The sequence below is a fragment of the Nicotiana sylvestris genome, chromosome 4 (assembly GCF_000393655.2).
Source record: "Nicotiana sylvestris chromosome 4, ASM39365v2, whole genome shotgun sequence".
NCBI lineage: Eukaryota > Viridiplantae > Streptophyta > Magnoliopsida > Solanales > Solanaceae > Nicotiana > Nicotiana sylvestris.
The window spans coordinates 49,504,237-49,576,325 of NC_091060.1; the positions used below are offsets into that span (position 1 = coordinate 49,504,237).

At 37.3% G+C, this 72,089-nt stretch overlaps 1 protein-coding gene across 2 annotated transcripts; it reads left to right on the plus strand.

Annotated features, from left to right (window-relative positions):
- The first annotated feature begins 4,964 nt into the window (after window positions 1-4,964).
- Window positions 4,965-32,698, plus strand: LOC104216590 (protein PHYLLO, chloroplastic). Of its 2 annotated transcripts, XM_009766683.2 has the most exons (27): window positions 4,965-5,196; window positions 5,736-5,927; window positions 6,524-6,735; window positions 8,633-8,750; window positions 8,925-9,038; window positions 9,777-9,875; window positions 10,470-10,529; window positions 10,750-10,821; window positions 16,846-16,956; window positions 17,026-17,220; window positions 17,664-18,326; window positions 19,959-20,183; window positions 20,689-20,985; window positions 21,822-21,889; window positions 21,970-22,128; window positions 24,446-24,571; window positions 24,644-24,775; window positions 24,857-24,971; window positions 27,004-27,159; window positions 27,301-27,537; window positions 27,649-27,816; window positions 28,534-28,677; window positions 29,347-29,808; window positions 30,291-30,584; window positions 30,668-30,825; window positions 30,934-31,041; window positions 32,052-32,698. In XM_009766683.2, the coding sequence occupies exons 1-27, from the start codon at window positions 5,038-5,040 to the stop codon at window positions 32,293-32,295; spliced, it is 5,088 nt and encodes a 1,695-aa protein (XP_009764985.1). In that variant the 5' UTR covers window positions 4,965-5,037; the 3' UTR covers window positions 32,296-32,698. The 2 variants fall into 2 exon arrangements, with proteins under 2 accessions (XP_009764985.1, XP_070028011.1); XM_070171910.1 differs by lacking the exons at window positions 4,965-5,196; window positions 5,736-5,927; window positions 6,524-6,735; window positions 8,633-8,750; window positions 8,925-9,038 and having other exon boundaries at window positions 9,832-9,875; window positions 10,470-10,546.
- Window positions 32,699-72,089: the final 39,391 nt, after the last annotated feature.

Here is a 72,089-nt window from a genome sequence, read left to right on the forward strand (position 1 = left end):
AAAGAAGCATATACATAAATTTAATGTGTCAAATAGAATACTAATATAACAGGTTATAATATTTGTTACAAATCAAACAACACTCTGCTTCATACTTCAGAAACCAACCTATTTTTGTGTCCTTGATGTCCCTTTTAACATCAAGCAATGATTTTTGGTTGCTATAATTAAGCTGGACATTGAAAAAACTAAAGTGTGATGTCAATCGGTCTTAGTTCACCTATAACTTTAAGAAAAAGAATCATCAAAGATGACTCTGTAAATTATCAATTATTCAAAATATTTCGCCGGCCACCCTTTTTGTATCAGTTGTTTAGTAAATAGCTCTTTTTGTGTAATTAATGAACCTTTTAAATTACGATCTGAAAATTTTATGAGAAAATATTTGACCGCGATCTTAAATTTTCTAAGTTAGTGCGACTATAGTATAATATTTTCTGAGCAAACTGAAAATTACAGAGAAATGTATATTTTTTTTGGTAACTAAATATTTTGTATTAATCACCGATGTGTCTTTACAATCCATAGCTCAGCCATAGATAAAAGAGAAATATATATTTGTAGCCGCTCTAAGAAATTGTAGCCAATAAAATATATATTTTGGTGTATATGTGAATTATATAAAAAAAAATATAGATATTGTATATACTTTTCGGGTAGCAAATACAATTAATTTCAGCTCACCGACTAATTTTATATTGGAAAACTACCAGCTATGTCTATTTATAAGTAGCGTATTACAAAAATTGGTCAATTTATAAAATATTACCAATATTATCCAAATATTACTAGTATTAGCCAATTAACTATTTGTAGCCAAAAAAAGGTCAATTTTTTGCTTTCTTTTAAGTGGGTGCTATTAGAATAGATTAAGTACATCTTAAAGAGCTTGAATCTCAGTTTTGGGATGATTTGATGGAGTTTTGAGGTGGTTTGAATTGAAAATTCGAAGTAAAAGATGAATATGAAAAAAAATGTGTATCACACTATGTATCATTTGTGTATCATATATATTTGTATCGATGTGTATCGCATGTATATCCATGTATATTTGTGTGTAAGATATATGCGTGATACATGTTTGATATATGTGTCGCAGAAGAATTTTTTTAACTCGATTTTAATTACGAATTTTGATACCAAATCAATCCAAATCACTTCCAATCTTCCTCAAATTTTGTATATTGACTCATCTATATGTTTTCAGTGAATTTCAACTATACCCATTGAACAAGGTCCCTTTTTGCTTAGATTTTTGAAGTATTGTATATATTTATTTTTTTTTATTTCATCACCTTATTTACTACCTCATCCATAAAATTTTCTTTCCGTCTTGCATCTAATGTTGATAATCACGCTTAAAAATATGGAAGGAAATTTTGACGTGTGATTCTTGGCAAGAAAGAACCTTATTTATTTGGATTTTCAATTTTTATATGTGTTTGGCTAGTTTTGGTAAGTCTATTATTAACGGCTAGAGGTTGGTAAGTTGATACTTATTTGGGACATTTATGTAAGTTTTCCTTTTATATTTTGGCTAAAATTACATGTAAAAATTGCACGGGCGCCCTATTTGGTCGCCCCCATTTAACTTATACCCACTTTTTAAAAAAGTTTTAACCTGTACTCACTGTTTAAACAACTTCAGACCTCTTTCTCCTCCTCCTTCTCCTCCTACGTTTTTCGAATGCTGAAGATTGAGATATTGTTATGAGTTCTAGCCTGATGATTCATATATATCTGCTTGTCCCATTATGTTCAGTTTGGTCTTATTCACAATAATTTAACCTCTTAGATATTTTAGCTTCACAGGCACATTGGTTTTTGGTTCTAATTTATCTGTAATAACTTGTTTTCATGTCGAAAATATTTTTTATTCTTTAATCATTGAAATGAATAACATCAATCGCTGCTAATCATGATCTATTAAATTCATTGTTTTTTTAGAACTTCAACTCTAAGAATGCTGAAGTTTAGCAAATATAAACAAAAACTTCAGCTCCTAGAATGCTGAAGTTCAGCAAATACAAAATAAACTTCAGCCCTGAAGTTCATCACAAACAGAACAAAGCTTCAACTCAATCATGCTGAAGCTCAGCAAATACAGAACAAAACTTCAGCTAAAACATGCTTAAGTTCAGAAAATACAGAACAAAGCTTCAACTACTAGAATGCTGAAATTCAACAATTACAAACAAAAACTTCAGCCAACGCATGCTGTTGTTTTATTGAACTGAAGTATGTCATTTGCACTATGAACTGAAGTTTGCGTGATTGCCTTTGCAAGTCAGGCAAACTTCATGCAAAAATATCTGAAGTTTTGCTACACTTCAGGCAAAAAATTTTGCTACTTCAGGCCCGTATGCCTGAAGTTACGCGAAAAGTGGGTACGCTTGTAATTTTTTTCCTTTGCAAAGCGGGTATAAGTTAAAACGTAACCCAAAAAGTGGATATAGATGCAAATGACCCAAATTATATTAGCAAATATTAAAGGGAGAATGACACAGTTACCCACAAAAATAAAACTATTTGCCCTTGTCTACCCATTTATTTTTTTACACATAAACTAATTACATTTCCTACCCATAATAGTTTTTGTGGGAATTTTTTCTTTATTCTGCAATTTTTTTTATTTCTAGGCTTCTTTTCTTCTTCTTTTTCTATTCTTCTTTTCTTTTTTCTCGTTTTCTTCTTATTTTTTCTTTTTTCGTTTTCTAATTTCATTTAACTTTTTTTTTATATTCTTTTTCTCTTCATAATCTAATTTCATTTACCGTTTTCACTATTTTTTATTATTCGTTTTTTATACAATAAGAAAAATAATTGATATAGTAAGTATTGGTTAACCTTTTTGCAATATAACTAGTACAATATACCTTTTGTTTTTTCTTTCTTTCTCATTTTTTAAATGCAATTATTAAACTGAAATAATATCAGTTGTGACTTGATCTAATTCACTAAATATCACATTGACTACTGCTGAGCACCATGAATTACATAATCAGATTTTAAGAATCAACATGTGATTGTCATGCAAACCTTGATCTCCTTCCCTATAAATATCAATAAACACTCTACCATTAGCAGTAATACAACCAGTTGTAGAGCAAGAAAACATAATCTACGACAACCAAATCTCCATATATACTAGTTAGAATAAAAATGTTAATAAAATATTAAAAAATGCAACAAAAGTATAAGTAGCAAAAAAGACTTCTAGTACCATGTGATACCAATATGGTATATATGTATACCAACAGAGCATATGATTTCTCTAAAATATTGCTACAACTATCTGCGATTATACTACTGTACCAAAATATTAAAGGACGCAATAAAAGTATGAGAAAATTACATGCTCGTATTGCAAGCTAAATGTTCGCAAAATAACTTGCTCATTTCGTATACTAAGAGGGTATATAGTTGTATGGGGTCGTTCCAAAAATTGCCTATAACTATAAAAACTATTACATAATACACATAATTTATGTCCATCAACACACAAAAATTCCAGCATTGCAACTCATGTTCATATAAATAATTTCATAATAGAATTCACTTAAAATACAGCTAAAACAACCAAAACAATGTTCAAACTACCATATGATACCAGTATGGCATATAACTATACCAACATGGTATACAGTTTTACTAGTTAATTTCCGGTAACTATATGACTATACTACTATTACATAACACACGTGCATAAAGAGAAAAATAAAAAAATAGTGTACCACATATTAATATAATAAGGTATTTCAAGATATTGTACTATATTACTATTATTAAAAGAAAATCAAATATTGTACCAATTAAATGCAGCTAATACAACTAAAAAATAATTCAACTAGCATATGATACTAATATAATATATAGCTATACTAATAGGGTATATAGTTGGAATGAATTGTATACTAAAATGATATATTTGTATACTATTTGGGTATACAATACAAATTCGTCTTCTTCTCTAGTTCAACTATATTTCAACCCAAATTTCTAAAATCTATTACAAAATATCCACCAAATTGATTAAAACTTTAGCTACAACCTCCAATCAACTTTCCAAACAAAGCCATACAGGATCAAATCAAAACAATTTAAAACTCAAACAAACCAAGTTATGAGTTTCAACCTTCAAGGTCCTTCAATGGTGGATTTAAATTTTTGTACAATAAATCTCCAAAAATCAGCATCGAAGGTACAATCTACACATCAAAGAACAATAACTAACGAATTTCAACAGTAAAATACTATAAAAAATCAGATCTGGCATTTTGAACTCATTCATATGGAGTTTCAAAAATTGATATGTTCTTCCTATGATCTAGTTTTTGAATTGTGCCCTGTATTTTGGTGTTGAAAACTTGTTTGCAGTGCTAAAACTTCAAACAAGCTCACACCCTGTATGTGTGTCGAAGGATAGATATGACACATCCTATGGCTGTGACAAACTGCAATATAGATATGGAGAGCTTGATTTCTGATAAGAATAGGAGCATAGCAACTCTTGCCATAACGACTCTGCTTAAGACCGGCAATGAATCAAGTGTTGATCATCTCTCTTTTTTGTTTGTTCCCAATCTTATTATACTCACAAGGAACGGTGAATTAGCTAGTAAATAGTTTGGGGCGTATGGGTAGGAGTAGTTAATAATTTGGGTCTGGACATTAAAAGGTAAATAGTTTGGAATTAATGGGTATAAAGTGAGATGTTTCCGGTATTAAACCCAAGTGTATCATTATCCGGAAGAAATAATTTTACAAGGGCAATCTTTCCATACTTTTAAAAAAAGGGACAAATCTAAACAGAGGCCTACAAAAGGGACATTTGCCTAAATCAGCCATTGTTATTCCTCTAGCGAAGGTTAGTGGGCTGAGAAAGCCCAAAAAATAAAGCCCAAATCAAAAGCCTCCCGCCAATTCGACCCCCAAAACTACGGTTAATTTACCAAACGGCTAATTCTATCTTCTCTTACTGCTCACCTTATCCTCTTCACTCCCAGAAATCTCAAACGGTTTTCTCACGGGGCGGTAATGAAATCTCACAGCTTAACCGGAATTCATACATTTCCTTGTTCGCTATGTCTCCCAAATCGCCGTACAATCATCAAAGTCACAAATTACAACCATTTCTCTATACACATTTCCCGGCGCTTCACACCGCATCGCCGTCCTAAAACCCTCAATTTTCAGGTTTTACAATTTTGCAGTAATTTTTTTCTTAGAGTTAAGTTCTATGCAGTAAAAATATTTATACAATTAATGAAACCTTTAGCTTATCAAAAATAAAAAATAAAAAAATATATTTATACAATCAGGTCACCGGTCACTTATTAGGTAATTACATGCAAATCTATCGATAAATTATTAATGATAATCGGGTAAAAGTTGTAAGTAACCTGCTATGACATAAAATTCACTTATAGTGTAAAAAAAATCGTCTTTACATTGTAAGTGTATATAACTTAAATCCCTTTTCGAGTTTAAGTTCTATGTACGGTGTAAATATTTACACAATCAGGTCAATTATAGGTAAGGCTCTTGATAAACATCAATTGATAATCTAGTAAAAGTGGTAAATAACTTACCATCACAGGGTAAAATTCACTAATACTGTAAAAAAAATCTTCATACTGTCTGTCAGTGCATATAACTTTAATCCTTTTTCTAATGGGTTTCTTTTTCTCTGTTTTATTATTATTATTTTTGGTATTTTTTAAATGTGTGAATAGGTAGTTCGTTGTTCAATGCAAGAAAACAGAATGTTGGAACCAGAGGATGCTGCATTGTTGGTTTCGACTTGCATTACTCGTACGTTGTCTCCAGCATTGACTTTAGAACAAGGATTGGAAAGGATTAAGGTGGCTGTTGAGGAGCTGAAGGCCAAGCCTCCTTGTTGTTCTAGTGGAATGTTTAGATTCCGGGTACTACTTTGAAAACAAAATCCTCATGTATTTACTTAGTAAGTATTCATTTGATGCGATTGAACTGCCTAGAGATTTTAAAAAATTACCTTAATTTACGTAATGTGCACTATAGGAGCTTTAAACAGATAAGAGGGATAGGCTGATCTTATTGCCTACTAATTCGTATGATATATGGTAATCATACAGCTTTACTTATTAACTGTCTCTCCGGGATATATAGAGAAGATTAGCATAGCCATTGTGCAAGGATGAGACACAAAAATCGAGAAATGGTCCAAAAAGAAAAGGAACGTATTAAATTTCTGATTTATGTAATATGCGCATCAGCTGAGTTATCAAACTTTTTATATAATTTCTATGGATGCATTATATGCATGTTTATCTGGTAAAACTTTAGCATCTGTAACAATCAGTTGATCATATGTTGCCGGGAACAGTATACCATCGTGGGATCGCATAGGATTAGAACTGATTCCAAACATTGACATTCAAACGTGGCACCTGTTAAATGAGTGCATCCTTGTTGCATCGTGCTTTTTTTCTATGGTGTGGATATTTTCTTGATTAGTGTGAGGATGATTGTCAATATGCAGGTTGCTGTTCCTCCCAGTACAAAATCTTTGAATTGGTTTTGCTGTCAACCCGAGTCATCAGGGGTATTTCCACAATTTTTCCTTTCCAAGGAGAGGGAAAAACAGATATTTAAGTCACTTGTATTGGGTCATACTCGTGGGATATTTGGAATTGGTGCAGCAATCAGCTTTAAGGGTTTTTCTGCTTCTCATGAATATGGTGAATTTGGAAGGTAATTTCAGACCACCTTCATTTACTTCAGTTTCAGCTCTGACATAATTGATTATTTTATGTTCCTTTTGCATCCTACCAATGGATGAATTTTATATAAACCCAGCTTGATGAATTTAAACCAAATTAGAAACAATTACTTGTGAAATGGAGCAGAAACGGAGCAACTCAATGTTCCATCTTGTTATGGTTTTTTCTCCAAGAGTTGGTGATACTATATAGGCGCATGTCATGGTTTTGAACAATGTTGCAGACAAAAACATGGTATTTAAGTGGAGAATGGTAGAGGGGCGGGCCCATTATCTGCCGAGTTTCTAACCGTGCGCCACTGGCCCCCGGTGATTAGGAAAAAAAGGAAAAAGAGTTGGTGATACTATAAATTAATTTTGAAGAAAGATAATGGACACAAACAAGTACATCTTCCAGTCGGATTAGACTTATGACAATTTTAATGGAGAAAGGTATTATCTCCTCTCTGTTTGAGAAATTCTTTTATGTAATGGGTATAAGGAGAATAAGCTATAGACGATTGAGGAGACATGTCCCTATTTGGGAAATTCATTTTTCCTTGCTTGTCAAACAACTAGGAGGAAGAGATACTAGAGTACGTCGGTCAAAGGTCAGAAATGTTCCTGTACTAGCATTGAAGCCAATCATCCATTTCTGGAAACTTATATACTGTTTTGTGTAAAAATTAATTCAATTGTGGGGACCTGGACTAGTTCAAATGTTCATTGATAAGAAACAGTTTTACTGTATAAACATCTTGAAGCTATAACTTTCAAATTTTATCAGTGAAAATGGGATGCTCTCAGTCAACTCTGCATTAGTGGCGAAGCTTTATATTGCCTGAACAGTAAAGCATTAACTATCTCTCCTAAAGGTGAAACCCTTCCTCTGAAAAGAAGGTGGCCATTGGAGGAAGTTTGACACATGAGGTTGATTAATAGTGAAATAGATGATTTTGGAGTGCTTCTGTTGGATTAACTTAGATACAAATATTGATGATCCGCAAATGCTGCTGCTGGATAACTTTAGACACGAAATTACTGGGTGATTGTAATCTAGCATGAAGGATGAGTGTGACCCTGCATTTTCTCCGAGGAATTGAACACAATATAATCTTTGGGATAAATGCGAAAAGATGTACAGCACCTAGATATGGGAGATATATGTTATACTTATACATGCAGTTTCTTCTGTTATCGAGATGGTGAGCACTATGGAGCATTGAATAAAGGCCAAGAGAATACCATAATCTGAGCATTATGGATAAGTGTGACCCTGCATTTGCTCTGAGGAATTGAACACAACATAACTAGAGTGAGTTAACAGTGACCCTGACATTAATAAAAAGGTTGCTTTTCCCACATAACACAGCATTAATATGATCCTTCATAGTCGTTCTTTGTTTTATCAAACTACCCTTTTGGATGAAATGCCATAAAAGACAGACACTAGATAACACTGCAGTACTTGAAGTTTTTGCCATCCTATTGAATCCAAATTGTATGTAAAGGTGGTAACTGATATCCAACTCTCCGCGTTAGGTTTTGTTGCATTTTACTTACTGAAGCCACCGTCGTTGCAATTCCAGAATTGTGAAAAGTTTGATTCAGCATTTGTGTGATGTTAGATTTTATGTGCTTAGGTATTGGTGTTGAATATCAATTGTAAGGGGTCAATTCTTGACTTGGATCCCCACTGAAGTTCGTGGTTGCTGTTTAATCCCATCTTTCTCCCTATCAGCAGAAAATAGCATGTGATTCTGATATCCCTTAAGAAGAGGATGAATTACAAATATTCTGGTTCCACACTTTACAATCACATGAAGGAACAATGAGTTTTATGTCTGTAAGAGACATCAATGGTCTAATATAATGCTGGTACTTCTACAGATGTTGTGCTGTTGAATCAACACCAGTGGTGGCTTATGGCTTTTTGAACCTAAGATTTGATACAGTATCATCTTCCATGAAGCAAGAAGCTGGGTCGTTCTACTTCTTCATACCTCAGGTAAAAATGAGTCTTTTTGCATGGCCATGGTATAGATTTTTTCTCTATTCTCCCAAATGTTTGGTACGTGTTGAACCAAATATCTTGAATTCTGTGGTGGACTTACTCTTGTGCTTCAGTTTTAGTTTCTCTTCAAATTAAGACATTGTTAATTTGAGAAATATATTACCGTAGATTGAACTAGAGGAGTTTGAAGGTGCTTCTATCTTATCTACAACAGTGGCATGGCATTCTTGTATCTGTACTTTCGAGGAGGCTCTTCAAGTGTATGAATCGTCACTTTTGCAGGTAATCTTCTATTTCCATGTCTGTCTGCGATTCTTTCGGTTATACTGCAGCGTGAGAGTTTTCCTTTTTCCTGGGATGTCATTGCAATCTCTGTGCTACTCCACTGTCCTTCTCGAAGTGCAACTATTAGTTGGCTTTGCCTATATGGATCCTTTGCTTCCCTTGTGTTCTGTTCTCAGCTAAATGTGCATTGATTTTGAGAGGCTATAGGTCTTTTAAGTTAACTTCCCTACATGTGATTTTAGATCTAATTCGTCCCTCTTTAGAACTTCAGTCATCCTAATGTCATGCCTATGAACTGGTGCATTTGGAGGTCTACTTAGAAAATGGCTAGACCATCTCGGGCAACCTTCTCTCGTTTTATCCTTTGTCTGTGCTACTTGTATTCTCTGTCTAATGTAATCATCTAATCTTGACCAAATTTTGTATCACTGTAACTTCGTCTTAACAGTGCATTTTTTGGACACTCATCTTGTGGATATGTTGGGCCTTTTATGTCTGCCATTCACTTTCATACGTTCTTGTTGTATACTAGGTATCATAATAGGGATATATTCCCATATAATAATCTATTTGTTTAAATTTGACCGCTATTGCTCTTGTTATAGAGAGTTGTTAACAATAAATATTATGTTGGACAAGTCTGCTTTTTCGAAAACCTACGAGTATCTTGAGTATTGTCATTTTATGCGCCATCATGCCATGGGCAACTGATATTCCAAGTCTCAATTTTTTCAGGCTGAAAATAACCTTTGTTCTGAAGATAGATGCTGCAGCAATCACATTGGTGCGACTCTTCGAGAAGTCTATAAGAAGGAGGGAGAAGATGCCCAAATGGTAATAGTATTTTTTAAAATTGCACTATGACAAAAGGTGTCCTTGAAGGGAGAATATAGAAATGATGGGAGATCCGACACTTTGCCATACCCCATTTGAGAAATTGCAATAATTTCATTTTTGTACTTCCCTTTTGTAAGGGTTGAAAAGTGAACTTTTTTTAGAAGGATCGTAAAATTTAGGGGTAGTATGAACAAACGTAACTTCCTGAACCAATACCTTCCAAATCCTCGTGAGCCAAACAAAGCAAACTCTTTCTATTTGCTTTCCTTTCACTGCTCTTCTTTCTTCCAAATTTCAGCCCAAGCACACCAAAAAGTTTCACATTGAAAAACTCTTCTTTGTTTCTCCATCTTCTAGAAATTCTTGACTCTTCCTTGATAAAGAGCAAGCCTGAACCCTGTTTTACAGCTTTTCCAATAAAACATTGTTCTCCATCTTCTAGATAATTCTTGTACTTGTAAACTTTAAATATGATAACAAGAGATTCTACGGATTGATGGTTATTGTAGGACTTGACCCTGTTGATCATGAGTGTCAACATTTCCACTCATGTTTTTGCTTTGAAACACCACTGAGAAATTTCTTATATAGGTATATGCGTATCTTCAGAAACTGTTCGAGAAATACCTTGGGCCGTGTGCTTTGGAACTGGTATCCCCTTTATCCTGGTAATTACTCTTCCTTGGGTGCTTTTCATGTTCTCGTGATTGAAGTGTCATTAATTATTCTGCATGCAACAAGAAATGACCTTTCTTCGCTATATTTGTTCGAAATAAGTGAAAGAAGCGAACAAACTATAATGTTCTTATCACTGATGAGATATGCTTTATTCGTTTATTAACTTTTCTCTAATTTCCTTTGCTGCATGCAGAAAGATGCTTCAGACTATTCTAGTCAGTTCTTCGCCAGAATGTCACCTACTTTAGCAATTTCCAACAACATGGTATGCTAATCTATGAATATTGCGAGTTAGAGCCTTTTGTATGAATACAAAATTGCACAGCATGCTCCATTTCTATTTTGTATTAAAGATGTTGATATGAGTTACAGATCATGTGCATACATTTTTACTAACTTGGAAATCATCTGGAATGATGAGTCTCTTTAGAAAGATGGCAAAAATGTTTGGACAATACAACTTTCTTTTGTTGTTTGGTTAGTCAAGTATTGTTTGTTCGTACAATGATAAATAGTTTCATAGTACTATTGAAGCCGAGGGAGAATTTCAGAGATGATGGCTAAACATAAACTTCAAGGATGAAGATTCTGGAAGATAAATGTCCATGATACCTGCGATCTTGCCTTTACTTTTTAGCTAATCTGGTGATTTAGTGTTCACGTGACAGTATATCTCAGATAAGGTAACCTTGGAACAGGTTTACAACGAAAGTACCAAAAGACGGCTAGCTTTGAGTTGTCGAGACTGTTAGATATGTACATAATGTAGTCTTGTCCCACATTGGAATAGGAGTAGTATGTCCTTGTATAGTATAGCTATAAATAAGGACCTCTTGTATTGTATTGAACACACAATATCAATATATCATATTTTCTCCCATGCCTTCTCACATGGTATCAGAGCTATCGTGAGATTTATCGCTGTGCATAAATTTCAGCGATTCCGGGAAGTGAAATCAGTCACCGGAACCCTTTTTTTTTCCGGCAACTTTTCAAAGTTGTTTTGCGTCTGCTTTGTCTCGGTTAGTGTTGTGCAAAATCCAACACTACCACAAGAGTAGTCATTATCCGGCGACCAAACCCTAGTGAAAATCTCCGGAGGTAGTGTGGCTGTCGGAAGAAAATTTTCCGGCGAAGTTCTGACGTTGCGTGGGCCACCTTGCGGCCATTTTTTGGAGACGATTCTTCAGGACAGATTGTTCTCCTTGCAATTCCGAGCCTACCCATCCAGGTTACACCAAATTCCGACCACTTTTATATTTTTTCGGCGTGAACAGTGATTTCAGAAGTGGACTTCCGGCCATTTTTTGAAAAAGTTTCTTCAGAACAGTTGGGTCATCTGGTAATTCCGCTCTTACCCCGACTGTTTTTATTTCATTCCGACCATTTTGAATTTTTCCAGCAGCTATAGTAATATTCCGAGAGCTACAATATTTCTGGCGTCAACAGTATTTTCCGGCGCAGAACAATGTTCTGTTTTCCTGCTGTAAACAGTGTTTTCTCAGCGATTTCTTCGGTTTTCCCAAAGGAGTTACTAATTTTCACTATTTCAAGTTAACCCTACTACTATTAATTGTAGCGACATAGGAACCGATACTTCGAATAGTCGGATGGTTTCTTTAGTGGATTATTTTGAGTTTCTTCAGTACAGAGCAGGTAAGCAGACATTTTCTGAGATAGCTTCCGTTGTTCAAACAGGTAATAGCATGACTTGTGTCTCTCAATCTTCATCCTCTGAGTCTTGGGTCATTGATTCAGGTGCATCGGATCATATTTCTGGTAACAAAATCTCTTTTCACTACTATTTCGTATTCTCAATCTCTTCCAAGAGTCACAATGACCAATGGTTCTCAAACCATGACAACTGCAATAGGTCAAGCAAGCCCAATTCCTTCCTTACCTTTAGATTCAGTTCTTTATGTCCCTAATAGTCCTTTTAATCTCATAGCTGTTAGTCAACTAGCCAAATCACTTAAATGTGCCGTTTTATTTCTTGATGACTATGTTTTTATATAGGAACGCAGTACAGGGCGGATCATTGGTACCAGGCGTGAATCAAATGGACTTTATTACCTTATCCTTGCTAAATCACATGGACTCACATCTTGTCTTCCTTCAACAACTTGTCCTGTTACTGATTCACCAGATTTATTACATAAACGGTTGGGACATCCTAGTTTGTCAAAACTTCAGAAAATGGTACCTGGTTTATCTCACTTGTCAGCTCTAGAGTGTGAGTCTTGTCAGCTCGGTAAGCATACTCGCTCTCATTTTCCTCGACGTATTGATAATCGGGCAGAGTCACCTTTTACTTTAGTCCATTCAGATGTTTGGGGTCCTAGTCGGTCAGTTCTACCTTAGGATTCCGCTACTTTGTTTGTTTCATTGATGACTATTCTAGGTGCACTTGAATATTTTTGATAAAAAATCGATCTGAGTTGTTTTCTATTTTCCAAACCTTCCACGCTGAAATTCAAAATCAATTTGGGGTTTCTATTCGCATATTTCGTAGTGATAATGCCCGAGAGTATTTGTCTTTCCCATTTCAGCAGTTTATGAAATCTCATGGGATTATTCATCAAACATCTTGTCCGTACACATCTCAACAAAATGGGGTAGTTGAAAGAAAGAATAGACATCTTATTGAAACTGCTTGTACCCTACTCATACAATCTCATGCTCCGTTGCATTTTTGGGGGGATGCAGTTCTTACATCTTGCTATCTTATTAATCATATGCCATCTTCAGCTATCTAGAACCAAGTTCCATTCTCTGTTATGTTTCCCCACTTACCTTTGTTCTCCCTTCCACCCCGTGTCTTTGGAAGCACTTGTTTTGTCCATAACTTTACTCCAGGAACAAAGGAACAGATAAGTTAGCTCCCCGTGCTCTTAAGTGCGTATTTCTTGGTTTCTCGAGAACGCAAAAGGGGTATCGATGCTATTCTCCCGACCTCCAGCGGTACCTTATGTCCGCTGATGTTACCTTCTTTGAAACCCAATCATACTTCACAGGTCCGGATAATCACTTAGATATTTCTGAGGTACTACCGGTCTCTTCTTTTGGAGATTCAGTCACTATCTCCCATCCATCTTCCTCTACATCTCCAGCTCCACCATCTATAGCTCCAGTTCCACCACCTATAGGTCCAATTCCTCCACATAATCCAGTTCAACCTTCTGCAGCTCCGCCACTCTTGACTTATCATCGCCGTCCACATCCAGCATCAGGCCTAGGTGATTCACGTCCTGCATCAGATTCTGCACCTACTGCGGACTTGTCTCCTCTTAGTCAACCAATTGCACTCCGCAAAGGTGTACAGTCCACACTTAATCCCAATCCTCACTATGTTGGTCTAAGTTATCATCGTCTGTCGTCACCTCATTATGCTTTTATATCTTCTTTGTCCATTGTTTCTATTCCTAAGTCTACAGGTGAGGCACTATCTCATCCTGGATGGCGACAAGCTATGATTGACGAGATGTCTGCTTTACATGCGAGTGGCACTTGGGAGCTTGTTCCTCTTCCTGCAGGTAAGTCTATTGTTGGTTGTCGTTGGGTTTATGCAGTCAAAGTCGGCCCGGATGGCCAGGTTGATCGGCTTAAGGCTCGTTTTGTTGCAAAAGGATATACTCAGATTTTTGGGCTTGATTATAGTGATACTTTCTCTCCCGTGGCTAAAGTAGCATCTGTTCGTCTTTTTTTGTCCATGGCTGCTGTACGTCATTGGCTTCTTTATCAGTTAGACATTAAGAATGCTTTTCTCCACGGTGATCTTGACGAGGAAGTTTATATGGAGCAACCACCTGATTTTGTTGCTCAGGGGGAGTTTAGTGGTTGTGTATGCAGATTGCGCAGGTCACTATATGGTTTGAAATAGTCCCCTCGAGCCTGGTTGGGTAAGTTCAGCACAATTATTCAGGAGTTCAGCATGACTCGTAGTGAGGCTAATCACTCTATGTTTTATCAGCATTCTGCTTCGAATCTGTGTATTTATCTGGTGGTTTATGTTGATGATATTGTTATTACCGGCAACGATCAGGATGATATTACTAATCTGAAGCAACATCTCTTTCAGCACTTCCAAACTAAGGATCTGGGCAGACTGAAGTATTTTCTAGGTATTGAGGTCACTCAGTCTAGCTTAGGTATTGTTATTTCACAGCGGAAGTATGCTTTAGGCATTCTTGAGGAGACTGGAATGATGGGTTGCTATTGACTCTTCTATGGATCCGAATGCTAAGCTTCTGCCTGGACAGGGAGCCTCTTAGAGACCCTACGAGATATAGGAGGTTGGTTGGAAAATTGAATTACCTCACAGTGACTAGACCTGACATTTCTTTTCCGGTGAGTGTTGTAAGTCAGTTTATGGATTCTCCCTGTGATAGTCACTAGGATGCAGTTGTTCGTATTCTTCGGTATATAAAGTCAGCTCCAGGCAAAGGATTACTATTCGAGGATCGAGGCCACGAGCAGATTGTTGGGTACACAGATGCTGATTGGGCAGGATCACCTTCTGATAGACGATCTACATCTGGATATTGTGTTCTAGTAGGAGGTAATTTGGTCTCGTGAAAGAGCAAGAAACAAAATGTAGTTGCTCGATCTAGCGCCGAAGCAGAATATCGGGCCATGGCTATGGCAACGTGTGAGTTAGTTTGGGTCAAGCAGTTGCTCAAGGAGTTAAAGTTCGGAGAAATCAGCAGGATGGAACTAGTGTGTGATAACCAAGCTGCTCTTCATATTGCGTCAAATCCGGTGTTCCATGAGAGGACTAAACACATTGAGATCGATTGTCACTTTGTCAGAGAAAAAATACTTTCAGAAGATATTGTTACAAAGTTTGTAAAGTTGAATGATCAACTAGCAGATATTTTCACTAAGTCTCTTACTGGTTCTCGTATTAGTTACATGTGTAACAAGCTCGGTACATATGATGTGTATGCACCGGCTTGAGGGGGAGTGTTAGATATATACATAATGTAGTCTTGTCCCACATTGGAATAGGACTAGTATGTCCTTGTATAGTATAGCTATAAATAAGGACCTCTTGTAGTGTATTGAACACACAATATCAATATATCATATTTTCTCCCGTGCCGTCTCACAGAGACAATTATCATTATTCTAACTTGCCAAAAAAGGCAGTTTGCTTTCTTTCCTCTTAGTTAGCATGATTTAGCATCTTGATTCCCAGGTTATAATGAAATGTCAGAAAGGTTGTAATTGTTTCCCCTATGTTCTTTTTAAAAGTCCATTGTTCGAGGTGAATGAGACAAAGTTTGGCAGTAGAATCCAGAGTATTTGGTCTAAGCTATTTGGCTTTGATTAATCTTGCATCAACCAGATGGATTATCTGTTTGCAAATTTATGCCGAAGAGATGTTGGGTTCTCCTCACTTGAGTGAAACATCTTTTTATTACGCGCAAAATTTTTTTGATTCTAAATTCAATTGGATTACCTACTGAAAAATACTCCTTAACACGCCAAGTCCTTATAGGATATGCTGATGTTTTGGTTTTGAGCCATTTGACACGATCAAAGATGTCATATTTGAACCTTTTCTTTATATTTGAAATTATGAATTCTGAAATCTTTTGATTCAATTCTTTTCTCAATCTTGTGGTGAACCAAATAATTTTTCCGGTAGAAAGCATCTTTTATACCTTCCATCTTTTATATCTTGTGAATTTCAAGTTTGAAGGTAAGATGATTTGCCATTGTCCTTGTGTATCATTCTTCTATCAATTCTAGTTACTTCCATTTTTGCCCCTTTCATTTCAAGGCCAATGACTCGTCCTTAATTTTGGTAGCTTTGATTCATCGAAATGCTTGTCACTGATAAACTATCTAAACCCCAAAAGGCTCTATCTTTTTGTTGTCAGCCATTATTTGTGAGCCTCTTGCTCCTTTATTTTTTAGTTGTTCCATCAATAGATAATGTTCATGGAGCTTTTCTGGTATTATATTAAGTTTTCTGCTTTTTTCAGCGTCATGAGAGTTGTCACAAATTATTCTAAATGTTCACTTTAGGAATATTTTTCCCAGGCCTGAATGTATTGCTAGTGTGTGTGTATGCACGCGTCTCTCTCTCTCTCTCTCTCTCTCTATATATATATATATATCCATTAATTGATTGAATTTATTACTAGTGCAAGTGAAACCATGTAAGGATTTCCTTCTCTAGAAAATGTGGCGATCATTCTAGGTGCTTTGTTATATGAAAAAAATGTATTCTCTTTTGTTTTTAACTTTGGAGATACTACTTTGAATCATTGCTTGTTTTCAGCATCAACAGAATGATAACACACAATTTAGTTGCCGCTTGCAAGATTGTGCAAACATAAATATCTTGTGGGCGTCACTACTAATTGAAGAATGCACTCGACTTGGTCTGACGGTGAGACTATTTTCAACTTTATAAATATGATTTAATTGAAATACAAGTATCTGATTCTTCCAAATCTAGTATTTTTGTGTAGCTCCAGGCTCACGGTCATCTCCTCTTGCTATTGCTGCCTCTACTCATCCTGCTACAAGTTGTATTGCATGCATCGATGAGCGCTCACTTGCATTTCATGCTGTTGGTTATGCCAGAAGTTCTCATAAACCAGCAGTTGTCATCACATCATCAGGAACAGCAGTTTCTAATCTTCATCCTGCTGTGAGTACTAACACATAATATTCATATTCATTCCAGCAGTGTACAACACATTTCTGTTTCCTCTTTAATTTACATGTTAATGCAAATGTGAATTTGTGAGTTCTATATTCCACAATTAACTTGTATAAACTGCCCAGCCTGATTGACATGATGATTAATACCTGCTGCAACGGTTAGCCAGTATGCTACCTCTTTAAATATATCTGTGCCAATATGCTTGTATCAGTTTAGATGTTATATTGCATTAGGGTAAGATTTAATATCCGCCTGAGAAGTTTCTGTGTCCTAGTTATAGATCATTCTACATTCCTCTTTCAATCATCCACTTATGTTTGAGCAAAAGTTTAATCCTCTTTAGAGGTTCCCTTTCTTCTTGAAGGAATCATTTTATTTTAGTTACATGATGTCTTTTCTTTGTTTAACTGTTCCATGGAAATGGACAGGTTGTGGAAGCCAGTCAAGAATTTGTTCCTCTCCTGTTACTTACAGCAGATCGTCCTCCGGAGCTGCATGATGTTGGAGCAAACCAAGCCATCAATCAGGTCAATCATTTTGGACCATTTGTGAGGCACTTCTTCAATCTTCCTGCTCCCGCTGATGATATTTCTGCAAGGATGGTACTTACCTCCATCGACTCTGCTGTTCATATTGCAACCACTTCACCAAGTGGTCCAGTTCATATCAACTGTCCCTTTCGTGAACCACTGGAAAATAGTTCAAGAACGTGGAACCCTAGTTGTTTAAGAGGGTTAGACTCTTGGATGTCTACTAGTGTACCTTTTACCAGCTATATCCAAGTTCGACAATCTTATAGATGCAACTATGGTACCCTTATGGCTGAAGCTCTGGAAGTGATAGAAAAAGCAAATAGAGGCCTTTTATTGCTTGGCGCTATTCACCGGGAGGATGACATATGGGCTGCTTTGCTACTTGCCAAACACCTTTCATGGCCCGTCGTAGTTGACATTCTATCAGGTCTCCGACTGAGGAAATATTTTGTTCCATTTCCTGAATTTGAAGATGGAATTCTATTTATCGATCATCTAGATCATATGCTACTTTCAGACCCCGTCAGGGACTGGATGAAGGCTGATGTGATAATCCAGGTATGTGCTTGGATAGGCTTTTTGATCTAGCTGTATGCATTATGTCACTGGTTCTCAACTTCTTTGGTGAGAGATCATTTGGTTCACTTTCTCCATTTTGTGCCAGTGTCTAACAATGTATATATAGATGGTATATAGGAAAAATACCGCCTGTTCCATCCTACACAATTTGGCAGGTTGAAGCAACTTATTTTGTGAGTGGAGATAGGAATGATTTATAGGAGAATTCTTTTCCTTGTTCCTGCAAAATTACTGGTTCTTGACCTTCCTATAGTGTCTATCCTTTTTAAATGACAGATGTCTTGTCTTAATTTCTCAAACGGTACTGAAAATGATGTGGAACCTTCTGGTTGGACTAGTATGGCTAACTAAGCTATTCAATAATGTAATCAAATGAGTGAAGAAAGACTGTTGCTTTCGATATATAAGAACAAAGGATATATTTAAAGTTGTACAACTATCTCGGCAAACCTATGAGCCATATGATGAAAGTTATTGAAACGGTGACAGATCATGCATATTAGGGAATCAGTTTGTATATGCCTTGTAAATCTGCAACAGGGGTGATTTTTTCCTTAAGAAAATTGATGGAAGTACATAGGAAGAGAGAAGACTTTCTTCATGATATTTCTTTTTTGGTATAGAGAAAGCATATGACAGGTTGCGAAGAAAAGTCCTTTGGTCGTCCTTGAGAAGAAATGAATTCATATCAAATATATAAATGCTTTAAAAAATATATACAAATGAATAGAATATGTGTGAGAACCATTAGAGGAGATTGAGTTGAATTTTAGTTAACTGTGGGTTTGAACCAGGAATTTTCCTTGAGTGCTAATTGTTTATCTTTGTTATGAATGAGTAACCAATAGTATACAATATGAGGTTTCATGGTGCATGCTATATTTGCAGACATTATTGTATTAATTGATGAAGCTAGCTAGAGTCAACCTAAGTTTGAATCACGGAGAATCATTCTACAAGTAAGGTTTTAGGATAAATAGATGTAAAAATTAATACCAGCAAATTTAGCCCCCCATAAGAAGAACGAAGAAGAAGTGAAATTAGACGAGATTGTGGTGTCTCAATGCAGGCAATTAAGATATCTATACTATTGTCTAGGAGAATCGTATGCTAGATGAAGAAGTCTCAACTAGAATTGAAATAAGATGACTGAAATGGAAGGGTGCTGCGGGAGTGCTATGTGATAAAAAAAACTTACATGGTTAGAGGCAAGTTTATAAGGTGGTTGTTAGAACTAGCAACATTGTGTAGGACTGAGTGTTGGACATCTACTGCCATCATATCCACAAAATGAGTGTCTTGTGCGGGTGTTAACATGGATATGTGGCTTAAAGATATTGGACGAGATTACTGATGATCACAACTGATAGTGCGAACCAAGTAGCTCACGAAGAATAAAATGAGAGAATATCGTCTAAAACGGTTTGGCTATATCCTACATAAACTTCTAGATGCACCAGAGATGAATGTAGTATGGCTAAAGCTAGATCTGAACGAGTAGGAGTAATATGCTCTGTTAGATTAGAAAAACATAAAACTATGCTTCATGGTACATGTGTTTAGTTACTGATAGCCAGACAAGGAGCTTTATTGAGTTAGTGCATATAACAGATTGGAAGTCGCATAACAAGCAAGCGTGTGGCCCAACTGCTAGAGAGCTGCTTTCCGTGTTCATATATTATGGTTGACAATCATCCAAGTCGTCATGATCCTTCACATATTGTGACTCACAGGATCCAGTGTGCAATTTCTCAGTTTGCCGATTATTTGATTACAGCTTGTTCACCACTTGTTAGCAGCAAATGGAAAGGTTTCCTGCAAGCATTGAACACTGTGGTATGTAATTTTGTTGACTTTGCATCACCTTCTTTACTTCAATTCATGAATCTTCATATAATGTCTATTTCTCCTATAGGTTTCAAATATGAAAATATCTTACAGAGATGTACATCTAAATCTATTATCAGTGTTAGTAATGCATCTGATTTTCCAGTTTTCACATTTTTACATTTTGCCTGAATGGCATTGCATAGCATCGGACATAGCTATGAGCAAATAAGTCGATAACACTTCATCCTAGTATGTGTCTATCTGGAATTTTATTTAAATGCAACAGTATGATGTTAGCTGCATAAAATCCTCATATGATATGGTTATTTTTAAAAGCATCTTGAGGGGGAGAAGTGCAAGTTTATTGCTAGTTAGGCAGGCTAGAAATTAATATAGTTTCTGTTTCCTGTTATCCCATGAGTATTGCTTATGTTTAATATTCATCATGCTCTCATAACTCTTCCTTGTCACAGCCTTAATTATTGTCTTGACTTTCCATCCTGTTTAATAGGCAGCCTGGGATATCTTGTCTCTAATAAATTCTGAGCACTCCTTGACTGAGCCTTATGTTGCACAAATGATTCTGGAAGCCATTCACTGCGAGTCTGCTGTATTTTTCGGTAACAGCATGCCAATACGTGATGCTGACATGTATGCATGTAACTCGGCGGAGTCTACCCAGGATGCAGCCATATTCAGCTCAGGATTACCATGCCAATGGATTCAGGTTGCCGCCAATAGAGGAGCTAGTGGTATTGATGGTCTGCTTAGCACAGCTGTTGGTTTTGCAGTTGGATGCAACAAAAGAGTGAGTAGATTTTATATAATGGAAACAGCGGTATATGATGTAAATCACTGCATTCATTGAAATCTAAATATAGAATACTCATGTTCCTTACTGAGAATGTTTTGGTTGTAACGAGAATTGTCAATGTGTTTAGCTTTTGCTTTTCTTCATTACTGCATGTAGTCATTAAAGTTGGTGTTTCTGCTTACTTTCTTGTAACTGCTTCTCTCTGCACTTTACCGATCAAAAGAAAAAAATGCGTCTCTCTGCAATTCCTGTGCTGATATATTCCTTAACAATATGTGTTGAGAACAATCTTGGAGCAAATATTTTCCCTTGCTGGATGAGGTGTGATGTAAGATATAATGGTGGCATCAATGAAAGTTAACATAAAGTTTGAATATCTCACTTCGAAGGGGTAGCCTTGGAGAATGGTAAAGTTGTCCCTGTTTGGCCTATAGGTCATGGGCTCAAGCTGTGAATCAGCCACTAACACTTGTATCAGGGTAGGCTGCCTACATCACCACCCCTTGCAGTGCGGCACTTCCCCGGACCCTGCGTGAACACGGGATGCTTTGTACACCGGGCTACCCTTTTAGAATATCTCACTCCACAGTGGCAAAGGCTGTTCTTCCTGTTTTCTAGTGACTGCTCCTGTAACCATTTAGTTTCTGAAACTTGTAGAATTCTTAGCAATTAGATTATCACATAGTTTCAATCTTCTAAATTATTAACATGAAGAGTTATTATTTTCCTTTCTCTGTGGTTCACCTTTATTCTGGAAAGATTTTCTTGTGTTGTTTCGTATGTTATGCACAGATGATTATGTGTGAAATTTAACATTGTGCTTCTTTTAGGTACTTTGCATAGTTGGAGATGTTTCTTTCCTGCATGACACAAATGGGCTATCCCTGTTGAGAAATCAGTGAGTATTTTTTGTTTTTTCAGTCTCTTTCAATTTAAAGTTCTATTCGCCAAATGATACAAATATTTTTATGTTTGAAGGATGTTGCGGAAGCCCATGACTATAGTTGTCATTAACAACCGTGGTGGCGCCATATTCAGTCTTCTTCCTCTTGCAAATGTGACTGCAAGAAGCATCTTAGACCAGTATTTCTACACATCCCATGATGTTTCAATTCACAACCTATGCTTAGCACATGGGTAAGAAATGTCAGATGTTCAAAGGATCTACTTTTATATTTTTATGTTTGCATTTGAGTACACGCTGATCATTTGTGATTTACAATTGTAATACTGTTTCAATTTCTTTCCAGTTTCCAGCTTTAAAGTTACATCTTACTTTTTTACTGCTGCTGCCAACATAGACCTTCCCATTCCTGATGAGTATACTAGTTATCCTATGAGGTATCAGACAGTGTACCAAAATATCGTGGACAACATGTACAAACACCATTGACACGTCTTTCCCTGTGCAATAATCTTTTCTCCTTACTGTCTTCCCTGGTTGTTCTCTTCCACAGTGTATGTTGTCCCATCTTGGTGATCCAACCTTATGCTTTCCGGTGCTTAGGGCATGGCTTGTGTGTAACTCAAATTTCTTAAGAACATATATTTCAATGATTCACTCAAACCACTCCCCTTATTTCCTAGTGGGATTATGGGACCTTCCATTTTTTATCTTTTTGAGCACCAATATATCTATAACATCGGTGTTCTCGATCAGTTGCTCAATTACATCTCTTTTTCTTTTCGCTTTCCCATTTTCTATTGATTTTGAAACATATGCCGCAGCTCCTTGTTAAGTGTGACATGGAACCTGTTGCCACTTGTTAGAGTTCCACATCAGTTCTTGATGGGGTCTTTGGTTTCTTTATATGGTTTTGGGTAATCCTTACCTCATAAGCTAGAATGGGGTTTAGTTAGGCCCAAGGTTCATTTCTTATCATGGTATCAGAGCCAGACCTATCTCAATTCTTGGTTTACCCGATGTTGGGCAGTTGTGTTTTATTTTCCATGCTCCAGATGTCCAGTCCCGTGCATGCAAGGGGGTGCTAGTGCCCCACATTGCTTCTTGATGGGGTCTTTGGTCTCCTTATATGGTCTTAGGCAATCCTCACCTCATAAGCTAGCTTTTAGAGTTAAGGCCAAGGTCCATTCTTATCACTCCTCTTCAACTAGATTTACCTAACCAATACGTGCCTTCAGGTGTGAGGATGATTTATCAAAGCATGCAGCTTTAAAGCTTCTTAGCATTGCAATTAGTGTCACATCAGAATATCTCCCCCTTTTTTATGATAGTTTTTTCTTTTTCTACTTCCAAATCTCTGGACTTGAGATGTATATATGAATAATTCTTCATAGAGATCATAACACTTCCTACTGCAGCAGCAACCATATAATAACATGTTATGTGCACAGTTTTTATGGCACTACAGGACACTTTGGCGGGGAACTTCTCTCCTAATAGATTGATTAGCAGTTTCACTTTTTTATTCCCCATGGACATCCTTCATGATGCTGGCTAAACCTTAACCATGGAGTACAAACATTTTGTAGTAAAATTATATGTTAAGATGTCATATATAATATTGATATTACCTCTGTAGAGATGGGTGCATGAAACATTATAGTTGTCAAACATTATACACATATGTTATTACATCTGTTGAAAGAAGGTGTTGACATTATAGTTGTCAAATATTATACACATACGATATTACATCTGTTGAAATATCATTCTAAAGTACTTAACTCTTCTAATACACTAACTGTTACATTATAACACTTAACACATAACATTCTAACATGCCCGCTCAAACTCAAGGTGCCAAAACCAACTGAATTTGCTTATTTTAATAGTATAAACTAAATAGTCAATGGAATGGTTACTTGAAGAAGTTATGGAAAATGTCATTATCACGGAATATCGATGAAAGTAGTGATCTCAAGGAAAAGATTCTGCCTGAGAATGGCTGGAGAGAGATAGGGTGCCGCTGAAACAGTCATTGAAGAAGAGGTTAGGTGCTGCAGAAAAATTGCTAGAAAAGAGGTGTTATACCACTAGAATGGTCATTGGAAAGAGACGTTCTGCAGTTGAACAATCACCATAAAGAGGCTCTGTTTTTCCGGAATGATTTCTATGATCATCAATAAAGGCATGATGCCACCAGAATGGTCAGCACAAATAAAAATGATACTGCTCGAACAGTTGTCGAAAAGAGAGAAGAAAAGTAAAATTATGACAGAGTTAGTTAGAATGTTAGGGTGCCATGTTATATTATCCCATACTAATGTGGCTTGTATCACACACCCATAATCATATGTGTTCTGTATCCCAAAGTTATCAATGCATTCTCCTAAAAATTATTTATTTAGTAAGAAATCAGTTTTAATACACTGATACAAGGTTCTTCCAATAGTTTGATACAAATATTGGTTTAAGTTGATATTGCCTGGTCACTGCACATAGTTATTAGCCAAACTTGGTTCCTTGTTAAATTTGTTACTTCGTTTGCAGTGTGAATAATTTGAAAGTACAGAGCAAAATGGAACTGCAAGATGCTCTATTAGCATCTCAAATGAACAAGGAAGATTTTGTCATAGAGGTTGAAAGCACCATTGATGCTAATGCTGCGTTTCATAGGTAGCCATGTTGAAATCCACTGACATATTAATTTGATTAAACATTCTCAGCTAAGACGTTTTCCTCTTTCAGTATGTTGAGGAAATTTTCACAGCAAGGAGTGGATCGTGCTTTCAACAGGTTTTCAAAACTTAATGTTTTGAATTCCATAAATGATGGGTTGATATCCAGCAAAGTTGGTAAAATGCAGTACTCAAAATATAGGTTAGCATTTATATACTGCACAGACAGTTCTATCTGGAGTCCTGAAAATTTGAAATGACTTTTTATACTGTTTTGTGGTAGAATTCAACTGTCCTCTCCTCCAACTTCATCCTCTGCCAGTCACATATCCACCTACCACCGAGAAGGCTTCATAATAAGTTTGTTTCTTGAAGATGGTAATACTGGTTATGGAGAGGTAATTCACTGCCATTTCTTGATACTTGCCCTCCTTGGGAAGGCTGCACATGTTTGGTAGATAATCCAGCAACTAAGCAGCTGTTTGATGCATGGTTCTAGCATTTTTTTTTTTTAAAAATAATCATATATTGTGATTAGCTATGTTACATGGATCCTTTATTTGCTTTGACGTACCAATATCGGTTACGTATGAGTCCTTTGAGTGGATACTCCTAAATACACTAAAAAGTTAGCGAAAAATAAAATAAATTGAAATGAAAGCAAGTACCTGTACTGTACCCATATCAGAAACATAATATAGCTGAATCTATGTGATTGTGACACCACTAATGGAGGGCAGCTTGACAAGGGCAGGTCAAGAAGAATGACTGGCAAGCTTCTGAAGAAGGGTTGCACTTTACACTATAGGCAAATCCCACATCAGAAAGGGAGAGAAATATAAAGCATTATTTAAGGAGCACGAGTTCACATGGTACACGCGCTTTTGGACTCAATGATGGTGTAGCCCAAGGGACAAATCTGTGAACTCTGTTGGGCCAAAGAGAATATATACGTCCCATGGGCTTGGATATGATGAATAAAATATTAGAGTCGGACTCCTGCAGTATGATAGTGTGGCAAACCTCAGCGAGGACGCTAAGTCCCTAAAGGGGGTATATGTGACGCTTTCTGACAGAGGACGGGCTGATAAGGGCTTTTAAAGAAGAAGGACTCACAGACATCTAGGTTGACGAGCTTTCTAAGTAGGGGTACATGTGGCGGCTTAGGCAAATCCCACATCTGAAAGGGAGAGAAAAATGTCTATATAAGATAGAACACAAGTTCACATGGTACCCGCACTATTAGACTTGATGATGGTGTAACCCAAGGACAACTTAGAGTGCATATAACTAAATGTAAAACCTCATGATATATATAGTATAAAGTTGAGGTTGAAACCTTGAATTGTTGTTGGTGATAACAAAGTCCTTATTTTCAATTCTCCCTACGTTATTGTTAAGTGAATGCTTTGGCGTCGGAGATTGTAAAATCATCTTACTGTGTCTTTATATATGAATTTATCATTGCATATGGATGATTGATTGTGTCAATTCAATGAACTTGGTCATGGAAAAAATTGACCTCTAATATTTATTTCTCATGATGGGCTTCTACAAGAGATATTGGATGCATTGTAATCTCATCTTGGCCTAGCCTCTAAGTATCATTAGTCTTATTATCTAATAATCCTGTGATATCATACATGCAAATTAATAGAAGTAAGATAGGCTTTTACCGTAGAGCAGGGGTTCATGCAATCCAAAGTCAATAACAATGTCTTGAGCATGTCATAAATTAGCTACTCAAACTGTGAGAGCCGGTCAGCCTGCAACAGGACATGATGAACTGAGATATGTTTAGCTGAAGGTGCTGCTAATACTTGCTTTCGTCCCTTGAAGATATTTTTTTTTTCATACTATGATACTCCAGTTGATACAGAAGAATATTTGCTAGATGGTGCAGCTGTTCAGTAGTTGAAGCCTCAGTTGAACATTCCTTCTGTACATAGATGCAAATAATACATGATTTAATCAGAACAGGCATAATTCATGAGTCATTAATTGGAAACTCATCTGCCTACATAATTAAGGTCAGGAGAGAGTGAAATATGGTAAAGCTAACAGAATCTGATATATTAAATTCATGAGCTTTTCCTTGTATATTGCTCCAGAAACGTTGATTGAAGATTCTTATCTAAAGTAGCCAACTTAGTCTGTTTCTCAGTTGAAACTTGGTAAAGCATGTCATTTTGCTGTTTGTTGTACTTTTTTCACTTGAGAGAAATTGAAAACCATATACGAATTTCAACTTGTAACCCAGAATTTCTTGATAAACCAAATATCCAAGAATATGCATTAACGTTATTGACAATGTATTGCTTTGTCCTTCCCTCTCCTTCTCTTGCTCCCCTTGCCTTCCTCTCTCCAATTCCTAGACAGAACTCTGGAAAGCTAAAAAGTTTGTGGTTATCATCTACTATATTTAAACAGGTTGCACCTCTTGAGATCCACAAAGAAAACCTACTTGATGTGGAAGAGCAGCTTCAATTCCTTATGCATGTTGTAAAAGGAGTTGCTATTGACCATTTCCTTCCTTTGCTGAAGGGTTCATTTTCTCGTTGGTTGTGGCACAGCTTAGGTATCCAGGTAGGTTGATGCATCTTTATTTTGAGGGATAGTAGTAGATATGACTAGAAATTCTACAACTGATAAGGTTGATATACAATATTACTCAATGTATCTCTCCAGATTTACTATTTGTGAATTATGTTTTCACTTCATTTCTAGCCCAATTCAATCTTCCCAAGTGTGAGATTTGGCGTGGAGATGGCTGTACTCAATGCTATCGCAGCTAGAGAAGGTTCAAGTCTGTTGAATGTACTCTATCAACAAACAGTAGAATCAACTGGGGGGTCTTCAGATGTCAAAGTTTGTGCACTTCTTGAGTCTAATGGTGGTCCCAATGAAATGGCTCTTGTTGCAACAACACTTGTCAAGGAAGGATTTACTGCTATAAAGCTAAAGGTTGGTATATCATTTACAAAAGCTGGAACTTCTTAATAATTATAACTTTCAGGGGAAGCTTTATGCTTCCAATTTGTAAAAAGGTTTAAAAACTACTTTTCTTCCGTGCAGGTAGCACGCCAAGCAGATCCTACTGTGGACATTGCAATTATAAAGGAGATAAGGAAGAAAGTTGGTTGGGAGATTGAACTGCGTGCTGATGCAAACCGAAGTTGGAACTATGATGAAGCTGTTAAATTTGGCCTTTCTATAAAAGATAGTGGCCTCCAGTATATTGAGGTAATGCACCAAAACACTTATTAAATGTTTCTAATCTAGTCATAATTTCCCCAGCGGCTGGGGGCCAGAGCCACAGAGAACACTTTCAAGATGGAGAGAGTAAGATCATACGCATATTGCCTGTCTGTACTTCTTCAGAAGCCATTGATCCTTCCTCTTTTCCCTCTTTCCTTCCTTTGATGTTGTAGACTCAAACTAATATCGTGCTGAAATTCTCTAACATATAGTGGTCTTCACATCAAATTCTTTTCTTGCATATCAAAACACTCAAATTTTATGAACTTTATGTCATTACACCATGCAAATAGAGCAATAAGGTGATGGCTTAGAGTTACTATACTACATTAATGAAGAGGTATAATAAGCGATTTTGGTTTTGAATATAAAATTAAAATCAACATAGTTGCTAAAAGTAATCATGAGACGTGACTTGTAAAGAAGTTCAAGAAGTAACATTCTGAGGAGTTCAATTACTGTAACTAAGAGGCAGCATTATAATTTTTAAGTTGTAAAAAGTTCAATCTAGTGGATTCCTAATTTCAGGGAATGATAGTTTAGGAAAAGAGCAAATTGCTTGTGTCCTGTTCCTTGGCCATTGTTTTAATGTTTAGACAATTCAGCAACATACTTTGCCTAAAAGTTAGGCATCCATCTCTTTGTCATTAGTTCTCAGTTCCTATAATATTAGATACTTAAATCAAATTTTGGTTATTTCAGGAGCCTGTTAATGATGCAGATGATATAATCAAGTTCTGTGAGGAGACTGGCTTACCAGTAGCTCTGGATGAAACTATCAACAGTATAAGAAAAAATCACCTTAAAGTGCTCGCAAAGTACACTCACCCAATGATAGTTGCTTTTGTAAGTCTACAGGGTATTATGGTCTATCATTATTTAGAACGTGGCATGTTTTTAATTGTTGCACATAGGTATTATTTTTTGGAATCCTTCCCTATTTGATACTTATAAAAAAAGGAATTCTTCCCTATAAGATACTTTTTTTTAAAAAAAGGATCTCTTCCCTAATAGATTTGTGTATATATGCATCAATCTTATAATTATCTGCATCAAAACTACAATCTTGTTGGCCCAAAGTAATCTATGAAGTGAAATCTTCCAGTTTTTTGTTAACCCATTTACTTGCAGGACAGAGGGCAGGATACCCCCCCCCTCCCCCCAAAAAAAAAAAAAAAAAAAAACCCACCCTACATCACAAAAAATAAAAATAAGAATCATGACTACAACTACAGTCATTAAACTCTTTTCATCATATTCATATGAAGTGAATCCTCTACTTTCTCCTATCTACCTATCAGTTTTCACGATTGAAAGGAGATCACCGTTTGGCGTGGAAACTGAAAATAATAGATTGAACTTCCTGATTGCTGCATTTGCAGAAGTTTCAAAGGCAAAGTCCAAATATTATCAAAATTGGGATCTTGATTAAAATAGGCTTTGCAGTTACAGTAATTAGGTTAATTGGCTTTGACTCTGATACTACAAATAAAAGCAATTTCTGAATAATGTCAGGTTATCAAACCAAGCGTTGTTGGGGGTTTTGAAAATGCAGCATTGCTTGCACAATGGGCCCACCAGCAGGGAAAGATAGCTGTTATCAGTGCCACATTTGAAAGTTCCTTGGGTTTGTCAGCTCTGATTCAGTTCTCACGGTATGTTGACCTGCTGAAGTTAGATACAAGTAGAATGCTTAACAAGGAAGAGAGCTCTTGCATAGCCCACGGTCTTGGAACTTATCAATGGCTTAGGGAAGATGTTAGCGGAAGGCCTTTAGTGATTACCTGTAATCCTTGCAGTGGTGTTGTGGAGGCATCAGTTACTCATGCTGGACAGGTCCTACAGCATTTTCAATTCAACCATAATGCAGTTGTTCGTGATTGTACTTTCAGAGAAGTTCATACATATGAATTTGTAGCTGATCTTGAAGGCACCTCCATCTGCCTTAACGTACAAGAGATTGGAAAGAACGATGAAGTAAGTAGTCAAATTTATGTATTCTGGTAATGCTGATAGTTAGTTGAAGAAGTTTCCTGCAATCCAATATGCTGAACTTAGCTTTGGAAAAAAAAAGTTTGACAACAGGGTACCAGGTGTTATCTTATTTTTCCTGCTTGGTTGCTTATATTACAAAGGGGAGCCTTGGCATAACTGGTAAAGTTGCTGCCATGTGACCAGGAGGTCACGGGTTCGAGCTGTGGAAACAGCCTCTTGCAGAAATGCAGGGTAAGGTTGCATACAATAGACCCTTATGGTCCGGCCCTTCCCCGGACCCCGCGCATAGCGGGAGCTTAGTGCACCGGGCTGCCCTTTGGTTGCTTATATTACAAGTCTAATCTAGCAATTATGGTTGTAAAATACTTTTGTCATTTACATGGTGAAGATTTTTTCTGTTTCTCATCTTGTAACCTTGAAGTTCCAAATAATATACTTTTTGTTGCATAATCTGAGCGATGCAGAGTAATGTAGTAGTGTTTCTTCATGGCTTCCTTGGAACTGGAGGAGATTGGATCTCTATTATGAAGGCTATCTCAGGCTCAGCTAGATGCATTGCAGTGGATCTACCTGGACATGGAAGATCAAAGTTGCTCGGCCAGGATTATGGTTTAGAGGAACCAAGGTTGTCAATTATGGCCTTTGCAAATATATTGCAGCAGTTGTTTGACAGTCTGCAGTGTCAAAAAGTTACTCTTGTTGGATATTCTTTGGGGGCAAGAATTTCCCTCTACATGGCTTTAAAATACAATGACAAGGTATACTATAAAAATATTTTTTACAGTATGTTGCAGAAAAAATTCTCAGTTAATATAATTATGCAATATGCTTGATGATGAAGGTTGCTGGAGCTGTTATAATATCTGGAAGTCCTGGATTGATGGATGAAGAGGCCAGAAAAGTCCGTTGGGCCAAGGATGATTTTGCAGCCTGCTTTCTTGTTTCTTCTGGCCTAGAGCCTTTTTTAGGTGCTTGGTATTCTGGAGATTTGTGGAATAGGTATTTGATGAGATTCTCTTCATAGGAGTTTGCATCATCTCTTGCTCACCGATACAGGAGATGTTTCATACCAACTTCTAACATGTTATATATGTTTACATCCTGCAGTTTAAGAACTCATCCACATTTCTCTAAAACACTTGCGAGCCGATTGCAGCATTGTGATTTGAAAAATCTCGGGAGAGTATTATCAGATCTGAGTGTTGGGAGACAACCGTAAGTTAATGAGAAATCTTTTGCTCTTTTCAATTACTAGTGTATATCCGCTTATTTTCCCTTGTAACCAATCGCGAACCCAGGATTTTTAGATCATGAATGCTCTACTGCTTTTCGCTGAGCTTCTACACGACTGCCTACTAGCGAGAGGGAGAAGAAGACCATGAATTCCTGAAATTTGTTGTGAAAGGAGAGGAAATGTGTTATCTTTTGGGGCAGTTGGGTCGGGTGGGAAAGAAAGAAAAAAAATGGAAAAATAGATATGTCCTATTATAGGGAATATGAGGTTCAGCGAGAAAGAAGTTAAAAAGGAAGTCAAACAGAAAAAACTAATAAACAGAATATAAAGGAAAAAATTACATTCACAAGATTCAATCTTGCATCGTAGAGCTTTGCAGGGTCTTGCACCCACCATCCAAATTAATGCACCCTTTAGCAATTTAGAGATTGGGTACTTAGACGATCTACTTGTTATCTTATTACTAATTGCCTATACAAATATGTACTGTCAAGATCGGGAATAATGGATGCTCAAGCACCCACTAGTGTCTAAGTCGGTTGGTCTCTGGTTGAGGGCATGTTATGACATGATCCGTTAGCTAGTCAATATTTTGTATCTGAGTAACCTGAGTTACTTCAACTGGTACAGGGGGCGGATCTATAGCCCATATTACGGGGTACGTGAACCCATGATCCCTCTGCCAAATTAGGTATTTTATGTACATATTTTCTAGAATTGGTCCAGTATTATGTATTGGCACCCATGCTCCATAAATGTTGAATGGTGCACTTGGTTGAATACTTAATTATTTAATCAAAGAAACAGGGATCAATTCTCACTTAACACTTTTTTCCCCTCCTTTTTTTAGTGGTGCACCCATATTCTAGAAATCTTAGATCCGCCTCTGAACTGGTAGCCTTATATTCCAAAACATGTTGATGCGCCTTCCTTCTATTTTTTTTCCCTTTCCCTAGTCCCGCTTTCTAATTGTCATCATCATGTATAACAGGCCATTATGGGAAGATCTGAAGAGCTGCAGAGTACCTCTTCAATTCATTGTTGGAGAAAAAGATGTTAAGTTTCGAAGGATTGCTCAAAAGATGCGCGACACAATGTGCCAGAGCACAGACACCACAAACGTTCCAGAAATCGTTGAAATTCCATATTCTGGTCATGCTGCACATATTGAGAATCCTCTCCCTGTGATCAGTGCAATAAGTCAGTTTATCAGAGTGGTTGAGATCAAATCATAACTGAAGTTGATGTTCAAAATTTCTCACTTGAAGGGACAAACAGCATCATATGGAAAAAGCACCTTCATATGGGTCTAAGTTGAAGTTTGGTTCGTCCTCCTCTTGCTTTCATTCAATTTACTCTGTCCATATCAAAGTATAAGTAGCATCGCGATGCAAAATAAACTTCAATTTCCAGAAGCTATCACAGGAGGGATAGAATTGGAATCTACTGCTGTATCCTGTATGGAATGAGGTTCATGGCTGTTGAATAATTATATCGGAGAGGCTACCCGATATTCATAGTGGATTGGATTTAGAATCAAATAGAGGCTAACCCAATTTTCATACTGCATGTCCACCGCTATATTCATATTGTACGTGATAATCACTGTTTCTAGTTAAAGTCAATGATTCAATTCTTTATTGTTTTAATTAAACCAAACAATTTAACCTTAAAAGTTACAAATTAAAATGATTACATCTATAAGTTGTTCTTTTCCAGTTTGAGCGGTCTATAAGAGAGAGAGTCATCATAGAACTATTATATTATTAAACTAGAAAGAACAGTTGAAAACTATCGTACACACGGAGAGAGAGAGACAGAGAGTCATCGTAGAACTATAATATTATTAAACTAGAATTGTATTGCTTTTCTATCACATTACAATGCGCGAATATATCAATATAACTAAAGCCACTAAAATTGTATTGCTTTTTTCCTTGCTAGTTTATTTTCTTTTCAGTTGTATTTGAGTATTGTCTTCCTGCAACAGGGTACTATAACGCATTTGCACGAGTTATTAATACAAGCTCCAGAGCCAGCACGCCAAAAAGTGCACCATGATTGGCAGTCAGTATTAAAATTACACGATGGTGGTCCTTGGACTGAACCTGAACCTCTTGCCTCTGCAATTCCACTCATAAAATGAAACCCTACAAATAATTACACAAGATAGTAAATCGCTACACATTTTTACATATGCCACGTGGAAAATAAAGAATTTGAATTCCAAAATTGAAAGTCCTATTTTTTTCTGAAGGACAAATAATGTTAGCAAAATTAAAATCTAAGCTCATCTATCACAAACAACAAAAAATATTACTTCGATACAACTAAGAAATTTATCTCACCAGTTTTTAAAGACTATAGCCACATAAATATTATGACATATTTATAGCCATAAATTTAAAAAATATTTCTTTCTTCTTAAGACTTTGATTCAAGTCAAACTATGACAAAGAAATTAAAACGGAGAGAGTAATAATATATCTCGAGATGGACATGATTTCTTCTAAGGCTATAAAACTACTGAAAGACACTTGAAACTATAGCATATCGTGAAAGAAATACATTAAGCGGGCAATGGCCCAAGAAAGATTATGAAGCTTCATGCACATGATTGTTTCTTTAAGAGGACAAACCAGTTAACAAAAGCCAGAAGGTGAATAAGCACAGCAACTTTCTTGAAGCCTTTTCCATGTTGTGTGGTGTGACGATTTATTGTATAATTTTCACTTTGTTATGAAATTTGGAGGCACTTATAGCCAATATATAGGACAAAGAAATACACAAAAGGAAGGATATTTTTAGGTATGTTTATGTATTTTCCTCTAAAAATCTCTCTTTCGAGAATTTTCTATTTATGGTCACTTTTAATCGTCTTAATTGCGTCTGGTGTTTTGTTTTCCTTTTTTGAAACTTTAATAAACTTCAATGTACTAGACATGCGCGCTTTAATAAGACAATAAAAAGCATAAGAAATTAATTCGTACTAAAAATATAGAATTTTAGAAAGATCTTTATAATTTAACGTTTTTCCATAATATTATACTATGTCATAATTGTACAAGTCTATCGTATCATCTAAAAATTCGAAGCACTTTTATTAGGTGATTTTTCTTCTGTCCTAAAATTCAGCACAAATTAAAAATAATATCCTGTAGTGCAAAGATTTTGCAACTAGAGATGATAGACAAGACTTTAATGACTTCCTTATGTAGTTATAGCTTCATAAGTGCATTAGAATCATGTTATATTTTCGACAATGCGCCTTGCATGGAAGTAAATCAACATTTATAGTTTTAATTACAAAAATCTATAGCAACATCAATTGTTATATTTGTAGGGGAGATTAAGTAAAGGGGTATCAATGGGCGGGTTGGGTCAATTTTTAACGGGTCAAAATAGGTTGAGAAGAGTTATTTGGCTTGAGATGAACTGGGTTAAAATGGGCTAAAATTTGGATCATAGCGCAACTCGCTCAACTCTTACTGAGCTTTAATTAATATGTGTTATTTATTTTTACGAATTGCATAATTACTAAATATCTTTTTTTTATTATAGTCAAATATAATATATCTAACAAAAAAGAATTATTCCTAAGATATTTTGGCAAAGTTACTAATGGATCAATTTGGACGAAAAATTAGTCTAACTTTAAATGTGTTAAGATAGATTGGGTCAAGATGGACAGAGTTTAATAAATGAGCGGGTTGATAACCAGCCCAACCTTGGGCGGATTAGACGGGTCATTTGGGTTTGTGCCAAATCTGACAGCCCTAAATAAAAGTAATAACAAAAAAAGGAAAATAAAATATCTCTTTTTGATTCGTCATTTTATGCCCATACATAGCTTTTGATCCTATTAGACCTTTCTAGGAAATCTCACAGAAATGTAACAAAAAATATATTATTTACCAACAACTAGCCATTTTAGTCATGCTATCAAAAATAGCCAAGAAAAAATATTAATGATATACAACATTCAAAAAACATAAGCACAAAAAAAGATTTCTTTCCATAGGTATTGTTGCGATTTGTTGAAAATACATAGACAAAACAATATATACAATTTAAGGAAGTTTGAAGGTGAATTAGACTAGTTTGAAGTCAGAAATCATTATCAATGATATAAAATATTAAATAGAAATTTAGGCAAAAAAGGTTTGTTCAATGGGCATGGTTGAAATTCATCGAAAATAAATAGATGGGGCAATTATACAAGATTTAAGCAAGATTGGAGGTGATTTGGAATGGTTTGGTATCAAAATTCGTAGTTAAAATTGAGTTTGAAAAAATCTTCTGCGACACAAGTATCCGATATGTATCACGCATGTATCTCACACACAGATATACATGGATATACATGTTATACCCATTTGATACACAAATAATACGCAACGTGATACACATATCTCTTTTTTCATATTCATTTTCTACTTCGAATTTTCAATTCAAATCACTTCAAAACTCGACCAAATCATCCCAAAACTGAGTTCAAACTCCTTAAGATATACCCAATCTATTCCAACAATACCTAGTCAAAAGAAAGCAAAAAATTGACCTTTTTTGGATTACAAATAGCTAATTGGCTAATATTTGTACATTAATTGGCTAATTTTTATAATAACTTATGTCATGACCATAATCCCAACATAGGGGTTATGATGGCACCTAGTCTCTAAAACTAGGTAAGCTGATAACTTATCAATTTTTAGATCCATAAAGACATGATATAATGAAACAAAGTTTAACGTAAAATGCGAAAATAAACGTAATACAAGCCAACACAGCGATAATTACTACATATTCTCAGAACTAGGTAGTACATAGTCACGAGCTGTAATTGAATACATAGAAATATCTCAAAATATAATATTGTTCGGATAGAGAATTGATAGTAAAAATATAAGGAAAGGACTCCAAGGGACTGTGGCGATCAAGCATCTCTACCTTGAATCCCCATGATCAAAGAAGCTCTTACTGCCCGGGTCTGCTACCTCTAACACTTGAATTTGCATAAAAATATGCAGAAGCATAGTATGAGTACGACATAGTCGGTACCCAATAAATATTAAAATTAACCTCGATGAAGTAGTGACGAGGTTCAAGTCATGTGATACCAACTAGTCAAAATGACATGTGCAATAAATCAAAGATTGATAATAAAAATATAGCAGAAAACAGTGGCAGTAAACCTCATCAAATTAAGTGAAAAAAATTCAATACAAGTAAAGGCTTAGTTTCAATAATAAGTCATCATAAAGAAACACACACAAATAACACCTCATGCCCACTTTTTATCGCAACAACAATGGCCACCCATGTCACTACGCCTAGATGATATCATAATAGCGGCCCGTATCGCTCTACCCAGACAATATCATAATAACCACATGTATTGCTCCGCCCAGATAATATCACAATAGTCACGGGTATCGTTCCGCCAAGACAATATCACAATAGCTATCCGTATTGCTCCGCCCAGACAATATCACAATAGCCACTCGTATCGTTCTGCCCTAATAATATCACTATAGCCACACGTACCGCTCCACCCAGACAATATCATAATACCTACCTGTATCGCTCCACTCAATCAACAAACAGTGAAATGCCGCCCTTATACTCCGCACTACAACAATGGATCTACACAACATATTCACATGTGCCACAATATCACAAATATAATAATACCAAAGATTTATCACAATATAAGCTCACATCTACCAACAAAGTACACAATGACGTGACAATAGCGTAAAAGTACGGAGGGGTGCTTAAAAATAAAGCATGACTATGGCTAATCCAAATGTAGCAATCTTAATCATAAAATCACAAAGTGGTGTAAGTATGTTTCATATATGTTACTTTATCAAATTAAGGCATATTAATAGCTTACGATCCAACCCGATCATAAAGCCGCACATAGCACCCATGTACACGTTCGTCACCTCATGTACACGCCACTTTTCATATAACAAGGATAAACAATCAACACTAAACCCTAAGTGGTAGTATCCCACACAAAGTTAGGCAAGATACTTACCTCAAGCAAGCCAAATCAGTACTCTAAAAATCCCTTCCCACATGAATCAACCTCGGACGACTTGAATCTAGCCAAAATAACTTAATAACATCAAGAACAAACATAGAAAACAACCTCAAACAATAAAGCTTTGATCTTGAATAAAATCAAAAAGTCAACTCGCACCGACAAGACTCACAAATTCTGAACACCCGATATGTATTTCATCTAAATCTGACCTCAAATCGACCCTCAAATCATCAATTATTACTTTCGAAAAGTTTTGCCAAAATTTCTAATTTCCCTTACTTAGATTCATCAAAAATGCTAAAAACAAGGTTGGACTCATACATAACAAATAAATTCGAATCGAAAATACTTACCCCAATCTAAATCATGAAAATCTCCTCAAAAATCGCCCAAATTTGAGCTCTACATCTCAAAATATGATAAAATAACTAAAACCTTCGAAGTGAAATATTTAATGAGTCTGCCTAGTGGTCCCCTATGTGCTAGCAGGAATCGCGAAAAAGAAATCATCAGTTACCTCTAGAAGCCTCTACGCGAATGCGACTACAGAGACATGATCGTTGTGCATCATCCACCCAAGCCTACACGAACTCGAGGACTTTATGTGAACGCGAAGGCCAAAATGCCTGACCTCCCCAACCTAACAAAATACGATACAATTACGACCGTCTATTGGGAACGCAGAGCGTCAACTCCCCAAGGTCAGCGATCGCGACCTACATTGCGAACGCAAAGAAGAAAAGGCTGCCATTTATCAAATACACTCCGCGATCGCGACACCACATACTCAATCGCGATGAACACCAGCACACCAGAACATCAGCAACTCCAACATGAGTGAAATGGTCCGAAAACCCATCTGAAACACACCCGAGGCCCTGATCTCATCCAAGTCACACCTCTATTCGATGTTATGAAACAGTCGATGCAATAGTAATACTCAACAAAGAATCGGGGTCAAATTCCACAGTGAGATATATGAATGGGATAAAGTAGTATATATTTGGACTAAGCACGTGAAGTATCTAGATTGCACTTCCACAAATATGGTTGTTTCTAGGTCTAATTTAAACTAAGATTGCAATACAAATAATTGAAACTAAGAAATTGTGTTTTTGTTGTTGTTTTCAAATATTCTAAAAGGCCTAGGGCTATGATATTCACCTAGGTGTTTGCCTAACGGGTTGTGAACTTTAAATCTTATTTTGTTGGTCGGGTGTATTATAGCTATCAACACTAAAGTACCCACCCAATACCTCTCGGTAAGAGAGTGATTTTGCCCTATTTGGCTTTCTCAAGTCCAAATGGGTATTGAACCAAGCAGTTGATAAAATGCTCAAATCGGGTTTTCTTATCTCTAGGTTCAACCCTTTAATTGGGACTATCAATCTCTTGATTTTATCCCAAATTCTTGTTAGCCAAGTTTTCCTAGATTAAGTCTCTCTTTCTCAAGTAGAGACCAAGTCAAATAGGCGTGAACTAATATTTGCAACCATTAATTCTACAATAAAAAGCAAGAACAAGGCTAAATAATAAATACCCAACCATAAACAAGCCATAAATTAAACACCCATTAAGTTTAAACACTAGGGTTGGGTCATAACCCTAGTTAGAAATCTAGCTAATCATAATGGGTATGGGAGAAAACAAGGTAGAAAAGATGATAAAACTCATATTCAAAAATTAAAAGAGAAAAATCCAATGTTCAATCACCAAAGTAAGTTAAATTTGTCTAAAGCAGTAAGGAAAACAGCTACAGGAGTTCCAATATTCAAAACTTGACCTAAATTCATGAAACTATTCTATTTAGACACAACTGGAAATTTCGGGAAAAAATGCCCTTTCGGAGGTTCTGCGGTCGCACAATTTCATGTGCAGTCCGCGCTTTTCTTCAGTCTTGATAGGAGCTGGACCTACGACCGCACAATTCTGGAATGCGGCCGCATCTTTCAAAATCTGCGATCTGCATAATTGTTGGTGCGGCCGCACAGGGCACTTCTGCAGACCACACAATTCTGAGTGCGGCCGCGAGGCTGACTTCTGTGGCCGCACAATAATTGTGCAGTCCGAATTTCTTTTAGGCTTGAAATGGTGACTCTCTAAACTTTAGCTCTGATTTAGCTTCTGCGGCCGCACAATAATTGTATTGTCCGCACTTTACACTTGGGCTCTGATGGAATTCCTTCACATTCTGCGGCCGCTGACGGAATTCTGTGGTCCGCACTTTAAGCCTTTGTACCTGTTTTTTGTACTTGAGTCACTCCTTTTTGAGTTGGATTTCATCTTTGTGGCTCATTTCCTAATACTCTTGCAATTAAACATATATCATCAGTTTTCAAAAATACAATTAAACACTTTTAGACTAAAACGAAAGTTAAAAGGCGCTAATAAGTAGTCAAAATCCCCACTTATCAACTCCCCCAAACTTAAGCTTTTGCTTTTCCTCAAGCAGAAAAAGTAATTCCCACCTCCACAAGTTAAGAGCTATTCCAGCTAATCTAAGGTGAATCAATCATACATCAATTGGGACCAACAATTACCTACAACACTTATGAATTATCAACAAAACAATGATTTGAATTTTTAAGCACATAAAGTTCTAATGTGACACTTGAGCATCAAGAGTTGACCTTATTCATCAAGTAAGCTCGCTCTTTCATGTAGGTCATTGTGGATCCCAAACTCCTCCTCTACTCTCTGTTATCATATCTCACTTAAGAATGTGGCACTCAATTCAAGGATTTGTGAAAAGTTCTCTCATCTCTCTCAAAAGAATGTCACAAGTATGGCTCTAATTACCATATGCTTGCCCCACATGTAAATCACCACTAATGCAAGTTCACTTGGCTTGAAATCACGTAGGGATTTTTTGGAATGTAGTGAAGGCTTTTGGACTAAGATATAATATGTTGGAATAGAACGGGTTGATCTTTCCTTAACCACTCCAATTTCTCTTTTTGGATCATGTCTTGCCTACTCTTTGAGGCATTTTCTTTTTCCTTAGGGGAACTAGAGAGACTTAACATCACTCTTTATTGGTCATGATATTCATTTTCTCCTTCTTTGTTTTCTCCATGCTTTGCATTGTTGCTTTTTTTTGAATCCCTTCAACTCTTCAACTTATTCATTTTTGTTTTTGCATTTTTCTTTTGTTCTTTCTTTCTTTCTTTTTCTTTGCTTTTTCTTTTATTTATTTATTTTCTCATTTGTGCCTTGATACCACTTTCAAACTCCTCGTCTCTCCCCCAAACTTATGTTTTAGCCAATTGTTTATCGAGAGTGTTAAGGAAAGCTCGGGTGCCAAGAGAGAGTCACTACAAAACGGGTAAAGGCTTGTAACATGGTTATCAAATGAGAAAGGTCTTAGGCTCAAATCAGTTGACTAGGGATAGCGACATTGGTGAGACATGGAAAATTTCAAGCGGGTAAAGGAGAGCCTACAATCACTTCTCAAGCCAAGCAAAACTTAGAATTTCGCCTAAAACACATTCGGGGCAAGTTCTAGACCATTCGCACGGGTACTTGGACTTGCAACAAAAAATCTCACCCCTCACACAACTGGACTGTTAAAGAGGATAGAGTCGAGGGCCCACAACAACCATATTCAAGATTGAAAATCACTAATGTTTTAACTATACCACTCGATGATTGCTTAAGTCAATACAAGAGTCAGAAGGTCACTAACTAGAGCTATTTCTTTCCAACTTGTTTTTAATAATAAGCTCGTAGTTAAGTGTGTTGGTACCAAGTAAAACATGCTTGACTCTTTTAGTTCTACTCAATTAGGTCCTCTTATTCATTATTACTACTATTCTTACTAAAACATCAAAAATGGACTCAATCCCTTAAGAAGGTTGCTACACCATCCATCGTTGGGAAGAGTCACACGGTTCACACAAAAATCACATTTGGAAAGAACCGTGGCATAAGAAAATCAAAGACTTATTGATCATTTAAACATGAAAAGAAACTACTAAATTAAAAAGAAGCTATTAAAGTAAATAAGAAGCTATTAGACTAAATATTGAATATGAAGAAAATAAAGAAGCTATAAAGTAAACTACTGAAAGCATAAATAAATATACAAGATGAAAGAGGGAGAGAAAAAATATATACATCAATAGAGAGAGAAGAAAATGTGCAAAATGAAAATAAAAAGAGAATGTTATCCGTTATTACAGGCCAAATGTCAAATATAATCAAATCAAATAAACTCCACCCCCCGAATAAGAAAAAGCATTGTCCCAAATGCTTAACAAAATAAAAACAAGAAAGGAAAAGAGTACATAGGACTCCCTATGTGGTCTTGGACACCTCTGTGTCCATAGCAACGTCACCGCCCTCAGGCTCCTCCAACTGGATCTCATCATCCTCTGCTCGGGGAGTAGCTGGGTTGGCGAACATCTGTCGCACCGCCTCAGTAGTGTGGACAGTGAGATCTGGCTCCTCAGACTGGCTAGCTGGTGCTACTGATGCTGATGGTGCTGCTGGATCTACTAGTACTGGTGGAGTTGTCTCCATCAGCAAATCAAATGGAAGGTCCTCAGCGGTTGCTATCTTTGGGACCTCTTTCCTCAATTTGTCCAATGACTTCTTGGAAGCCTGGGATTTTCTCATCTTGTATAATTGCTTCCCAAGCTCCTCAATTTCTCCCCCATGTGCTACCAAAGTGTCCATGATGGTCTTCTGGTTCTCTAATATCTTCTTCAATTTATCCTCAACTGTTGGAGAAATATGGGGTGCTGGGGTAGAAGTCTGTGCTACAACATCACTGGATATGTTAGACAACTTTTCAGTAGCTGTCTGCATCCAGTTGTTGAGACTCGCCAGTGTCTGGGAGACTCGCAACGTAGAGAGCGGATATGTAGGAGATGAAGGAACTGATACTGATGGCCCTGAAGATGGAGGTGGAGGCATGGTAGTTGCAACGCTAGAAGGCCCGACTGCTGTGGAAGGTATGGCTGCTGAATCTGCAACTACCACCGACAGCTCATCAGACTGGCCTACGATAGTAGTCGACTTACCCTTATTCTTCAGGTTCTTTGGGTCCTTCATAGAGTACCATGTGAAGGGGTTCTTTGCTCGAACCTTTGTGTCAAATGGCTTTGACTCCACCACCGCATCCATAAGATACTCTGTGATGGTGTTGGGATACGGGTAGGAGCTATCACCCTACCTACCAACCAACCAAAGACATGTTGAATGACACAATGGCACCCACATTGATTGGGTACCCGGCCATGATGGAGGCCACAAGAACTGCCCTCGTGATTGGTAGGTTGTTCTCATTCTGGCTTAGGTCTATTCTACTGCACACAAAGGTCTGCCACCCTTTTGCTTCAAAGTTAAGGGTGTTCCACTGAATAGGAACCTCTGCTGTGATCCATGATGGTGGTGGTCCTGGAGCTGCCAAAATTTCAGCTAGCCGCTAGCTACATCCCCTATTTGAAATTCTCCAAGTATTGTACTGGCTCCACATCCTCGAGCCCCAAATATGTGTTTAGTGAGGTCTGATCAAATCGAACTTCTTTTAGGTTCCTCACTTTAGTCACCTTAGTCCCCTTCTTGATATGCGCCACATTGGCGTAGAATTCTCAGACTAAGTGCTCCTTGGCATCCACCACAGCTTGAGTGAAGCATGTCCACCTTTTCTCTTCTGAAACTGTCTTGCCACATTTGGGTTGTACCTATACAAGTCCTTCAAAACAAATTGACTCTCAAGTATGAGCGATCTATGAGGCCACCCCTCTCGGAACTTGTTGAAAGCAGTCAGGCTCACAAGTCTTTCTTCCCAGACTTCCTTTTTTTTGACATCTCAAGGACGGTAATTCTGGTATCACCATTCGACCGTCGTCTGGAATATTATCATCATTAGCAGTAGTGGCTGGTGCATCGGGGGAATGTGTAGAAGATGGCTCTGAAACCTGGATGTCATCTTCCAAACCCTCGGAAGTTCTCTCTGAGGAGGAGGGCTCATCTCGGAGCTGATATTTCCCCTGAAATTGCTGTGGCTGTGATTGAGCATCAGGATGCTCTTCCATAGAGTTTCCCTCTAAGGCTTCCCTATATGGGACATATGATCTAGACTCAGCAGGCACTGAAGCTCTCCCGACTTTGTCTTTTTGTTTATAGCTCTTTGCACGGAGAGTGGTAGGGTACCCTTGCCTCGGCCTCGGGAAGGTTCACCCCTCCCTTAGGATGTCTCACCTCGCCCCCAAGATCTAACCATTATCTGCAATACATAGCAATAGGAATCAGTTAGAGTTCAAATTTAGAGTATTAGAAGTTACAAATAAAACAATATGCAAGATGGGGGGAAGCGCAGTCCGCACATTTTAAGTGCGGCCACAGGTGGGTTTGTGCGGATCGCACAATTTTGAAGTGCGGCCGCAGTGGTGTTTTTGCGGTCCGCACAATTTCAAGTGCGACCGCACATTTGAAATGTGGACCGCACAATTTTGAGTGCGGCCGCACAATTTCAACTTCAAACATACAACTCTCTGATAACAAATAAATTCTCGACCTGTGGACCACACAATTTTTCTACGGCCACGGTTTAATTTTTGCGGACCGCACAACTTCAAGTGCGGTTCGCACAATCACATCACACAAAATGGCCTAAACTAGCAATCAAAATCCATCGGCAGTAAACTTAGGGTTTCTAATTTTAAGAAGCAAAAAATTGGATAAGGTAGTACCAATTAAACATGATAAACAGTATACCCATCCCCCACATAGCAAATATGAAGTTACGCAACAATAATTACAGCCCACATGATGATGAATTTGACATTAGTTCTAAAAATAATATAAACTAATTATGAACAAAATTAAGCAAATTGAAAATTTTTAAAGATGGATTGAACATACCGATAAAGAACCGATGCTAAGAAAGAATAAAGATGATGAATTGAGTTACATGTACGTGAATAAGATAAGTGCATTGTGCTTGCCCTTTTGTTAATTTTTGAGAGTTCGTAAAGTTTTAATTGTAGAATGAAGACTTCTATTTATACTTAACGTGGTGGCCTAAGGTTCAAGAGATGAGCACGGCTACACAATTTTGTGTGTGGTCAGCACTCTTTTACCTTCTACATGTTTCCCCTTCAATGATTTGCGGTCTGCACAATTCTGAGTGCGGCCGCAGATTTTGGTGCGGACCGCACATTTCCTTGTGTGGCCACACTTTGGCCATTTGTCTGATAGGAAAACTTCAGAGAGTGTGCACTTTTTATCATCCAGTTTTGCGGTCCGCACAAGAATTGTGCGGCCGCAAATCTCTTTCTGTTGTGGCACTCAAATTTGTGCGGTCCACACTTTTTCCATAATTAGCCTTTTTTTTCTAAGAACAGTCTCTGTAAAGCACACTCATTCCTGCAACACATTTCAAAACCAGTTAACACAAACTAAGAGCTATCTAAAGAAAAAGAAAAAGAAAAGAAAAAGGAAAAGAAAACACACACATGGGTTTCCTCCCAAGAAGCGCCTGATTTAACGTCGCGGCACGAAACAGATTACTATCATCACTTGAAATGAATCATTGCCACAACGTGGCCATCACCAACTTTTCCAAGATAATGTTTCACCCAATGGCCATTGACTCTAAACACTTCATCATTTTTATTCTTCAAGTCCAATGAAGCAAAGGGTGTCACACCCACAACCTCGAACGAGCCACTCCATTTAGACTTCAATTTTCCCAAAAATATCCGTAACTGAGAATTGAACAACAACACAAGATCACCTTCTTTAAACTCCTTGTTCCGAATGTACTTGTCATGGAGGTGCTTCATCTTCTCCTTGTATAGGGACAAACTTATGTAGGCATGGTACCGGAATTCATCTAGCTCATTCAAATGTGCCACCCTTAAGTTTGTGGCGACATCCCACTCAAGATTTAGCTTCTTTAAAGTCCACATGGATTTGTTCTCAAGTTCAACCGGAAGATGACAAGCTTTCCTGAACACCAACCGGTATGGAGACATTTTAATCGGTGTTTTGTAAGCCGTCCTATAAGCCCATAAAGTATTATCAAGTTTCTTTGACCAATCCGTCGGGTTGACATTCACTGTTTTGGACAAAATACTCTTTATCTCCCGCTTGGAGACTTACCACTTGACCACTTGCTTGAGGATGATAGGGGGTCGTCACTTTATGAGTGACACCATACTTGGGAGAGTAAGGTATCGAAAGCTTTGTTGCAAAAATGCGATCCCCCATCACTTAAAATAGCCCTTGAAGTACCAAATCTTGTAAAGACGTTCTTCTTCAAAAATGACACCACACTTCTCGCTTCATTGTTGGGCAAAGGAACGGCCTCAACCCATTTGAACACATAATCAAAATGACCAAGATGTAGGTGTTTCCACAAGAGCTCATAAAGGGACCCATGAAGTCAATACCCCACACATTGAAAATGTCAATCTCCAAAATGGTAGTGAGGGGTATTTCATTCTTCTTTGAGATTCCACCGGCCCTTTGACATTCATCACAATGCTTGACAAGATCACTTGCATCCTTGTAGAGAGTGGGACAATGGAAACCGCAACTTAACACTTTGGTCGCCATTCTTGCTCCACCATGGTGACCACCATAAGGCGAAGAATGACAAGCCCCAAGAACTTCCACTTGTTCCTCCTCCGGTACACATCTTCTAATCACTCCATCCGTACAAATTCGGAAAAGGTACGGTTCATCCCAATAATAGTCTTAACAATCCCGTTTGAACTTCTTCCTTTAGTTTGAAGAGAACTCAACCGGAATGATACCACTCACAAGATAGTTAGCTAGATACATGTACCAAGGCACATACTTCATAGAAATATCCAAGAGTTGCTCATCGGGTAAGGAGTCATTGATTTCAAGGCCATCATGCGGCCTCCCCTCCTCCTCCAAACGAGACAAGTGGTCCGCCACTTGGTTTTCACTCCCTTTTTGATGTTGGATATCAATATCAAACTCTTGCAACAAAAGTACCCATCTCATCAAATGGGATTTGGAATATTTCTTGCTCATGAGACAACGGAGTACGACATGATCCATACAAATAATCACTTTTGCACCCATCAAGTAGGGGCAAAACTTCTCCATAGCAAAGACAATGGCAAGGATCTCTTTTTCCATAACGGTGTAGTTGGCTTGGGCACTATTCATGGTCTTACTTGCATAATAAACCGGATGAAAGATCTTGTTGATACGTTGCCCCAAAACAGCCCCTACCACTACATCACTTGCATCGCACATGAGCTCAAAAGGAACACTCCAATTTGGAATGGTGATAATGGGAGTAGTGGTCCACTTGAGCTTTAGCAACTCAAAGGCTCTCATGAAATCATCATTAAAATGGAACTTAGCATCTTTCTCCGAAAACTTGCACAACGGGTTTACCACTTTAGAGAAGTCCTTGATAAAACACCGGTAAAATCTCGCGTGGCCTAAGAAACTCCGCACGCCTTTGACTGAAGTTGGAGGTGGAAGTTTAGAAGTCACCTCAATCTTTGACGTGTCAACTTCAATGCCATTCTTTGAGATCTTGTGGACAAGGACAATGCCTTCCTCGACCATGAAATGACACTTCTCCAATTGAGCACCAAGTTTGTTTCTTCACATCTTGCCAACACTTTGTCCAAGATTGCTAAACAATCATCAAAAGAATTCCCGACCACCGAAAAGTCATCCATGAAGACTTCAAGGAAATCCTCCACCATGTCCCTGAAGATAGCCATCATACACCTTTGGAAAGTTGCTAGTACATTGCATAACCCAAATGGCATCTGAGAGAATGCTAAAGTATCATAAGGACATGTGAAAGTAGTTTTCTCTTGATCCTCCGGAGCAACAAGAAATTGATTGTAGCTGGAATACACATCAAGAAAACAATAGAAATCACAGCCGGCCAATCTATCAAGCATTTGATATAGGAAGGGAAGCGGGAAATGGTACTTCCTTGTGACTTTGTTGAGCTTGCGATAGACCATACATACTCTCCACTCGGTCACCGTTCTTGTAGGAATCAACTCATTCTTATCATTGGAGACCACCGTCATGCCCCCTTCTTTGGGACACATTAAATCGGAGAAGTCTACGAACTATCGGAAATGGGGTACACAATCCTGGCATCTAACCACTTGATGATATCCTTTTTGACAACCTCTTGCATGGCTTCATTCAGTATCCTTTGATGTTCAATAGATGGTTTGGAACCTTCCTCCAAGTTGATCTTGTGCATGAAAATGTGGGGATTATCTCCCGAATATCTGCCAATGTTCATCCAATAGCCTTCTTCTTCTTCTTCTTCTTCTTCTTCTTCTTCTTCTTCTTCTTCTTCTTCTTCTTCTTCTTCTTCTTCTTCTTCTTCTTCTTCTTCTTCTTCATTCTTCTTCTTCTTCTTCTTCTTCTTCTTCTTTTGTAGAACCACCAATGTTGAATTTACCTGCATGTTAGTCAAACAAGAGGAAAGAATAACCGGTAAAGTAGAAGAAGGGCCAAGAAATTCATATCAAAGATTTGGAGGCAATGGCTTCAACTCTAAGACGGGAGGCTCCTCAATTGAAGGCTTTGTTGGAGGAGTGGTTCTATTCTCAAGATCCAAGGATAATTTGCGGGGCTCATAAATGTACGATCCCATTCCTTACAAAGATTTCACACATTCCACGTAACGCTCCATTTCTTCATCATCACAATTGAGCAAAACGGCCTCCAAAGTATCATCAACATTCATGACGACACTTATTTCATCAATAATCACGTCGGTCACCAAGTCCACAAAAGAGCACACCTTATTGCTATTGGGTTGCTTCATAGACTTACACACAAGGAAACCACTTTTTCATCACCAACCTATAAAGTAAGTTCTCCGGCTTCAACATCAACTAGAGTCTTCCCCGTAGCAAGGAAAGGTCTCCCAAGAATAATCGGCACCTCATAGTTAAACCTCACAATCAAGAATAACAAAATCCGCCAGAAGAATGAATTTATCAACACGAACCAATACATCATCAATTATACCCAATGGCCGCTTCATGGTACTATCCGCCATTTGTAATCTCATAGATGTGGGTCTTGGTTGCCCAATTCCCAAAGTCTTGAAAGCCGAATAGGGCATCAAATTGATACTTGCCCCAAGATCACAAAGAGCTTTAGTAAAGTTGGCACTTCTAATGGTACAAGGGATTGTGAAAGTGTCGAGATCTTCCAATTTAGGAGCCATTGAATGCACAATTGCACTCATTTGATGAGTCATCTTTATAGTTTTACAATTCATTGACCTCTTATTTGTCACCAAGTCCTTCATGAACTTTGCATAATAGGGCATTTGCTCTAAAGCCTCAACCAATGGCACATTGATGGATAGACTCTTCATCATATCAATCAACTTTTTGAATTGATTCTCATCATTTTTCTTAGCAAGCCTTTGAAGATATGGAGGAGAAGGCCTAGGCATTGGTGCCTTAGCCTTTGGTACTACTGGTTCCGGTATGTCAACAATGTGCTCCCTAGATGGGTTCACTTCCTCTTGAGACTCTTCCACATTGTCATCAATCTCAATCCGCACTTTATCATTTGCTTGCACCACATTATCCGGGATCTAATCTTCTTTGTACCACTTTCTCGTCATCCACAATTTTCCTTTGATTTGAGGTGGTTGCACCCCCATCTTTTCTACTCCTTGTAGTAACGGCCATGGTATGTCCCGTGTTGTTCCCACCCTTTGGGTTCACCACCGTGTCCTTGGTAGTGCCCCATTAGGACGAGTGTTCAAAGCTTGCGAGATTTGTCCCAATTAAACTTCCAAATTTTGAATTGAAGTGATGTGAGAGGCTAGTTGGTCATCAGAGTCGACATTCTTCTCCATCATTTGTTTGAACATATTCTCAATTCGTCCCATCTCATTGTTGGAAGAGCTTGGACCATGGGAAGGATAAGGAGACAGGTTGCTCGGTTGTTGATACATCAGGGGCCTCTGAAAGCCCGTCCCTCAATTGTCTTGATTATTATTCCAACCTCCTTGGTTGTTGCCTCCCCAATATAGTTGACTATTGCCACTCTAACTGCCTTGATTTTTGGCCATTCCAATTTCCTTGTTTGTTTTGATTGTTCCAATTCCCTTGGTTGTTACCACCATTCCAATTACCTTGGTTTCCTTGAGATTGCCATTGTTATTGATTCGGGCCTTGAGAGTTGTTTCTTTTCCCTTGGAAGTTGTTTACATATTGCACTTGTGCCTATTATTCATTGTAAGATTCATCTTGATCAAACCTACTATCATCTTGTACATAATTTTCCACATGGTTTTGCACTTGTAGTTTTGTCTTCTCTTGTTTACCATCATATTAGCACCCTTTATGGCATTGAATTGCTTAGGACCTTACACTTGTTGAAGTTGAGCCTTGGCTAATTGATTCATTGTGGTGGTCAACTCAGCAATTGCTTGCCCATGATCATGCAATTCTTTGTGTAAGTGAATTACATTTAGATCACCTTGAGGAATGTTTGCTCTACTTTTCCATGCCAATGAAGTATCTGCCATTTCGTCTAGGATCTCACAAGCTTCCGCATATGGCATTGTCATGAAACTTCCACTAGCAAGTTGGTTGACCACACATTGATTGGTAGTGTTGATCCCTCGATAGAAAGTTTGTTGAATCATAGCATCCGTCATGTCATTATTGGGGCACTCTTTGACCATTTTTCGGTACCTCTTCCATATTTCGTGCAAAGTGTTATCGGGTTCTTGTTTGAATGCTAGAATCTCGTTTCTGAGAGTAGCCATATGCCTGGGAGAAAAGAACTTGGAAATAAATTTCTCTGCCAATTCATCTCATGTATGGATGGAATGTTTTGGAAATCTCTCTAACCAATCCAAGGCTTTTCCCCGTAGATAAAAAAGGAAATAACCTCAACCTTAAAGCATCCTCTGAGACGTTTGTCTGTTTACTCCCCCAACAAGTGTCTACAAACCCTTTCAAGTGCTTGTATGCATTTTGACTCGGAGCCCCGGTAAAGAATCCCCGTTGCTCTAGCGATGTGAGCATTACATTCAGGATTTGAAAGTTTCCTGCCATAATGCGGGGCGGGAAAATAGCACTTGCATACCCTTCATTTAGAAACACCCCGTGTGGAGCCACTCTTGGTGGAGGTCGGGGTGGAATAGGAATGTTGTCTTGAGGCGGTTGACCTCGTCTATTTGCTTGAGGTTCAAGAGGAACCTCTTCAACTTGGCCATCTTCCACATCCACATCCCCCATAGGCATGTTTCCAAGAGGATCATTGTTGCTGAGAGCCATTGTTCACCTACAATTGTTTCACAAAAAAGATTAGTAACCTGGAAGGAAAAGAAGACAACTCTCACACAAAACCAAATATATAGCTAAATCCGTTTTTAGCTCCCCGGCAACGACGCCAAAAATTGATCTTGTTCAACTTCATACCTCTATTAGAGGTTATGAAATGGTCGATGCAATAGTAATACCCAACTAAGAGTCGGGGTCGAATTCCATATGGAGCTATATAAATGAGATAAAGTAGTATATATTTGGACTAAGCACGTGAAGTATCTAGATTGCACTTCCACAAATATGGTTGTTTCTAGGTCTAATTTCAACTAAGATTGCAATACAAATAATTGAAACTAAGAATCTGTGTTTTTGTTGTTGTTTTCAAATATTCTAAAAGGCCTAGGGATATGACCTTCACCTAGGTGTTTGCCTAACGAGTTGTGAACTTTAAATCTTTTTTTGTTGGTCGGGGTGTATTATAGCTATCAACACTCAAGTAACCACTCAATACCTCTCGGTAAGAGAGTGATTTTTCTCTATTTGGCTTTCTCAAGTCCAAAAGGTAATTGAACCAAACAGTTGATAAAATGCTTAAATCGGGTTTTACTATCTCTAGGTTCAAGCCTTTAATTGGGGCTATCAATCTCTTGATTTTATCCTAAATTCTTGTTAGCCATATTTTCCTAGACTAAGTCTCTCTTTCTCAAGTAGAGACCAAGTCAAACAGGCGTGAAATGATGTTTGCAACCATTAATTCTACAATAAAATGCAAGAACAAGGCTAAATAATAAACACTCAACCATAAACAATCCATAAATTAAACACCTACTCAACCCTAGTTAGAAATCTAGCTACTCATAATGGGTATGGAAGAAAACAAGGAAGAAAAGATGATAAAACTCATATTCAAAGATTAAAAGGCAAAAATCCAATGTTAAATCACCAAAGTAAGCTAAAGTTGCTTAAAACAGTAAGAAAAAACGCTACAGGAGTTCCAATATTCAAAACTTGACCTAAATTCGTGAAACTATTCTATTTATACACAACTGGAAATTTCAGAAAAAATGCCCTTTCGGAGGTTCTGCGGCCGCACAATTCCATCAGCGATCCGCAATTTTCTTCAGTCTTGACAGGAGCTGGACCTGTGAATGCACAATTTTGGAATGCAGCTGCATCTTTCAAAATCTACGGTCTACACAATTGTTGGTGCGACTGCACAGGGAACTTCCGCGGACTGCACAATTCTGAGTGCAGTCGCGTGGCTGACTTCTGCGGCCGCACAATAAATGTGCGATCTGCACTTTACACTTGGACTTTGATGGACTTCTTTCCCATTGTGTGCCGCCACCGCAGATGGAATTCTACGGTCCACAGTTTAAGCCTTTGTGCTAATTTTTGTACTTGAGTTTAGATCACTCCTTTTTGAGCTGGATTTCAACTTTGTGGATCATTTTCCAATACTCCTACAATTAAACATATTTCATCAATTTTCAACAATATAATTAAATACTTTTGGGCTAAAACGAAAGCTAAACGGCGCAAATAAGCAGTCAAAATTCCCACTTATCAACTCCCCCAAACTTAAGCTTTTGCTTATCCTCAAGTAGATAAAGTAATTCCCACCTCCACAAGTTAAGAGCTATTCCAGCTAATCTAAGGTGAATCAATCACACACCAATTAGGACCAACAATTACCCACAACACTTATGAATTATCAACACAACAATGATTTGAATTTTTAAGCAAAAATAGTTCTAATATGACAGTTGAGCATCAAGAGTTGACTTTATTCATCAAGGAAGCTCGCTCTTTCATGTAGGTCATTGAGGATCCCAAACTCCTCCTCCTCTACTCTCCGTTAGCATATCTCACTTAAGAATATGGCACTCAATTCAAGGATTTGTGAAAAGTTCGCTCATCTTTCTCAAAAGAATGTCACAAGTACGACTCTAAGTACCATATGCTTGCCCTTCATGTAAATCACCACTAATGCAAGTTCAAGTTCACTCGGCTTGAAATCACGTAGGGCTTTTCCGGAATATAATGAAGGCTTTTGGACTAAGGTAGGATATGTTGGCCAACACATCCACATCTAAGCCTGGACAACACATCAGGACAATGATAAAGTATCTGTAGCCCCTCATAGTGACTGAACAAGAGCGATAGATGCGATATACCGCAATAGAATCCCCAATGAGCATAGACACATAGACAGGAGTATTCAAAGAATCATGAGAAATATCCAAATATGAAGCAAGGAGAGGATGACACATACAAAATAGCAGAACCTAGATCAATAAAACTGATGCAACTCTATGATAGATTGGAATATTACCTACAGTAACATCATCTGATGCAACAACCTAAATCCTACCAAAAAAGCATAACAACAGGCCTAGCCTCCTCTTCTAGGAGGTCCTCTACCTGCATGTCCTCCACCTATAGCTGGCTGTACAGGTGAAGTAGCAACTGGAGCGGAACCCATAGCTTGAGTACCCTGCTGAAGTCCACCCCTCCGAAGTCTAGGGCAATCTCTCATAATGTGCCTAGTATCTCCAAACTCAAAATAACCCCTCTGCGAGCGTGACTGTTGGAAATGAGTCTACGCTGAATTGCTAGAATAACCACTATAGGAACCCTGTACAAAAGGTGCACCGAAAGATGGTTGTTCGATATGAGTACCTTAGGTCCTTGGCTAGCTGGAGCACTATAGATAACCTAAAGTGTGAACTTTACTGGCCGACTGACGAAGCCTCCGCCATGATGGGTCAGAGCCGAAGAGTAGAATCCACTGAATCTTCTAGAACCTCAAGGCTTCTTAGCCTTCCCTATCCCCCTCTCCTGCCCGTGGATACGCTACAACTTCCTGACAATCTCCACAACCTGATGGAATGTAGCCTCCAACTCTCGAGCCATCCCAAATCTAAGGATATAACCGAGTCCCTCAATAATTCTATGGACTCTATCTGATAGTGGAAACCAACGCAGGTGCATGACGAGATAACTCTGTATACCTCATAGCATGACGAGATAACTTCTCATAGCATACTTGGATACGATCATACTCCCCTCGCGTAACTACTCAAACTCGGTAGGCAACTCATCGCTATAGGTCTATGGAACAAACTCTCTCAAGAAATAAAAAGAGAACTGGACCGAGTAAGTGGTGTTGCGCCAGCTAGTCTACTCAACTCATAAGTCTGCCAACATCAATATGCCCGTATCGTCGGTTGAAATGTAGTAAGATCGACCTCGCTCAGCTCCACCACACCTATAGAACGCAGAATGCAGTGACATTGATCTAAGTAATACTGTGCATCCTCAGAAAGCCCTCCACTGAACTGGGTAGGATGGAACTTTCAAAACCCCTCCAAACTCTTTTGCCCCTCAACCAACACAACTGGCCCCACTTCGAGATAAACTGCAACTGTTGGTTGTATCGACAAAATACCCGGTATCTGATAAGCATGAGCCGACTACTCTAGTGTATGGGTGGTGGGCGTCTGAGCTCCTCCACTAGCCTGTGAAGTAGCTGGTGCAACTAGATTCAACCCCCATGAGCCAAAGTCCCAAACATGCTCAAAAAGTGTGCCAAAGTCTCCTGGAGTCCAGGGCTACTAACTAGTCCCTCAGGTGTCTGCTCCCCAACCGGAGCTAGTGGAGGCTCCTCAGCTGCTGCTCTGGCAGGTTCTCTAGCTGTAGCACGTACCCCTTCTCGGCCTCTCATGGCTCTAGCAGGGGGTGTGGGTGCCTGCTCAACTGATCCAATAGCGTGTCTCCTTACCATTTGTGAGAGAATAAAAAGACAAAGGCTCAAACTCCAAAATCGATAAATCTACACGATAAGGAATGAAAAAAGTGAAATTTTCCTAATAGTTTTGTAGCCTCGCGATGATAAGTACAAACGTCTTTGCACCGATCCGCAAGACTCTACTAAACTTGCTCGTGACTTGTAGAACTTATAACCTAGAGCTCTGATATTAACTTATCACGACCCAAATCCCACCATAGGGGTCATGATAGAACCTAGTCTCTAAAACTAGGTAAGCTGATCACTTATCAGTTTTTAGATCAATAAAAATATGATATAATAAATTGAGTTTAACATAAATGTAGAATAAAGGTAATACAAGCCAACATGGCAATAATCACTACATATTTCCCGAACTAGGTAGTACAGAGTCACGAGCTCTAACAAAATACATAGAAATATATCAAAATACAATACTGTGCGGATAGAGAATTGACAGTATAAATATAAGGAAAGGACTCCAAGAGACTACGACTATCAAGCCGCTCTACCTTGAATCCTCACGATCAAATGAGCTCTCACTGCCTGGGTCTGCTACCTCCAACTCCTGGATCTGCACAAAAATATGTAGACGTCTAGTATGAGTATATCACAGTCGGAACCCAGTAAGTATCAAGACTAACCTCGGTGATGTAGTGACGAAGTTCAAGTAATGTGATACCTACTAGTCAAAGCGACTTGTGTAACAATCAAAGACTGACAACAAAAATATAATAGAAAACAATAGAAGTAAACTCATCAGATTAAGTGATAAAAATTTAATGCAAAGTAAATGCTTAGTTTTAACAACAAGTCATAAAAAACACACACAAATAGAGCACATCGTGCCCACTTTTTATCACAACAACAATAGCCATAAGTATCGCTCTACCCAAACTATATCACAATAGCCACCCGTATTACTCCGCCCAAACAATATCACAATAGCCACCTATATTGCTGCTGTTAGATAATATCACAATAGCCACCCGTATTGCTCCGCTAAGATAATATCAAAATAGCCATCCATATCGATCTGTCCAGACAATATCACAATAGCTACCCATATCGGTCCATATAATCAACAACAGTGAAATGCCACCATTATACATAACGCAACAACAATTAATCCACACAACATGTTCACATGTGCCACAATATCACAAAAATAATAATATCAAAAGCTTATTACGATATAAGCTCACATCTACCAACAAAATGCACAACGACATGACAATAATGTAAAAGTACGGAGGGGTGCTCAACAATAAAGCATGGCTATGGCAAAGCCAAATGTAACTATCATGATCATGAAATCACAAAGTGGTGTAAGCATGTTCCATATAAGTTACTTTATCAAATTAAGGCATATTAATAGCCTACGATCCAACACGGTCGCAAAGCCACACATAGCACTCATGTGCATACTCGTCACCTCATGTAATGTCGCTTTTCACATAACACAGATAAGAAATCAAGGCTAAATCCTAAGGGGTATTCCCCCACATAAGACTAGGCATGATACTTACTTCAAACAAGCCAAATCAGTACTCTAAAAATCTTTTCCCGTGTGAATCAACCTCCGAACTGCTCGAATCTATTCGAAATAACTTAATAACATCAATAATAACCATAGAAAACAACCCTAAACAATAAGGCTTCGATCTTGAACAAAAATAAAAAAATCAACCAAAAATTTAACCAGCCGGTACCCTAGAACCTAATAAGACTCACAAATTTCGAATACCCATTTTGATACAAGTCCAAATATATGTGTTTCATCCATATCCGACCTTAAATCGACCTTCAAATCATTAATTTTTATTTTAGAAAAGTTTTGCCAAAATGTTCAGTTTCCCTGACTTACATTCATTAATTAAATGCTAAAAACAAAGTTGGAATCATGTATTATAAATAAATTTGAGTAAAAAATACTCACCCCAATCCAAATCGTGAAAATCCCTCCAAAATCACCCAAATCTGAGCTCTAGATATCAAAATGTGATAAGTAACATAAACCCTCGAAGTAAAATATTTAATGAGTCTTCCCAATGGTCCTCTTCACGATCGCGAGACCTATTTCGCGATCGTGAAGAACAATCATCAGCTACCTCTAGAAGCCTTTATGGAACGCGACCATAGAGACACGATCACGGTGCATCATCCACCCAAGACTGCATGGACGCGAGGCCTTCCCACGAACGCGAAGGCCAAAACACTACGCTTCCCCATCCAGACAAAACATTACGTGATCATGATCGTCCAATGCGAACACGAAGTGTCAGCTCCCCAAGGTCGAGCGCGACTTACATACTACGAACGTGAAGAATAAAAGGCTACCAACCACCAAACACACTCCGCGATCGCGAGTTATACACTACAAATATAAAGAATAAAAGGCTGCCAGCCATCAAACACACTACGCGATCGCAACATCACATCCGCAATCGCAATGAACACAACAACTCAACATGAGTAAAATGGTCCGAAAAATCATCTGAAACACACTCGGGGCCCTTAGGACCCTGTCAAATCATACCAAACAATCCCAAAATAGAATACGTACCTACTCAAGGCCTCAATTCACATAAAATAATATTAAAACCATGAATCACACATTAATTCAAGCTTAATGGACTAATCCAAAATTTTAAATTCCAAACTTATGCTTAACATGCCTAAACAACTCGGAATAACCACAAATTTTACATATAAATCATAAATAAACATATGAACCTATTCCAAGGCTCAGAATCCCAAATGAATATCAATAACCGCAAAGTCAACTATGGGTCAAACCTATGAATTTCTAAACCTTCAAACTTTCAACTTTAGCCAATTTGAGACAAATCAACCTTGAGACCTCAGAATCCAAATCCGGATATACGCCTAAGTCCAAAATCACCATCCGGACCTAGCAAAACCAATAAAACTCCGATCCGAGGTCAAATACATAAAAGTCAATCTTGGTCAACACTTGTAACTTAAGCTTCTAAACTAGGAACTAAGTGCTCTAAATCACTCAGAAATCTTACTGGAACCCAAACCAACCAAGCATGCAAGTTGCAATGTATTATATAAAGCTATTCAAGACCTCAAACCACCGAACAAAATGTCAGTGCTCGAAACAACTACTCGGGTCGTTACAACTTACTTATGGACAGACATAACTGGTAATTTCCCATCTTTCTATTGTTTCTAGAGGGCTCTTTAAACTCGATAAGCATGCAATTTACTTCTTTTAGGTTATAACCACAAGATGGAGAGAGTAAAATCATACATATTTGGCCATCTGTACTTCTTTAGAAACCATTGATCTTTCCTATTTTCCATCTTTCCTTTAAATGTTGTTGGCTCAACTAATATAAAGCTGAAATTATCTAGCATATAGTGGTGTTTATGTCAAAATGTGCTGCTTTACTTGCATATCACAACGCTCAAATTTTATGAACTTTATGTTTTTACACCATGCAAGTAAAGCAATAAGGTGTGACTTAGAGTTACTATGTATTAGTTTGAGTGCCCGTATGAATTACTAAAGAATTTGGTTCTTTACCATGTTCCTTAAGCAAAAAGTAAACAAGCAATAAAATGAACACAATAATTTTTACGTGGAAAATCACCCGGCTCATTAGGTGGAAAAACTACGACCTACCATGTTGGATTTTTAGCTCCAACTCCACTAGAACAATGTGCCAAAATGTATCAATTATAATACTATAATTAAAAATTCTCTAGTACTCCTACTACTCCTATTTGATTCACAAGTAACTCTAACTTGTAAAACCAAACACTCACTCCAAATCACTAATTGTTTATAACACTTGATTACAACTCAATTTCCTAAAACACATTTACTAGACTAACTCGGGAAGAGTACAAGACAAGTACTCAATACAAGTGAACCACTTTATGACCCTGTTGTTGATGTGTGAGAGGATAGTTTAGAAGTCCAAACTCAATCCTATTTAAACACACGACTTGAGATCTTCAAGGAGTCCTATTCATAGTCAGCTTCCTCTTTGATAGGACTCCTACTATTCCAAGGATTCCACAAGCTTTGAGACTTTTGTCTTTGACTCACTTATCCACATATTCTTGAGCAACGACCCTTTTCACTTACAATAGCCATCTTCGACCAAACTTGGACCTAGTAACTTTGAGATAAAGTTACTATCTTGTACAAACGTACAAGTATCAATCATGAGTAGTTGATCCTTTAACCTGAGAAGCTGGTTCTTCTTAACAGTTAAGCAGCTACATTAAGGACCTGGTTCTTTGAGTAGTTAGTCACATTTTGTTAATCATCAAAACTTCAATGCTCAACAAATTTTCCCTTTTTGATAATGACAAACTTTGTACCTAGAACCTATAATTCCATCAAAGAACCAGATGATCACATCAAGTACATATATGTCCCCACCTTATCTTCCCCCTTTTGGCATCACAAAAAAAAAGCACAAACAAATGTTAGATAGTAAGTACATAGATTGTAAGATTCAAAGCATATCAGGCGACAACACAAGCATAAGAAAAGACAAATATACTAAGTTGATGATCCAAAAGAGTGCAAATCAGTAAAGTAGAGGAATGCGAGATATTAAGTAGTGCCAAAAGAAACCCAGGGCCTTGTCTTCATCATTAGAACAAAATAAACTAAGCATACTGTAGACAACTCAGACTAAGAAGAAAAAAACAAAAAAACAAAAAACAAAAGATAAGACATCACTAGAAAGGCAAACAAACTAAGGATGCTGGGAAGGAACAATTTCAAGGGTGAGAGGCAGATGGGGTCAAGGAAGGGTGGCAATCTGTTGAGCATGGGCCTCCCTGTCTCTTCAGAGCTCTTCCTTGAGTTGTTTAGTTTCCTATTTTAGTTCATTATTGTCTTCACGATGCTTGGCATTTTCTTCAACAGCCAACTCCAACCTCTTACTGAGTTCTGTAACCCTACTGCTCCCAAGAAGAATGGCAGATCCTGTAGGTCCTCTAGCCTTGATCTTATCATAGCCACACTGCTTGAGGGTAACAGTATCTAAAACATCATTGTGATTTCTATACTTAAGCTGAGGTAAGGCAATGTTGAGCTTGTTAAATAACTTAGTTAACATGAAACCATATGGCATAGCATGCTTTGGTTTGGAGATATCTGTAGCTCTTGCCATGTGCTGAATCATCAGGCTAGGGAGATTGATAGGTCGAACAGTGTTAAGCAGTTCCATCAAAACCATGTATAGTAGAGTAGCCTCATGCCTTCTCTCATATCTCTGAAGAATACAGGAGTTAACAAACTGAAACAGTAGCTTGTGAAAGGGGGCCATATCAGTCTTGTACAATTTCTAGGGAGCATCTAGTTCAAACTTTTGGGAGAACTTCCTCATGACAATAATGCCAATGTCAACATCATTGTCTATGGATGGCCACTTCCTCTTCAACTAATTATCAAATCCCAAAGATGGGATATTCAGAAGTAGTCCTAGTTCCTCAGCATCAAACTCCATGTCGAAGCCCCATACTTTAGTCTTTACTACCTTCCCATCAAAAGTGAAATTTGTGTAGAACTCCACCACAACAAGTACAAATATGGGGGGGGGGGGTGGAGCTTTGACAAATATGTGCTTCCACCCCTATAGCTCAAGTTTCTCAACCAGCTGAGTCATTACCTTCTCATTAGTGATCGCAAGAATCTTCCCAATAGTACTTTTCTGTTCCTAAACTCTGTGAGTCGATCAACTATAGCTGAAACATTCTTCTTTGTCTTACCCCTACTGGCCCTAGCAGAAGAGGTAGCAGGTTTGATGACTTTGGCTCCCCTTTTCTTTGGTGTTGTAGACTTTGCTGGCAAGGCAGAATCAGACTCATCTTCTCCATCCACCTCAACAATAGGTTCCACAATTGAAACCTTATTCTTTGGCTTCTTTGCACTTTTGGACTCCTTCATGATTTGTGCATCAACAACCTTTTTTTACTCTTTGTGAGAGAAGTTCTAGCAGAAGGAACCGCTTCTTTCCTTGTTGAAACTGTTGTCTTTGTAGCTTTCTCAGTGGTCTTTCTGAACTTCTTCCCTACCTCAAATAGTGGCACATCATCTTATTCACTACTAACTTCTTCATCTCCAGTGAAAGGAGCCAACAGAGACCCAGGTTCTTGAGCTCTTGTCTCTTCACCAATTTCTTCCGAAAGGGCTATGACAATGTTCCCAATTGTCATATAGCCTTCAGATTCCTCACTCACATTTCCTTCTTTCTTCCTCACTCTCGTCATTACCTTCTTCACTCTCACCTACCTTTTCTTGATCCTCTCCCTCACTTTCAGAAACCTCCTATTCTTCACTCAGTTTTTCTTCTTCTTCCGAATTATTAGCCTGTTGACCTGTCTTATTGTTACACCCCGTAAGTTTCATAACATCAATATTATTTTTCTTTTCTAATACCTCTTATTATATTTTACGATACTCCATAGTACTTATTAATTTAGTTGATTGAACTAGATGTTTAAGAAATATTTTTCCATCTCCACTTAGAATTTGTAATTTTAAACGTGCCATAATATCTTTATGATTTTAAGTATATTTAATATAAAGGTGAAATAAAACTTCTTCAAGTTAAAAATCTTTCACATATATGATAGTACCACTTTTTTTAAAGACAAGAAAGAATAAAAGTATCATATAAAAATGGAATATTGAGAGTTTTTGTTGTTCCTCCATTTGATATTAATTTGTGGAATTTACGTACCCTTCTAACGTGATTTTTATTTATGAGATTTTCTTTATTACAAATATAGAAATTATTTTCTCACATGAAAAAAAAAGTTATCTTTTTACTATTTCAAAAATTAAGCGTAAGAAAATTTATACTCTTTATATGAGATTAGAAAAATTAGAAGTTAAGAAAATATATATATTTTTTAACATGGACGTTTTAATGAAATAATAGTATAGGTATTTATTTTATATGGTACCACATGACCATGATAGTGAGTTGTATAATATGTATTAAAAGTGAGTAGTATTTTAAGTAATTTGGGATAATTCTTATTTATGTGGGTAATTAATTAATTACTGGGTAACGGGACATTACCTAATTAACTAATAAGTTGGGATAAAGATTAAAATTCCCCTCCCCACCCCCACGTGGCAGCCCTATATGGTTAACTAAATAACTCATAAATCTTGTTGAAAGGTGGCAAATTTGCAGGATTTCTTAGTGGCTTAGTCATCATCATTAAGTACGAAATTCACTAAGATAAAACATTGATTTTCATGTCTTTCTTCCAAGAAATTCTATGGCCCTTTTTACCTACCAAATCACACAAAAAAAAAAACAATTTAGAATATTTGCAACTTAGCACTGGTTCAAGGAACTTCATCTGTTTATGAGCATTTCAAGTTGTATGTTGCTAGCAAACGGTCACCAGATGTTTACCTAAGCCTATATCCTGCTTATGTACTGCAAGTGTTGCTGACAGCAAAAAAGAGTTCATTCTCTATTGGTACCTCTGACATCAAAGTGATAGAATGTTTTTATTTTTCCACAGTGCCTCATGTGGTGATGTTGTCGAAGTAGAGGGATAACACGCGATATGAGTGCTCCATGCTTCCTGTTCATAGGTCCAAACTTTAGTGTTTAGACTTCTCATATCTCAGGTATGTTAAGACTATCCCTTTTTTTTTTGGCATGATCTGTACGTCACGAACAAATGCACAATTTTTGTAAATCACTCTATTCATAGAAATACTAGGGGTGTCCATATTCTTGATTCCCCATGTGAATTTTTATTATATCATATGTTCATGGGTTTCAGAAAAATATGTATTTGATAAAGTTTCTCCGAAAGGCATATTGAGTTTTATGGCATTCCGAGAAAATCTTATTAACATATTTCTTATGCATTTCATGTATTGCATTCATTTACACTGACCCATGACCAGATGACATTATATATACGTATATATGTATATATATATGTTTATGGGATGTAGGAAAAGGTTACGACGTTATATACGTTTCACCACCTGATCAGCTGATATACATTGATGATTTGCCCATAGTGGCCGAGATAATATGATGGGATGCCCTCAGAGGCGTGATGATGTTATAGTGTTATATACACGTATATATATATATGGGATATGGAAAAGGTTATGGCGTTATATACGCACCACCACGTAATCAGCTGGTATACGATGATGATTTTGCCCACAGTGGCTGAGATGATATGATGGGATGCTCTCAGAAGCTTTATGATGTTATGGACGTACAGACCTATGCATTACATGCCATTCATATGCATGCACATGACACTATAAGTGTTTCATGATTTACACAGACATCCAAACTTACAGGTTAAGTCACTTACTCTACATTTCTTCCATGTCTTTAATTAATGTTGACTTATTATTATGTTTCAGTTCTGCCTTACATACTTAGTACATTACTCGTACTAACGTCCATTTGTTGGGGACGCTTCATTCATGCCTACAGGTATAGACAATCAGTTTTGACGATTCCTCACAGTAGACGAGGTTTGCATTCAACGAAGGATCGGTAAGACTCCACCTTATTCGGAGTACAACCGAGTCTATGAGTCATCGTGTCAGAGTTTTTGCTATAAAATTATGGGTAAGCCGGTACCCTGTCCCATTTGATGTCAAATAATCTTAGAGGCTTTGGAGACAGAGGTTCAGTTTGTACAGTATGTCAGAGGTCTTGACGATCCATATATATTCATGTTTTAAGAAAAATGATTAAGTGATACAGTATTTTCCACTTACAATTTTATATTATGAGTTGTGGCCATATTGGCCCATGATAGTTATAAAAGGAATGAATGAGTTACAGAGTGGTTCGCTCGGGCCACTACGGCACCGGGTGCCAGCCACGCCTCCCCAGGTTCGGGGCGTAACAAAGTGGTATCAGAGCGAGGTCGTGTCCTAGGGAGTCTACAAAGCCGTGCCTAGTAGAGTCTCACTTATGGGTGTGTTGCGCGCTACATTTATAATTATGAGGCTGTAGGGCATTTAGGAAATGTTACCTTTCTTTTGTTTCTAGATCGTGCCATAGAATTGAGTCGTAAAGAATCTGTATGAAGCTTTCGCCAGATTTTGTATGCACCATAGGTGCTATTCAATATAGCTTTAAGGCATAGATGTAATTTCTACCTATGTGGAAGGGAGGTTATGGAAGCGACATAAGATACTATGCGAGATTGAAAGGTAAGTAAGGTAAATGTGAAGAAGATACGAGATACTCAAATACAAAAGGTTGTTAATAGTCAAGACTTCAGATATAATTTGGGTTTTAAGTTTAATTTACAGAGGAGACCCTAGTAAAATTTTTGCAAATCTCTAAGAGTTTACATTTGAGGACGAATGTTATAGGGGGGGGGGAAGGATGTTACACCCCATAAGTTTCGTAACATCAATATTATTTTTCTTTTCTAATACCTCTTGTTACATTTTACGATACTCCATAGTACTTATTAATTTAGTTGATTGAACTAAATGTTTAAGAAATATTTTCCCATCTCCACTTAGAATTTGTAATTTTAAACATGCCATAATATCTTTATGATTAAGTATATTTAATATAAAGGTGAAATAAAACTTCTTCAAGTTAAAGATTTTTACATATATGATAGTACCATTTTTTTAAATACAAAAAAGAATAAAAGTATCATATAAAAATGGAATATTGGGAGTTTTTTTTGTTCCTCCATTAGATATTAAATTGTGAAATTTACGTACCCTTCTAACGTGATTTTTATTTATGAGATTTTCTTTATCACAAAGATACAAATTATTTTCTCACATGAAAAAAAAAGTTATCTTTTTACCATTTTAAAAATTAAGTGTAAGAAAATATATATTCTTTATATGGGATTAGGAAAATTAGAAATTAAGAAAAAATATGTTTTTTTTAACATGGACGTTTTAATAAAACAATAGTGTAGGTATATATTTTATATGGTACCACATAACGATGATAGTGAGTTGTATAGTATGTATTAAAAGTGAGTAGCATTTTAAGTAATTTGGGATAATTTTTATTTATGTGGGTAATTAATTAATTACTGGGTAACGGGACATTACCTAATTAACTAATAAATTGGGATAAAGATTAAAATTCCCCTCCCCACCCTCACGTGGCAGCCCTATATGGTTAACTAAATGAGTCATAAATCTTGTTGAAAGGTGGCAAATTTGCAGGATTTCTTAGTGGCTTAGTCATCATCATTACGTACGAAAATTCACTAAGATAAAACATTGATCTTCATGTCTTTCTTCCAAGCAATTCTATGGCCTTTTTACCTACCAACTCACACAAAAAAAACAATTCAGAATATTTGCAACTTAGCACTGGTCCAAGGAACTTCATCTATTTATGAGCATTTCAAGTTGTATGTTGCTAGCAAACGGTCACCAGATGTTTACCTAAGCCTATATCCTGCTTATGTACTGCAAGTGTTGCTGACAGCAACAAAAAGTTTATTCTCTATTGGTACCTCTGACGTCAAAGTGATAAAATGTTTTTATTTTTCCACACTGCCTCATGTGGTGATGTTGTCGAAGTAGAGGGATAACACGCGATATGAGTGCTCCACGCTTCCTGTTCATAGGTCTAAATTTTAGTGTTTAGACTTCTCGTATCTCAGGTATGTTAAGGCTATCCCTTCTTTCTTTTGGTATGGTCTATCGTCTCGAGCAAATGCACAATTTTTATAAATCACTCTATTTATATAAATACTAAGGGTGTCTATATTCCTGATTACCCATGTGAATTTTTATTATATCATATGTTTATGGGTTTCAGAAAAATACGTATTTGATAAAGTCTATCTGAAAGGCATATTGAGTTTAATGACATTCCGAGAAAATCTTATTAACGTATTTCTTATGCATTTCATGCATTGCATTCACTTACACTGACCCATGACCAGATGGAATTATATACGCGTATATATGTATATATATGTATATGGGATATGGGAAAAAGTTATGACATTATATACGCATCACCACCTGATCAGCTGGTATACGTTGGTGATTTGACCATAGTGGCCGAGATGATATGATGGGATGCCCTCAGAGGTGTGATGATGTTATGACATTATATACCCGTATATATATATATATATATATATATATATATATGTATATATATGGGATATGAGAAAGGTTATGACGTTATATACGCACCACCACCTGATCAGCTGGTATACGATGATGATTTTGCCCATAGTGGCTGAGATGATATAATGGGATGCTCTCAGAAGCTTTATGATGTTATGTATGTACAGACCTTTGCATTACATGACATTCATACGCATATGCATGCCACTATAAGTATTTCATGATTTACACATACATCTAGACTTACAGGTTAAGTCACTTACTCTATATTTCTTCCATGTCGTTAATTAATGTTGACTTATTATTATGTTTCAGTTCTGCCTTAAATACTCAGTACATTACTCGTACTGACGTCCCTTTGTTGGGGGCGCTCCATTCATGCCTGCAAGTATAAACAATCAGTTTGACAATCCCTCACAGTAGATGAGGTTTGCATTCAGCGAAGGATCGGTAAGACTCCATCTCATTCGGAGTACAGTCGAGTTTATGAGTCATCGTGTCAGAGTTTTTGCTACAAACTTATGCGTAAGCCGGTACCCTACCCCATTTGATGCCAAATAATCTTAGAGGCTTTGTTGATAGAGGTTCACTTTGTACAGTATGTAAGAGGCCTTGATGGTCCATATATATTCATGTTTTAAGAAAAATGGTTAAGTGATACAGTATTTTCCACTTACAATTTTATATTATGAGTTGTGGCCATGTTGGCCCATGATAGTTATAAAAGGTATGAATGAGTTACAGAGTGATTTGTTCGGGCCACTACGGTATCGGGTGCCAGCCACGCCTCCCCAGGTTCGGGGCGTGACACTTATCCTCTGTATCACTCTCCTTCTCATCTCCAAATACTTCCTCATTCTCTCTCTTTCTTTCTTCGTTGGCCATGTTTTGAGTTTCATGTTCCTTATAACTAGTCATAGCCTCTTCTTCCTTCTCACCTTCATCATCTTCCTTATCCTTAATCCAGCTAAAATTAAGGCCATCAGAAGACTCCTTTTGTACAGGTTCTTTACATCCTTCCCCCTCAACCACAAGCTCCACAACCGTTGTATCTACCTCCTTTCCCAGATCCCATGTATGTTCTTCTACTATGAATTTCTTTACTGGTGAATTCTCACTCGTAGGTGGAAGAGTATCTAGGGGTGCAACATCAATAGTAGAAGCCAAAGCATCTAACTTGGAAGCAAGATGTGGTACCTGATCAGTAATGCCTATACCTGATTCCCCCTGAATCATAGATACCTTGACTCCAGAGTCACTTTGTGTAGCTGCATCAAGCATTTTCTTGATAGATTTTCTTGAAGTTGCTTTGACCTTTGCCGTCTTAGAGATATTTTTCGTAGGAAGCTCAAGTGCATGGGTAGTGGATTTTGAAGGAGGAGGTGCAGTGGAGATGGGAAAGACAGGAACATGAGCAGTAAGAGCAGGGGAGGAGAAGGACCAGGTGTGGGTGTGGATTCTCTTGAAGGCTTGTCATTTTTCTTTGATTTGGGCTTCAAGATTTTGGGTTTTGCTTCAGCCTTGATTGATGATTTAGCTTTAGAGGGTGTTTGACTGGCTTTAGGCATGATGATCAGATGAGAGACTCAAAAAAGAGAAAGAAATAGTTAGTTCTTGATAATTGCTTTTGATTCTTGCTTGGGGTTTGAGAGAAATAGTAAGGTTAGAAATGCTGATCATAAGGGCCTTTTAAAGGTGTTACTCTTGATTTTACTAAAAAAGAGAAGGCGACTGAATATGAGTTCTAACGGGACTCTTATAACAGTTACTTTGATTGTAAGGTTTTCAAGAGTAATTGATTTCTAATTTCACAAGGATTCTCCCTTACTCTTTGACTAGAAGACGACTAGAAGTGATTCCAATTGAAATAAAAGTCTGAGTATAGCAGTAATTTTAGAATATAAGTTCTAGTGACTTAAGACAGTATGACACATACCTTGAGTCAAAGAACCAACTCCTTAGCAACTCCTTATTCGTTTCTGCAATAATGCTTCTACACTTCATATTTGTATCACCAATTATCAGCCACATTTTCTATGCCAGTGTGTGAGATTAATACAAGCACAAAGCTGAATCAAACTCATTCTACTTAAATATCTACGTCTTATTATGTTACTTTTCTAACTAATCACTAGGAGTCAACTTAGTGGGGGGAGTTGATTAGACCTAGTTCTAGTCTATTCCTTTCAAAGTGATCCTTACTTAGAGCTTTAGTAAAAATATCAGCAATTTGATCTTCAGTTTTGCTGAAGTTAATTGAGATATTCCCTTTTTCAACATTGTCTCTGAGAAAGTGATGTCTAATGTCAATGTGTTGGGTTCTTTTATGTTGACATTGGTTTTTAACAATGTTTATGGCACTGGTGTTATCACAGAAAATGGGAACACAATCAACAAATATACCATAGTCCCTTAGCTGTTGTCTTGTCCATAGTAACTTAGCACAACAGGATGCTTCTGCCACATATTCAGCATTAGCTGTAGATAATGCCACTGGGTTTTTCTTCTTGGTTCCCCAAGATAACAGACAAAAACCTAGAAAATGCGCTGTTCCTGAAGTTCTTTTCCTGTCAATATGAAAACATGTATAGTTAGCATCAACATAACCAACTAGATCAAAGTTTTACCCTCTGGAATACCATAGACAGAGGTCACGGGTCCCCATGAGATATCTTAGCATTCTTTTGATAGCATTCGGGTGGGATTCCTTGGGATTTGCTTGAAAACTTGCACAATAATCCCACATTAAACACTATATCAGGCCTGCTTGCGGTGAGGTACAATAGTGACCCAATCATTCCTTTATATAGCTTTTGTTCCACACTTTTCCCTTCTTCATCAAGGTCCAGCTTTGTTGTAATGGCAATGGGGATTTCAATAAACTTGGAGGAGTCCATGTTGAATTTCCTCAGTAACTCTTTGATATATTTATGCTGATATATCATGGTTCCAATAGGTGTTTACTTGATTTGTAGCCCCAGAAAGAAGTTCAGTTCACCCATCATGCTCATTTTGAACTCATTTTCCATTATCTCAGCAAATTCCTCGCACATTGCTTCATTGGTAGTCCCAAAGATAATATAATCCACACACACTTGCGTAATCAGGATATTCCTCCCTTTACTCCTCAGAAATAGAGGGTTGTCCACCTTGTCTCTTACAAAGTTGTTGGCTAAGAGGAATTTTGAGAGCCTTTCATACCAAGATATAGGAGCCAGTTTCAGACCATAAAGAGCTTTATCCAGTTTGAACATATAGTTAGGAAATTCTTCACTTTCAAATCCAGGAGGTGGTTTGACAAACACTTCCTCCTTTAAGTACCCATTCAGAAAGGCACTCTTTACATCCATTTGGTATAAAGTGAATTCCATGTGGGAAACAAAGGCTATCAACATTCTTATAGCCTCCATTCTAGCTACAAGTGCAAATGTCTTATCATCAGTGTCGTTCTCTTGATTGTATCCCTGAACCACCAGTCTGATCTTGTTCTTTGTGATATTTCCTTGTTCATCCAACTTGTTTCTGAACACCCAATGACTATTCTGTTCTGTTCTGTACCAGGTGCCAGACCTTGCTTCTCTCAAACAGATTTAACTCCTCTTGCATAGGTATGATCCAGTCTGGATCCTTTAGAGTTTCTTTGATGGTCTTAGGCTCAATCTGTAAGAGAAATGATGTGAGTGCACATAGATTTCTTAGAGATGACCTTGTTTGCACCCCCTGCATTTGGATCAGAGATGATATTGTCAAAAGGGTGTGAGCTTTGATACTTCTATGGTCTGGTTTGCATACCCAGAGAAGATTCACGTAAGGAGTGAACAAAGGGAACAAATTCAGTAAGTGTGGCTTCATTATGCTGATTGTGAGCACCTAATTTTTGACCATACTTGAGATTACACTATTTAGTATGTAAATAATTTTAAGTTTAATCTACATATTTTAACCTTTATTTCATTTTTTATAGGTTTTTACTTAAGAAAATTAAAAATCACAAAAGAGTTATATTTTTTAAAATAGTGGCTTTTATTCTTGCAAGGGATAAGGAAGTTTTTCAATATATATATATATATATATATATATATATATATATATATATATATATATATATATATATATATATATATATTAGTGATTATTAAAAAACAAAAAAGAAAAGAAAAAAGAAAATGGAAGAATGAGTTAACGAAGAGAAAGAGATAAATTTTTGTCCTGCACATGCTTTCTTCTTTTTCAAATTTTGTGGGGACCACTTAATTTGGCATTTTGCATCTTTTACTCTCCATTCATTCTCGTGGGCATATCAATTTCATAGGATTCTTTTGGTAACAAAATTCTCTTTCTTATCCTTTTTCATAAATACAATACACTCATATGCATAAAAGGGGTAAAAACAAACAAACAAAAAATCTTTGCACATAGGATTCTTTTGCACAAATCACGCACGTTTTGGGAGGGGAGACTTTTCCTTCTTTTTTCGTTTATATATAACACACACAACAACAGAAAAGGGAAGAAAAAAAACCCTAGGAACATAAGTAAAAAAGCTACACAAAAGATAAAAAGGGCTAAAAGCAAAGAAAACAAGAGGAGCAGATCGGAGAAAAGGACGTGAAAACAGAAGAGAAAAGAGATCTGCTCCATAACCATTGAACCATAAGCTCTATCCATACTATTAAAGAACCATGTAGCCAACAACCCCCATCCCCCCCAAAAAAAGCTCCAAACCCAGCTAAAAAGACAACACCCCGTAACCCCACCTCCTTAACAAAAGCAGTGGCTAAAATCTCAAAGGCCCTTCAGAATTCAGCCAAAATCAGCTTGTCTCCTTCACCATTTAAACCAGCCAAAATCCGAGTTTGAGAGGTCCATTTGAGATGAGATCTATTTTTTGTCAGTCGAGCTCCGATCGAGGTGCTTGTTCGTGGCCCGGTCGCTCTTTAAGTTTCAATTTGTCCAACAAAAAAAGTTTAAATTCAGTCTAATAAAAAGGTCCTTCCTTCTCTGGTTCCTATATTTTCTTTTTGTTTTATGCGTAAGGATATAATGTTGCTCTTAAATCTTATGCTAAATTTTTGGTCTATGTCTATCACTGTTTATCTCTGAACTAGCATGTTAAAATGGGTATCTTAAATTGTTTACTTATTTATCTTTTGTGTTTTCGTGGTTCTCTGTGAGAAATTAGTCCATAATATGATAAATGCATTTGATCATTCGTTTTTTTATTATTAGCTAAAATATTAGAGTAGTGAGAGGGTTTAATGGACTAATAGAAAGATTGGCTTGGTTGAATTGGTTATGTTAATTGGGTTGGGGATTCTGTACGTGTATAAGAAATATATGGGCCATAAGGTTTGCGGTGAAAACTTATCTATTCTCGACTGTTTGGTTGTTCAGATAATTACTTGGGATAAATGAATAATTTTGGATAAAGGAGCCGATAAGCAATAATCTTAAAATTAGTTTTAGAAAAATCATGAACATCGTAGCTTGCTTTAGGCGTGATTAATAAATCATCGTGGCTATGGGTACGACTCCCGTGGCATAGTTACGATACATAATCCCCAATTGGGGTGTGCATTTCATGTGACCCGACCACAACTTTGAATAATAATAATAATAAAATAAACATGTCATAAATTGCGGGTGCATTTCATATGACACGGTTTGCAATGTGTACCAAAACGACAAGTGTACGACATTGTCACTTGTTCCAGAAATAATTCCATAAATAAATAAAAGCGGTTATAAAGTTAAAAATGAACAATAGGTTTAAAACATGTAATAAATCAAATAATTAGGCCAAATATTAATAGTTGAGCGACCGTGCTAAAACCACGGAACTCGGGAGTGCCTCACACCTTCTCCCAGGTTAACAAAATTTCTTACCTGGTCTTCTGTGTTCGAGGACCAAAAATAGAGTCAATTTTCTCGATTTTGGATTTAAAATAAACCGGTGACTTGGGATACCATAAAATTATCCCAAGTGGTGACTCTGAAATAAAATAAATAATTGTATATGGTAAAATCGAAAGGTCCGACTTTCCGTCATCATGGTGCCTCGTAAGCATGTTTTCAGAGGCTCGAGGTATGGTTGAGATTGACTTTCGAGGGGCTATCAACGTCGGCCTCGAGACAGTACAGTTCGGCGGATATGATGAAAAAGTGAGAAATTCCCAAGGCGCATGAATATGGCTGACAAAGTCTAGTGGACTGGTCCAAAAATGAATCAAGGCATTAACTAGTTGTACCATCTCCCTATCTTTATAATTAATGCTTTTTTGTACTATGTTGGATTCCCCCCTCATATATAAAGGGGATCCTTGGCATTTTGTAAACATCCGCTGCTCAATATAAAACACACAAGAACATTCTCTCTGCTCTCTAACATATTCTCTTGATCTCATTGCTTCATTTATTGCTTATACTTATTGTGTTCTATTTATTGTTCATCATTTATTGCTTATTATTGTTCATAAAGAGCCGTCATTAATTTATTACTACTGTTAGTCACCCATCGATTACCCTTGATAGTTCCCAGCCGAGCTCCAGACTCGACCCCGAGACCCTCAAATAGGCAAGCCCGAGGCCCTGATTATTAATCATTCGGTTTGGTTATCACCTTGCTTTCAAGCTCTTATCTCATTTCAAAGTCTTTCACATAACATCAACTGCTTAACAACTAGCATAAAAATAGATCACATATTTTTAGAACCACTAAATCAAATTTAATTGTTGTTACCATTTTTACGGTAAATAGTTTGGCGCCCACCATG

Coding starts and splice junctions, on each gene's coding strand:
- LOC104216590 (XM_009766683.2), top strand. CDS start 5,038: ATGAAATCTCACAGCTTAACCGGAATTCATACATTTCCTTGTTCGCTA. Junction 27,160..27,300: donor GGCACAGCTTAGGTATCCAG/GTAGGTTGATGC, acceptor CTTCATTTCTAG/CCCAATTCAATCTTCCCAAG. Junction 27,817..28,533: donor GTGGCCTCCAGTATATTGAG/GTAATGCACCAA, acceptor TGGTTATTTCAG/GAGCCTGTTAATGATGCAGA.